General features: G+C 35.0%; 6 protein-coding genes across 8 annotated transcripts; 1 reads left to right on the top strand and 5 right to left on the bottom strand.

Moving 5' to 3' along the window:
* The first annotated feature begins 3,641 nt into the window (after window positions 1-3,641).
* LOC113351251 lies at window positions 3,642-4,730 on the top strand. The gene has a single exon (XM_026595269.1). It carries the CDS (start codon window positions 3,642-3,644, stop codon window positions 4,728-4,730), a length of 1,089 nt encoding a protein of 362 aa, XP_026451054.1.
* Window positions 4,731-37,002: 32,272 nt separating this feature from the next.
* LOC113353434 lies at window positions 37,003-38,282 on the bottom strand. 2 transcript variants are annotated; one of them, XM_026597037.1, is made up of 4 exons: window positions 38,194-38,282; window positions 37,981-38,110; window positions 37,762-37,825; window positions 37,003-37,669 (listed from the first exon to the last, which is right to left on the bottom strand). In XM_026597037.1, the coding sequence occupies exon 4, from the start codon at window positions 37,658-37,660 to the stop codon at window positions 37,157-37,159; it is 504 nt and encodes a 167-aa protein (XP_026452822.1). In that variant the 5' UTR covers window positions 37,661-37,669; window positions 37,762-37,825; window positions 37,981-38,110; window positions 38,194-38,282; the 3' UTR covers window positions 37,003-37,156. The 2 variants fall into 2 exon arrangements, with proteins under 2 accessions (XP_026452822.1, XP_026452821.1); XM_026597036.1 differs by having other exon boundaries at window positions 37,762-37,815.
* Window positions 38,283-38,377: 95 nt separating this feature from the next.
* LOC113353433 lies at window positions 38,378-42,924 on the bottom strand. Its single transcript, XM_026597035.1, has 11 exons — window positions 42,704-42,924; window positions 41,553-41,605; window positions 41,320-41,421; window positions 40,935-41,220; window positions 40,339-40,403; window positions 40,110-40,217; window positions 39,728-40,018; window positions 39,385-39,633; window positions 39,133-39,306; window positions 38,958-39,046; window positions 38,378-38,715 (listed from the first exon to the last, which is right to left on the bottom strand). The coding sequence occupies exons 2-11, from the start codon at window positions 41,580-41,582 to the stop codon at window positions 38,556-38,558; spliced, it is 1,554 nt and encodes a 517-aa protein (XP_026452820.1). The 5' UTR covers window positions 41,583-41,605; window positions 42,704-42,924; the 3' UTR covers window positions 38,378-38,555.
* Window positions 42,925-43,758: 834 nt separating this feature from the next.
* LOC113351250 lies at window positions 43,759-44,430 on the bottom strand. Its single transcript, XM_026595268.1, has one exon. The coding sequence runs from the start codon at window positions 44,428-44,430 to the stop codon at window positions 43,759-43,761; it is 672 nt and encodes a 223-aa protein (XP_026451053.1).
* A 16,835-nt stretch (window positions 44,431-61,265) lies between these two features.
* On the bottom strand, window positions 61,266-63,669 carry LOC113353431 (mediator of RNA polymerase II transcription subunit 15a-like). Its single transcript, XM_026597032.1, has 7 exons — window positions 63,286-63,669; window positions 63,028-63,135; window positions 62,647-62,937; window positions 62,301-62,552; window positions 62,049-62,222; window positions 61,869-61,957; window positions 61,266-61,565 (listed from the first exon to the last, which is right to left on the bottom strand). The coding sequence occupies exons 3-7, from the start codon at window positions 62,863-62,865 to the stop codon at window positions 61,403-61,405; spliced, it is 897 nt and encodes a 298-aa protein (XP_026452817.1). The 5' UTR covers window positions 62,866-62,937; window positions 63,028-63,135; window positions 63,286-63,669; the 3' UTR covers window positions 61,266-61,402.
* Window positions 63,670-63,678: 9 nt separating this feature from the next.
* LOC113353432 lies at window positions 63,679-65,358 on the bottom strand. 2 transcript variants are annotated; one of them, XM_026597033.1, is made up of 3 exons: window positions 65,105-65,358; window positions 64,223-64,330; window positions 63,679-64,123 (listed from the first exon to the last, which is right to left on the bottom strand). In XM_026597033.1, exons 2-3 carry the CDS (start codon window positions 64,319-64,321, stop codon window positions 63,707-63,709), a joined length of 516 nt encoding a protein of 171 aa, XP_026452818.1. In that variant the 5' UTR covers window positions 64,322-64,330; window positions 65,105-65,358; the 3' UTR covers window positions 63,679-63,706. The 2 variants fall into 2 exon arrangements, with proteins under 2 accessions (XP_026452818.1, XP_026452819.1); XM_026597034.1 differs by lacking the exon at window positions 65,105-65,358 and adding an exon at window positions 64,463-64,467.
* Window positions 65,359-72,089: the final 6,731 nt, after the last annotated feature.

Genomic DNA, 72,089 nt, shown 5'->3' with positions numbered 1-72,089 from the left:
CTCATTCAATTATTTAGGTGTTATTTGTATGATTACTGGAATAAAGTTGTTTGATGGTAGAATACAATAGTTCCATTCCATTGTAAAGTTTTTGGGCTCATGTTAATCAACAAATAAAAAATAAAAAGATCACAGTTGCAATGAAAAATATGACCATTGTGTCGGTCCGTCAGTAAAAATATCATGTCTTGGAAGTTAAGAAACAACTAAGTAGATGTTCTTCTGGCTTTGGGGGAATGTTTAAAACAAATACTTTTAAATTTCATTTGTTACCCCAAACCTCATTTGTAGCGATCGGAAGGATCTTATAAATGAATGAGTGGCTTTGTATTTTGTAAAGGTTTTTCTTTTTCTTTTAATATAACACTCTCTTCTGGAAAAAGAATGTTTAAAATAAATATGTCATTCTACTTGATTTAAAATAAATTAAAAAGTTTAACTTTATTTTCTTATTTTGGAATGGTTTGAAGATAAGTTTCTGGACCAATATGTTAAGGATGATTTCATCCAATTTTCTAAAATGCAAGAGAACATTTTTCTACCTTCTACATAGGTAATCTTCAAGCAACTTCGAGGAAGGTGTTCTCAATAACGACATTTTGACATGGCACCATAATTTACTTCCACATGATATATATTTATGTTAACCCTAAAAGGATTTACCATTTTCCTTGAAGAGAATAATTGTCGAATATTAGCAATATTAGAATCAGTGTACGTCAACCACCATCGTAACGAGCCTTCTATTGGGGCCATCATATATAACTAGAAGAAACAATTTGTTTTCCCAACTTTGAGTGATCCCTTTAACTTGGTGCATATACGTATTTGTGTTTTCTTTACACCGCACAATTTGCTGTCCTCTACCCGTGCAACAACTCCCAAGACCCATATGCTAAAACCTGTTCATAGTAGTAAGTTGGTAATACTTAGATGGCGCCTCCTCCTAAATCCTATCATTTCTAAAGACAAAGACCATCGATAATGTTAATTCTTTCGAGCTTCCAGCCTTGCAAATATCGTGTAGCATGTAACTCGTGGGGTTTAGTTTAACGGAAAATGGGTCATTTATCTGAATATTTTTAAAACATGGTTCAAATGGACGAGTAAAAATTAGTATGGGTGAAATGGACACCAAAAAAATAGCAAGGATGAAACTGGATGCATCTTGATGTAAATTAAAAATAAGAAAAAGTATTTGAAAATGGGTAGGATGAAACTGTTTACATCCTGGTTATTTTTTCATTTTTGTCCATTTAAACAGTATCAAAATTTAGGTGTCATTTTTCACCCAAAAATTGTGGATTTTGTTCTTTTTAACAAATTTTGTGTTAACTTAAAGTGATCTTGAATATACGACCACTAGGGTTTGATATACAGGGAACGCCAACAATAATATTAATTTATACTTCTTCATCCCTAGAAAATTGATGTGTGCTTCTGTTAAATGTGAAGACTTGATGTGTGTTTCTATTAAATATGAAAACTAATTTGAGGCTATTTTTTCTTTCTCTTTTTCTTTTACTTGGCACAGTAAATGAGTGGTGAATGCTATTGGTGCCAAAAAAACAAAAAAACACGTTAGTTAATCCAGTTGTAGTTTTTGAGCTACCCGGTAGAGTTCTCTTTGAAAATTCATTAATTCTTTGGTTGCGATAGAGGTCATATTTTACGGAAAATGGATCATTTGTCCAAATATTTTTAAATCACGGTTCAAATGGACGAGTAAAAAATAATTTGGGTGAAATGGCCAAAAAAGAAAAATAGTAAGGATGAAACTGATTTCATTCTAGCTTAAATTTAAAAAATAGTAAGGATGAAACTGGATACATCCTGTGTAAATTAAAAATAAGAAAAAATATTTAAAAATGGGCACGATGAAACTGGTTACATCCTGCCTATTTTTACATTTTTGTCCATTTAAACAGTATCAAAATCTAACTGTCCATTCACCCAGAAATTATTGATTTTGATCTTTTTAACCAATTTTATGCATATTTTAAGGTCAGCTTGAAGTTCGCAGTGTGTAAATGCAAATGATTGCGAACTTGGGGGAAGAATCTAGTAGCTTTTATTTGAGCCTCACAAAATATTGCCAAAGATCAAAAAAAGCGTTAATTTTACCATTGCAATGGATTGTTTTTTGTCCTATCATGCAACTTCTGGTCAAAACATTAATAACCACATTCAAACTCAACAAGCCTATAGAAAGATCTGGTTAAAGCCATGACATGTAAAATACACATTCCTAGGTTTGGAGATAAAAAGGGGAGCCACATATGTACGAACCACCTCAAACTGCGACTGAGTCCTCCGAATTGGTATAATACATATTAAAAAAGAAAAAGAAAAAAAAAAAAAAAAGATAGTCACACTGCATTCAAGATTATTACATTGGTAACAACATATCAACTATCAACTATCAACCTGATAAGAAAAGGAAGTCAAGACCACAACTCGGACACCAACAACAGTAGACAGACCAAATATCTGTCCACATGCTTTTGTTTTTACATCTTTGGTCATGTTGTGTTCATTGGAAAGAGGTAAACATAATGTACTGAACTCAAAATAAAGTGCATTCAATCAAGGAATCGATAGGGTTACGAAATCTTAACAAAGAGTTTATAGACAAATAGAGCACTAGTTTATTTAAGAAGTTCACGGCTCGACAATTATGATTATTTTCCTTTGGGACATTGACTATGTTGTATAGTCATGCACGATGTACACCTTTAGGTCTTTAAACTTCAAGAATAATTGGTAGTATTTATCTTTTTTACGTATTGTTGGCCATTCCGTTCACCTACATACAGCTTTGAATGATAGTCAGCTTCAACTTATCAAGTGAATCTTAAGTGCACACTCGTGGTCCGATATTTTTGTTCTAGCATGAGTTGGATGTAATAGAATGCATATTATCCAGTTTACCTTATTTAGAATAAGGAGAATTATCTCCGACTTAACTTCTGTATTTTCCTGAGATATTATTGATTTGATATAATATTGTTTCCCAGAGAACATTATTCTTTAAGGGAAATTATCCCCAATCCAAGATGGCATCAACCAACCATCGATTCCTCTTCTAAAAACCTTAAACAATGGCAGAAGAAAAAAAATCTCTTCACCCGCTTTTGCCGTCACAAACATCGAAAACCTAATCCCTGTTATCCTTGATATTAAACAAGATGAATATTCCCTTGGGTTTTTCTCTTTGAGCTCCATCTCCAAGCACACGGATTGCTTTTTCTCATTGATGGTTCAACAAAACCTGCGGATATTGATGTCGTCACCGAAAAACAACTAGATGCTCTCTGTCATCAATGGATGTTCGCCACCATGACCAAGGATTTGATGCTTACCGTTCTAAAGAAAGGGAAAACTGCAAAGGAGATTTGGGGTCACCTTAAGACTCTTTTTCAAGACAACAAAGGCAGCCGTGCTGCAATCTCGAAAGTAAGTTTGTCAATCTTAAATTTTCTAATTGTGCTAGTGTTGATGATTATTGTGACAAACTAAAATCACTGTCTGATCGCTTGAGTGATCTTGATTTTCCAATGAACGACAAACGGCTTGTTATTCAATTGGTTAACGGTCTTCCAAAGGAGTACAACACCGTAGCCTCGTTTATACAGTAGTCCATGCCTACCTTTGATGCCGCACGATCTCAACTTCGTAATGAAGAAATAAGACGATCACAGCATTCAATCGCAGCATCTCCAACTGCCCTAGCTGCTGCTTCTTCTCCAACGAACAGACCAAGCTCCCGTTCTCATCCGCACTCCAGCAAACGTGGTCAAAAGGCCCAGTCTGGTGACAGGCGTTCTGGACCAATCCCAAGTACGTCTTCTACTGCAATCCCACCACTGCTGCCGACTCCAACTGGTCTACGTCCCTTCATGCCAGGATACCCACCGTACTGGCCACCATTTTGGGTCGTCCCACCCTGCCCCTATCCTACTCAGTCTCCCTGGCAGCCATTTGAGCATCAATGCAGACCACCCAGTACCAACTTCCGCAACAACCAACGTGTTCGTTCCCCTGGAAGTGGTCGTGGACAAGCATACCTTGCTCCTATAATTGAATCATTGCAACCAGCAGACATTGCTGAGGCGTATAGCTCCATGCATCTCCAACAACCTGATGATGCCTTCCACATGGACACCGGTGCCACTTCGCATCTTACCGCTGATTCAGCTACTTTACATAACGTTTTCAATTCTAGCAATGTACGATCCATCTTAGTTGGCAATGGCAATAGCATTCTAGTTACGGCTAGTGGTACCAAGCTTATAACCCTTCCTTCTCGCACTCTTCAACTCAAAAAATCTCTTGTTGTTCCCGATATCATTAAAAACTTAATTTATGTTCGTAAGTTCACCACTGATAATCGTGTATCTGTTGAGTTTGATCCTTCTGGTTTTTCTGCCAAGGATCTGAGTTCGAGGAAGATTATCCTTCGATATGATAGTTCTGGGGAGCTCTACCCTATCACCAGCCCTGTCGTTCCACCTACAAAATCGTCTCAGTCTTCTCCCATTTCCCTTGCTGTTTTTTCGCCAGATATTTGGCATAGCCGCCTTGACCACCCTGGCAAGGCCATTTTAGATGTCTTACCAAAAATAATTTTATTCATTGTAATAAGAATAATTCTTCTCAACTTTTTCATTCATGTCAAGTTAGTAAACATGTTCGATTACCATTTTATGAATCTAATTCCATTACTTTAGCACCTTTTGATATCATACATAGCGATTTATGGACCTCCCCATCACATATAGATACCGGTTTTCGCTATTATCTTATATTGCTTGATGATTTTACCAACTATCTATGGGTATACCCTTTAAAATTCAAGTCCCAAGTTTATAGAAATTTTTGGAATTTCGTTCTTTCGTTCAAACTCAATTTGAACATAAAATAAAATGTTTTGAATGTGACATGGGTCGTGAATCTGACAACCCTTCCTTCCATACCTTTGCTCGTGACAATGGTCTTGTTTTTCGTTTCTCTTGTCCCCAAACTTCATCCCAAAATGGCAAGGCCGAACGCATGATACGCCGTGTCAACGATATCACCCGTACTCTTATGTCTCACGCTTCCATTCCCCCAAAATATTGGGTATACTCTCTTCATATGGCAATCTATCTACATAATCTTCTACCCACCAAAGTTCTTAATTTTCACTCACCAGTGTCTCTTTATCAACGAAAACTAACGTATGACCATCTCCGTACTTTTGGTTGCCTTTGCTATCATAATCTCTCATCCACAACTCCTCAAAACCTTGCCCCTCGTTCCACTAGATGTGTCTTTCTTGGTTTTCTTCCCAACCACTGTGGATACCGCTGCCTTGAAAAAATTATTATCTCTCGCCATGTAACTTTTGATGAAAATGTCTTTCCCTTCACAAATCTCCATCCAAATGCTTCTCCTACTAACGAGTCTCCCCCTTATCTAATTGATCCTTCCTATAATCTATCTTACCCATCTACTCAAACTTCCACACTCCAACCAACTACCACCTTCCCTGGACTGTACACTCCTCCTCACCGTCGGTCCAGATCCCCTTCTGACACAACAATTCAGAATCCCCAGCAAACTCCGGATACCACATCAGTCCAATCAACTACTACACGTCTGTTCAGCTCCCCTTCTCTGGAAACAGTATTATATCAAATCAATAATATCTCTGATCAATACAGGAGTTAAGTCGGAGATAATTCTCCTTATTCTAAATAAGGTAAACTGGATAATATGCATTCCATTACACCCCCTTAGTCTGAGATGGAGAGGAGCAAACGCTAAGACGAGACCGAAAAAAAGAGGTAGATAAATGTGCAAACGCTAATTCTCCTTATTCTAAATAAGGTAACGCATCTCCAGAATCCTTTTTTGGTAAACGTTATTGCTAGGGTTTAACGCATCAACAAAAGAAATTTCTCATTTTCTCCGTATGGGAATACAAGCCATGGGTGCTCCATGGGGCAAGGTAGACTATCACCTCTCTGCATCTGATAACTTGTCCATGAATAGTGAAATTATAGAGAACAGATACCAACCACTTCTCTCTGCATCTGTGCTTATAAAGAGAAAAGATTTAGTTATCTCGAACTAAGAATACTTCCATGGGAAAACACCTCTTTACCTCTTTGTATATAGAAGTATAAAGAATATCTCCGAGTCTAAAATAGGGAACACCTTTCCCAATATGTAAAGAATATATTTCGATTAATATAATTTTGGTTCCCATAAAATGGTATGTCTTTGCGTTTGGTTGCCTAATTTTGTCCAACTTTAAGTTTGGTGTCCAGTCAACCGATTGACTTTGTTTGACCATGTTGACCATCCATTTTACACTTAAAATTGTGAAATGACTAGACGGATACATGAAAGTTATTTGTCGGCCAAGAATGGTTGAACGTAGATAAATGCAAAAACTATTTGAAGGACCTTGAATTTTACAATTATAAGTGTAAAGTGGATGGTCAACACGGTTAAACTAAGTCAATCGGTTGACTGGACAACAAACTCAATGTTGGACAAAGTTAGGCACCAAACACAAAGACATACCATTTTATGTGCATCAAAACCAAAATATCCCTTAAAATTATCGTATGTTTCTACTTTTTGTAACGAAGGACGTGATCTCGACCATTGGTTCTCAATACATACTTATAAATACTCACTTTTGCTACAGTAAATGAAGCTGCACATTTGGGTTCCCCAAATTTGCCCCCGCTTAATATTTTCAGTATATATATCGTTAGTATTAACAAAGGGTATATTTGTCCACTGAAAGATTTGCCTTTTCTAGACGATGACGATGGGGCATGTCCTCAGTCCTTTGCAAAAAAAAAAAATTCTCTTGAAAGACTAGAATCATCTCCCACTATATCTTAATCTTTCTCAAAAATATCAGAATTCTCTAGAAAATTTGTTGGGTGCAATAATCAAAAATAAAGAAAAATCAAGTAAGCAAAAAATTATTGATACTTAGCTCATTTAGAGTGGAAGTGATTGCTTTGACGAAGTGATTGCTTTGGAAAACAGGGTGAGTCGCGTGTTCAACATGCTGTCCTTAAGACATTAGCGTCCGGCTACACTCAAGAGTGATGCTATAGCCCTCACAGGACGGATATCTCCAGGATAAAACACCTTAATACACCTACTACTAGCATATGTAGTAGATGCTCAACTTGAGCTTGGCAACTCCGAAAAAAACATTAAGGAAAATCGCGAATGCTAAAGAAAGCAATACAAAATATTTCCCTTGGGGGTCTCTCTAAAATATAGAGAAACCCCTTTCCTATGTTTTCCCTTAGGGGCCCCTCTAAAATATAGAGCAACCCCTTTACCATATAGGGGTCCCTCTAGAATATAGAGGGACCCCTTTTTTTCATACTTTTACAAAAGAAGTGAATTTGTTTATATAATTGACAAACTCAAGTTAAGAAGAGCTCCTCCCTTATGTGGGACTAAAAATCTTATATAGTCTCTTAAAAACAACTAAAGAGTGGAAACTCCACTATGTGGGACTAATAAGTTTTCATTCACAAAAGAAACACTAAATTAAAATCTTTAAAAAGTATTTTTATTAATCGTTTTTCCAACAATCCCCCACATGAATGAAAACTCAATAAAACGTGAAAAACACAGATAGATCTTGGTAAATCAACAACCCAATCTCACGACCCGAACTGACTGAACAGACAGACAGATCGTGCATGTTGAATTCATACTAGCCATTTCAACGTCCTCTCCTTCACACAGTAGTGTGTTGATCTCAGGGTCATACTATGGATTGCATAAATCATAATAGTATAGAGAGCTTTCATCTTTAGTTTCTCACAAGTGAGACTAAAGGTTTCTTTCACCAAAGTGAAAAATCATGAACTAGTGAACCCTTAGTGACCCTTAGGTCCTAAGAACTAGTAATACCAAGACCATAAAAACAACATAAAACTCATTTTCTCAAAATGAATTAAAAATAGATAAAAACGGAAAACAGGAAATACCACTATAGGCAGAGGTGTCCATGAGGTCTTGAACCTTTGCTTAGTGAGAGATTACCGGAACTACTTGCTAGACAGTGAACGCGGTGTCTTGAACTGCTAGCGTTTGGTGTAATCCGCGATAATAACCACGCTTGATATCTCCAAGGTTGCTGCCAAGCTCGTGCCGTTGTGTCCGTTTTGGCCCTGGACTTATCCTGTTTCTCAGAATGCTCTAGAGAATCAACTCATATTCTCAGAGGAAGCGACCCACTTCCCCATTCAGATAGGTGAATTCCATCAAGAGTGTTCACTGCTATACCCCACTTCAATCTTAAATTGAAACTATAGAACTCATTAAGACTTATTAAAAAGTCATCCTCCACATGCAGTCACACTATCACGTCTACACCATAGGGAAGGGACAGAGAATGAAAATCTCTGATAGTGTTTACCTTTACCCACCACAAATTAGTTTCTCATTCGAAACCTTGATCATGGGATCTCCAGTCAGCAAGGTTGAGTATCTTTCATGGTAAGTTTAATATATGAGCTTAAGCCCCAACCCCCTCGATGCATTTTTGACTATCTCTTTGTACAAACCTTTCGTCAAAGGTTGCACGAAATTCTCCTTGGATTTTAGCCAATCAATGGAAATAACGCCGGTTGAGATTAATTATTACTTAGCTTTAACTATTATAGATTGGCTAACACAATGTATAGATATAGCTGGCACAGGCCTATGCCAGAGAGGAATGTCTTCTAAAAAGCATCTTAGGCACTCGGCCCTCTCTCGTGCTTTATCTAACGCAATACTCTCAGATTCCATAATGAATTGAGAAATATATGTTTGTCTGAAAAACTTTCAGAAACAAACCCTCTTGTTAGAGTGAAAACATATCCACTGGTAGACTTAGACTCCTCTGAGTCAACTATCCAGTTTGCATCACAAAGTCCCTCAAGGACAACAAGATACCTTTCATAAATAAAACAAAAGGTAATAGAGTATTTTAGGTACCATAATACTATATTAAGCGCATCCCAATGCTCTTGTTCTGGACTACAAGTATATATACTTAACTTACTCACAATATAGGCAATGTCTGGACTCTTACAGTTCATTAAATTCATCAGACATCCTATAACTCTTGAGTATTCAAGTTAAGATATTCCATTACTCTTATTTTTCTCGAATCTACAAGAAGAATCGTACGGAGTAAGGCATGCTTACAATCAGACTGATTGTATCTCATAAGCACAAATTCAACACAATGAGAATGACTAAGACTATAAATGTTAGATTATCTTCTAATCCTCATCCTTATGATTACATCAATAAGGTCTAAGTCTTTCAAGTCAACGTTATCATTCAGCGTATGTTTTAGTGGAATTAATTATATCTACGTTTATATCAAGTATAAGCATATCATCAATATACAAGCATACAATCACATAGGCATCCTTAACAAGTTACTTGCAAATATACTTGTCAGATTCATTACCTTAAATCCACTACTCATTATCACATGATCAAATTATCATGTCACTGTTTACGTGCTTATTTGAAAACAATACAAAGATTTGTTCAACTTGCAATCTTTGTCTTCACAACCTTTCACTACAAAGTCCTCAGGTTGGTCTATGTAAATTTCTTTATCTAATTCACGGCTTTATAAAATTTGTATTAACATCCATCTGATGTATCTCTAAGTTGTTTATGGCAGTAATAACAATTAGCATCTCAACGGAAGTAATTCTTGTCACATGCGAATTAGAATCAAGGAAATGTACACCTACTTTTAGTTTATATCCTTTAGATATCAACCTAGCCTCATAATTTTTCCACAGTTCCATCTATCTTACGTTTCCTTTAAAGACTCATTTACATCCTATGGTCTTACTTCCCGGAGGTAAACTAGCATGATCCCAAGTCTGCTTCAGACGGACTTTGTCCATTTCACTAAATGAAGCTTCTTAGCAGAGTGGGGTTTCGGTAAATGTTATGGACGAAGCTATATTTTTGGGTCCTCTATTTTAGGTTTAGGGATGGCAACCTTAGCCAAACACCCCCACACTTTGAAGTATGCATAATAAGGTTGTCTACCTTTCCACAGTTCATATGGAGTTTTATCTGATCCTTTAAAAGGTACTCTGTTCAGGATATAGCAGGCTGAGAGGACAGCTTCCCCCCACAAGTTCGAAGGTAATCCTGAACTAATTAACATGGCATTCATCATCTCCTTAAGGGTACGGTTCTTACGTTCAGCTACACCACTCGACTGAGGTGAATAAGGAGGGGTAACTTCGTGTATTATGCCATGTTTTACACAGAAATCTCCTTTCGGAATTTTATACTCACCACCACGGTCAGACCTAATGGTTTTAATGGTAGTATTCATTTGGTTTTCAACTTCAATTTTATACATCTTAAAGGTTCTAAGGCATCATCCTTACCTCTAAGCAAATATATATGACAATACCTAGTACAGTCGTCTATAAAAGTAATAAACCATTTCTTACCACCTCTAGTTTGAACCGGATTCATGTCAACTAGGTCCGAGTGAATTAATTCTAAGGGTTTAGAATTTCTATGAACATTTTGCTAAAAGGTTTTTTATCATATTTGATTCTACGCGAATTTAACTTTTGTGTTCAATATCCAAATTAAATTTGGGTACGTAGCCTATGCTATCCAGTTTATGCATTGACTTATAATTTACATGTCAAAGTCACACAAAAGAAAGCACAAGAATCAACTATGTTCATTTTATCAGATTTTCCTTTAAGCTTATAAAGACCCTAAGTCTTATAACCGTCGCCTAAAAAAACTGCCCTTAGTTACAACAAGTTTTCTAAATTCACTTAAGATCTTCAATCTTTTACCATCTACAACATAAAAAGATACAAGATTCTTGCATATGCATGCCGGAACATGAAAACTTCATTCAATGTGAGAATATTACAGATATGAGCTTCTGCTCGACCTTTTCCTTTTATGCAACCTCTGTTGCAGATGAGTTACTCATATAGAGTTTCTCGACATCCCCTATCCTCTAATAGGAGGTGAACAGGTCTCTGTTTCAGCAAACATGCTTAGTGGCTCCAAAGTCCACCCATCAATATCTCTCTCATTGGTTATTAAAATAACTTCCGACATCATGCCACTGAACTCGTTCTAGTTTGTTTCAACTAAATTAGCATTAACTTACTACTTATTAAGGTTTTTACGTTGTCTACAATTTACTGCCATATGGCTAGGAATTTACAAACATAAAAATCACCCTTAATTAAAGTAATGCTAGATTCATGTTTATGAAACATACCTTTATTATGAAGACCACGCTTAGTGTTGCGTTCGATGTTCTCACCTTTGCCATCTTTGGAACATTTGTTTCCAACCACATGCGGCTATTAGCCATGTCCCTCGGAGATGACACCTTTATTCACAAATCACAATTCCAAATCAGAAAGTAAAATATAAGTTTTGAAGATAACATCTAGATATACAAACTTCGTTTGAATCATCGTTTCAAAAAACTCATGGTTACCCCACAAAAATTAATTTAGTTAACAACAAATTTCTGCTTGTCAGAATTTTTCAGAAAGGTTTTTCTGTTTTGTAAAATATCAAAAAAATATTTTTAGAACTCCAAAAATTCTGAAATTTTACGCGGGTAATTATCAGGATCTCTACTACGTTGTGTCCAAAGGGGTCATCGAAATTCCTTCTATGTTGAGAGATAAATTCGAAACTCTACAGCTGACCAAAAATTCGTTTTTTGTTTTTCACTACACAATTAACATCCATGATTCACAAGACCAACCATTTTCGATTATTACAAATAACTAATGTCTTAAGATTGTTGGGTGAAATAATCAAAAACAAAGAAAAATCAAATAAGCAAAAAGTTATTGATACTTAGCTCCTTTAGAGTGGAAGTGATTGGTTTGACGAAATGAACAAGCTCCCCATATCTCCGCAACAGGACAAAACTTTGGAAAACAGAGTGAGTCGCGTGTTCAACACGCTTTCCTTAAGACATTAGCGCCTGGCTACACTCAAGAGTGATGCTATAGCCCTCACAGGACGGATATCTCCAGGATAAAACGCCCTAATACACCTACTACTAGCATATGTAGTAGATGCTCAACTTGAGCTTGGCAACTCCGAAAAAAACATTAAGGAAAATCGCGAATGCTAAAGAAAGCAATACAAAATATTTCCCTTGGGGGTCTCTCTAAAATATAGAGAAACCCCTTTCCCATGTTTTCCCTTAGGGGTCCCTCTAAAATATAGAGCAACCCCTTTACCATATAGGGGTCCCTCTAGAATATAAAGCAACCCCTTTTTTTTCATACTTTTACAAAAGAAGTGAATTTGTTTATATAATTGACAAACTCAAGTTAAGAAGAGCTCCTCCCTTATGTGGGACTAAAAATCTTATATAGTCTCTTAAAAACAACTAAAGAGTGGAAACTCCACTATGTAGGACTAATAAGTTTTCATTCACAAAAGAAACACTAAATTAAAATCTTTAAAAAGTACTTTTATTAATCGTTTTTCCAACAAAATTTTCTTCCAGCATAAACCTATTCATTCTTTTAGTTTTCTCTAAACCTAAACTGAGTCCCATTCAAATCCAGTACTTAAAGTAGGTGAAGAAGACGAAATGAAATCAAGGCTTGAAGAAAAATCTGATGAAAGAAGGTTACGGTTGTTGTTGGAATTCTGTTTCATTGTAGCCTGTTTAATCCGTTTAAGCAAGCTGTGTACACATATATCTCACTATCAGACACGTGTATATAAAAAGATACGTGGAAAGCATGCAGGCCAAAACATCAAAACATGATGCGTCACGAAACACCAAATAAACCCCGAGGAGTTACTTTATCTCATCCCCAAAAGAGAAGCTAAGATCAACGGTGGAGAGAAAGTTAGCTGACACGGACTGACAGGGGCAGAAGAAACTTGTCTGACACGAGCAGACCCCTCAACTACCCGCATTAAACACTCTGAGCAGTGTACATGTCGACCAACCTGTGGAACGAGCGAGGATGCCTCTGCGGGATCAAGGGGAAAACACAGACCTCCGCGTGATGGACGCAAGGACACAAGAAGATAAGTTTCCAACGCTCTTCAGAGATGGGTCCCACATTCTAACCTTATAAATGCCCCATCTCCACCAAGAGGAAAGGGGATCGAAAAAGTCAGGAAGGGAAGGAGAGAGAGAGAGAGATTGCAAGTGTAAGTAAATCATTTAGAAGAGAGAAACATGTAAACCCAAAAGTCATTCGACTATTCGTGTAACCGTGAAGAACATAGTAAAACAACAAACCCCGTGGACGTAGGCTTTAGTGCTGAACCACGTAAACCTTGGTCTTATTTACATTTCAGCACTTTACATTTGTTTATCTCCATGAATGTTTACTTATACGTTTTGTTTTCCTTACTTGTACTTATATCCCATGCGCAAACGCCTCGCATGGAGTTGTTAGATGAGGCCATGATAAACCCGAAGGTTTTTGAGCCAATGAATCAACACCAGGATATCATCATCACAATCTCATTAGATAATGATTGGTTGTGAACATTTGGACCCCTTCGTGGTTTGTGTGTTCATACAAGCTGAAGCTGACGGTTGCCTTTTTCTTTTCCTGATTTCATCCTTCTCAAAAATTCAAAATTATAAAAATAAGAAAGCGGACATAATTCCACAAAACTTCTAGCATCGGTTAATTTGATTAGTCTCTTCACGCGCATTAGCGCGTGCCCAAACTCTTGTCAATACAAGGTCAGCCATCTTTGTATTGGAAAATATAAAATATATCCCGCCAAAAATCATGTCTTTCAGCACTGTGAAATCTCTGTTCCAACTCCATGACTCGTAATACTGCTCATTCATGTGGCAAGCACTACTGTTATCTGCCTCATCATCCTTCTCTAAATAACAAAATTGCAATAAGTCGTTACCGTTGTCGGCGTACTCATAAAACAAAAACCTTCTCATGACGTAGATTCTTCTTGCCTCATATATATGATCAACTGGGGCACGGAGCAAGTGGAACTTCTCATCTGCCAAATCAAAGACCATAATATCTGCAGAATCATCACAGAGCCAATGAAGAGCCCCATTAACACAAACACCTATAGGTTCTCCGATGTACCTGGGCTTAAAGTTAGTTTCTCCCACACTTCTCCTACCGCAGCCACTTCCAATTGTATACACCTCTGCACGACCTTTGTAGGAGGGGCTTTCCGGGTTGCCTGCATAGCAAATTCTAACAATCTTAACTCGTTAGTTAAAGGGTGGTATCCGAATCCATCCAGAATGTGAACACTATCAACCATTTTCAATGTTCCTGGAAGAGTCACGAATTCTCTAGTGAAGGGGTTACATATGCATAGACTTTCATCGGCACTGTCTGCCGACTTATTCCGGCATGCAGATATGACGTCATTGGATTCGGTCTTAAGTGATGGGCAAATCAATCCATTATCTGAACCAACTAATCCCACACACGCGTCTTCCGGAAATTTCATGTTGATTGTCTTTGGCTTCTCTTAAATATAGCCAACGCTTTTATGAACTATAGTCCAAAAAATTTAAGTTAAAATGAAAAACCAAAAATTACTAAACATGTCTTAATTATTTTACCAATAATCTCACTTCTTCCCAAAAATTAAAATATAAACCCTAACTTTTTCTTTTTTATATCCAAACTAAATTATACTTCAATCTATTTCTAATCGTTCTATCATTATTCGTACAGATTAAGGGTGCACATGGTACGGTTCGGCTCGGTTCTTGCCAAGACCGAGTACCTGTACCTCCCTAAACTCGGTTCCAAAATTTTGGACCGGTACATGTATCCTGTACCTCAGTTCCGGTACTGTTCGGGACCAATACGGTATCAGGTACGGTTCTGGTACTGTTCGGGACCAATACGGTATCAGGTACGGTTCCGGTACTATACTCGGTTCCAGACTTTGCAATTTTTCCTGTTAATAAGGACTTGTTTTACTAAGCATGTATTGACAGTATTTTTATTTGTTAACAATTAATAACTAACAAGAAGTAACAATACTATTAATACTAGCAAAGAAAACTATCGAATACCAAGTCTTAAAAAACTGAAAAAGTAACCAGTACCATAAGAATCAAAGACTGACAGACAGTCACTCGACACATTCACACACACAATTAAACAGTATTACAGTAGTAAGAACTAAGAAGTAATAAAAGAGTCCAAGTAATAAGTAGTAGACTAGCAGTAGCACTGAGTCACTGACTGGACATTGGTGGTAAAAATGTAGCATTGGTGGCAATGGCAAATACAAAGCCTTGAATATCTATTGATTTTATTCCATGGCAGCAGCACTGGTGATGGCATTAATGTTGATAGGACCAAGTAACGCAGCAAAAACAAGTAATAGAAGTTAGTAACTATTAGTCTATGTCTATTACTTCCAAACACAAGTAATAAACTAATAATGTAATATGTATATCTGTTACCTTCTTCACAAGTAAAGCAGAAGTTTCAGTAAGTAAATGATACAAAGCAAAGCAGATTTCAGCTAAAGAGGGTAACTACTTATCAACCCATAATATGAATTCATAGCAGGACAGTGCAGTAATGGAGAAAATTGAATCCCTTCACACATACAGAAACATAGATGCATAGAACTAGCAGAATTCACCAACTCAAAACACAAAAGCCCAGTATTCGTTCACAAGTACAAGCCTCATCCTACTACACATTTCATTACAAAAAGGATAACTCAATCAGTGCTTATTTGAAGTTGCGGCACCACCAGTGTTTATCTCCACCCCCAACATACATTTGCAAGCTTAAAATCAGCACATACAGACCAAGGCAACTTCTAAAAAGAATTAGAGCTATCGAAAATCAACTCTCAGTGCAAGTTTCTCAGCTTAATCCAACTATTCAGTGTTTCTACCAAGCACAACATACATTTTCAAGCTTATAATCAGCACATAGACACCAAAGCAATTTCTACCATATTTCTATAAGCTCAAACCCAATTTTTTGAAGAACAAAAAAATTCATTTAATTCACAAATTAAAACGATGGTCAGTAAATACAATTTTAAAACCAAATTCAAAGTTTGGGTTTCAAATGAACTAAAAAATATTGAAAAATCAAAAGATTATGAAGATAGAATTCTTACCAGTTTGGTGGAAATACAATCCAAGACAAATCAATCAACTCTTGTAGAAAAGGAAGAAATCTTTTGGATATCTTAATTACAAATCTGATCCAATATCAAGGAAGGTAGAATTATTAGAATACAAATCAACACTACTTTAAAACCCTAGGTTCCAAAAATCAAAATAGGAGAACTGAATCAACTGATTCAACACTTACCCTTGGTTAACAATTTCTCCTTCTTTTTCTGGATCGAGAGGTGGTAAGTTCTCCTTCTTTTTCTGGATCGAGAGGTGGTAAGTAATTGAGAAGAGAAGATTTAGAAGTCTCGTCCCTGTAATGGAGTTCTTCACTTCTTCTCCTTCTCAGAGATAGAGGAGATGGAAAAAGAAGAAAAAAAAAAGGAAAATGAGAAGAGAAACCCTAGCCCTATAATGTTCGAATATATACCCCCTTTAATCTAACGGCTAATACTGATTTATTATCCTCTAAATCTAACGGCTACTACTACTCGGTACAGTCGGTCCAGGACGGCTTCTATTGGACCGTGTACCTGTACCTCCCAGAGGTCGGTTCCTATTTTTTGGACCGGTACCTGTACCCCCTTCCTCGGTTCGGTACAAAAACATGTACAGTTCCATCGGTTCCGGGACGATCCGTCGGTCCGGCTCGGTTCCTGTGCAGGCTTAGTACAGATTGCCTTATTATAAACCTTACTTTTTACTTTTTCTTCAAAACAAACTAAACCCAATTTTTCAATATCTTCTCTAAAGTAATATACTTATTTTTCCTAAATAATAGATTTCATAGATATTTCTTTCCCAATCATGATTACATTAAATTGATTATTCTAAAAAATCATCAACTACGCCATAGATCTATCGTAACTTTCATTATGAAATTTCTATAACTAACTTTATTTTATTTTTTGATTTAGGTATTTGAGAATTTATATTGGGCTATATATATATATATATATATAAATTATGTATAATTTTATGGGTTATGTTAATAATTATAAGGATCCGTTTGGTTAGATTAATGATTTATTATATGTGGGCTATAGTTAATAGAAGCATGGGCCATATTTAAGAGAAGCCTTGTCCAGTAAATAATTTTCTTGAATAAAATTGAGGAACCTGGGTCACCTTCATCATAACCGTCAACGTGGTACTCCAAGTACTAGGGGTGTGTAACGGACGAACGGTTGCGGATTAGGGGTCACCCGTAACCGAATCGTCAAAGTTTCGGATTTGCAAAATTGAACCGTGACCGGCCCATTCACCCGCGGATTTAACCTTTGCGGATCCGCGGATTGTACGGGCCGGTTGCGGATTAACCGCGGATTTGACCTAGTTTTGATTGTACTTGTTGGGCCTAAATTCAGTTAGTGTCTTAACTTAGTTTTGATTATATTCAGTTAGTTAACTTAGTTTTGATTCTATTTGTTGGGCCTAAATTCAGTTAGTGTTTTAAGGACTTTACTTCTTTCTCTTTGGGCCTAAATTCATTTAGTTAACTAAGTGATCAAAGAACTTCACTTCTTTCTCTTTGGGCCTAGGTTCATGTTGGGTGCAATAATCAAAAACAAAGAAAAATCAAATAAGCAAAAGTTATTGATACTTAGCTCCTTTATAATGGAAGTGATTGCTTTGACGAAACGAACAAGCTCCCCGTATCTCCGCAACAGCAACAAGGCAAAACTTTGGAAAATAGAGTGAGTCACGTGTTCAACACGCTGTCCTTAAGACATTAGCGCCCGGCTACACTCAAGAGTGATGCTATAGCCCTCACAGGACGGATATCTCCAGGATAAAACACCCTAATACACCTACTACTAGCATATGTAGTAGATGCTCAACTTGAGCTTGGCAACTCCGAAAAAACCGTTAAGGAAAATCGCGAATGCTTAAAAACCGCTATAAAATATTTTCCCTTAGGGGTCCCTCTAAAATATAGAGCAACCCCTTTCCCATAGATTTTACAAAAGTAGTGAATTTCTTTATATAATTGACAAATACAACTTAAGAAGAAAAACTCCCCGATGTGGGACTAAAAGCTTTATATAGTTTCTTAAAACTACTAAAAATTGGAAACTCCACGATGTGGGACTAAAAAGTTTCATTCACAAAATAAAACAATAAATTATAATTTTTTATTAAAACTTTAAAAAATTATTTTTTTATTAATCGTTTTCCAACAATCCCCCACATGAATGAAAACTCAATAAAACATGAAAACACAGATAGATCTTGGTAAATAAACATCCCAACCTCACGATCCAAACAGACTGATCGTGCAAGTGTTGAAATCATACTAGTCATTTCCACGTCCTCTCCCTCACACAAAAGTGTGTTGACCCCAGGGTCATACTATGGATTGCATAAATCATAATAGTATTGAGAGCTTTCATCTTTAATTCTCACATGGTGAGACTATAGGTATCTTTCACCAAAGTGAAAAAGCATGAACTAGTGAACCCTTAGTGACCTTTAGGTCCTAAGTTTCAGTAATACCAAAACCATCAAAATGAAAATCACATAAAAAACGCAGGAAATACCATTTTAGGCAGAGGTGTCCATGAGGTCTTGAACCTTTGCTTAGTGAGATATTACCAGAATTACTTGCTAGAGACAGTGAACTATGTCTTGAACTGCTAGCATTTGATGTAATTCGTGATAACAACCACGGGTGATATCTCCAAGATTGCTGCCAAGCTCGTGCCGTTTTGTCCGTTTTGGCCCTGGACGTATCATGTTTCTCAGAATGCTCTAGAGAATCAGCTCATATTCTCACAGGAAGCGACCCACTTCCTCATTCAGATAGGTGAGTTTCCATAAAGAGTGTTACTGCTACACCCCACTTCAATCTTAAATTGAAACTATAGAACTCATTAAGACTTATTAAAAAGTCATCATCCACATGCAGTCACACTATCACGTCTACACCATAGGGAAGGGACAGAGAATGAAAATCTCTGATAGTGTTTACCTTTACCCACCACAAATTAGTTGTCTCATTCGAAACCTTGATCATGGGATATCCAGTCAGCAAGGTTGAGTATCCTTCATGGCAAGTTTAATATATGAGCTTAAGCCCCAACCCCCTCGATGCATTTTTAACTATCTCTTTGTACAAACCTTTCGTCAAAGATTGCGCGATATTCTCCTTGGACTTTATCCAATCAATGGAAATAACGCCGATTGAGATTAGTTATTTCTTAGCTTTAACTATTATAGCTTGGCTAACACAATGTATAGATATAGCTGGCACAGGCCTATGTCAAAGAGGAATGTCTTCTAAAAATCATCTTAGGCACTCGGCCCCCTCTCATGCTTTATCTAACGCAATACTCTCAGATTCCATAATGAATTGAGCGATATGTTTTTTTGGAAATCTTCCAACAACAAACCCACATGTTAGAGTGAAACCATATCCACTCGTAGACTTAGACTCCTCTGAGTCAACTATCCAGTTTGCATCATAAAGTCCCAAGGACAACAAGATACCTTTCATAAATCAAAAGAGTATTTTAGGTACCATAATACTCTACTCAGTGCATCTGAATTCTCTTGCTCTGGACTACAATTATATCCACTTAACTTACTCACAATATAGGCAATGTCTGGACTCTTACAGTTCATTAAATTCATCAGACATCCTATAACTTTTGAGTATTCAAGTTAAGATACTCCACTACCCTTATTTTTCTTGAGACTACAAGAATAATCGTACGAAGTACAAGCAGGTTTACAATCAGACTGATTGTATCTCTTAAGCACAACTCAACATAATGAAAACGACTAAGACTTATAAATGTTTGATTATCTTCTAATCCTCATCCCTAATATTACATCAAAAGGGCCCAAGTCTTTCAAGTCAATGTTCTCATTCAGTGCATGTTTTTAGTGGAATTGATCACATCTATGTTTGTATCAAGCATAGCATCAACATACAAGCATACAATTACACAGACATCCTTAACAAGTTACTTGTAGACATACTTGTCAGATTCATTAATTTAAATCCACTATCCATTATCACATGATTAAATTTTCCATGTCACTGTTTACGTGCTTATTTGAAAACCATACAAAGATTTTTCAAATTACAAACTTTGTATTCACAACCTTTCACTACAAAGTCTTCAGGTTGATCTATGTAAATTTCTTTACCTAATTCACGGTTTTAGAAAAAGCTGTCTTAACATCCATCTGATGTATCTCTACGTTCTTTATGGCAGCAATAACAATTAGTATCTCAACGGAAGTAATTTCCGTCACAATTGAATTAGAATCAAGGAAATCTACACCTTCTTTTAGTTTATAGCCTTTAGCTACCAACTTAGCTTAATATTTTTCCACAGTTTCATCTACCTATCGTTTCCTCTTAAAGACTCATTTACATCCCATGGTCTTACAACCTGGAGGTAAACTAGAAAGCTCCCAAGTCTAGTTCCAACGGACTGAGTCCATTTCACTAAATGAAGCTTCTTACCAGAATGGGGTTTCAGTAGATATTAAGGCTTCTTTACAAGTCTGTGGCTCAGACTAAGCTAGGCATGTTATGAAGTCGGTTTCATAAGAAGTCTCAAGTCTAATTATTTTACTTCTCTTAGGCTCAACATCAACTTCATCTTCCTTTAAAATAAGTTCTGACTATTTGAAGATAAATCTAGGGGATCAACAACACATCTCTAATGAGGTACAGGTTTAGAATAAACATGTTCAAAGAACTCAGCATCCCTAGATTCCGTAATAATATTCACACCAATGTCAGAAAAAATCAGAACACACAACCAAAAATCTATTTGTAGAAGTATACTCAATATACCCTATACGAAAACACAATCAACATTTTTGGTTTCAATCTAGTTCTTTTAGGAAGAGGAATTACAATCTTAGTCAAACGCCCCCACACTTTGACACATTCATAAGAAGGTCATCTACCGTTCCATAAACCATATGGAGTTTCATCTGATTCTTAAAAGGGTACTTTATTCAGGATATACTAGTTAAGAGGACTGCCTCCCCCCACAAGGCCGCAGGTAATCCTGAACTAATCAACATGGAAATTATCATCTCCTTAAGGATACGGTTGTTATGTTCAAGGCTTCTAATTGGTTTCCAACTTCAAGTTTATACATCTTAAGGCTTCTAAGGCGTCATCCTTATCCTAAGCAAGTATACAAGATAGTACCTCGTACAATCATCTACGGAAGTTATAACCATCTTTTACCACAGTGGTTTTGGGTTGAACTCATGTCAACTAGGCCTAACTGAATTAATTCTAAAGGCTTAGAATTACTCTGAACATTTGTGCTAAAAGATTTTATAGCATATTTTGATTCTTCACAGATTTCACTTTTGTGTTCAAAATCCAAACTAAATTTGGGTACGAAGCCTATGCTAGCCAGTTAAGCATTGACTTATAAGTTTACGGTTCCAAGTCTACCACGTAAAACAATCAATCACACAAAGATATCACAAGAATCAACTACGTTCACATCATCAGTTTTTCCGTTAAGCTTATATAGACCCAAAGTCCTATAACTCTTGCTTAAAAAATCACTGCCTAGTTACAACAAGTTTTCCAGATTCAATTAAGATCTTAAATATTTTTCCATCTACAACAGAACAAGATACAAGATTTTCGCATATGCTCGGAACATGAAAACTTCATTCAATGTGAGAATATTACAGATATGAGCTTCTGCTCGACCTTTTCCTTTTATGCAACCTCTATTGCATATGAGTTACTCAATAAGAGTTTCTCGACATCCCCTATCCTATGATAGGAGGTGAACAGGTCTCTGTTTCAACAAACATTCTTGGTGGCTCCAGAGTCCACCTACTGGTCTCTCACATTGGTTATTAAAATAACTTCCGACATCATGCCACCAAACTCGTTCTAGTTTGTTTCAACTAAATTAGCATTAACTTTCTACTTATTAAGGTTTTTATGTTGTCTACAATTTACTGCCGCGTGGCCAGAAATTTTACAAACATAACACTCACCCTTAACTAAAGTAATTCCGGATTCAGGTTTACGAAATATACCTTTATCATGAAGACCATGCTTAGAGTTGCGTTCGATGTTCTCACCTTTGCCATCTTTGGAAGATTTGTTTCCAACCACATGTGGCTATTATCCATGTCCCTCGGAGATGACACCTTTATTCACAAATCACAATTCCAAATCAGAAAGTAAAATATGAGTTTTGAAGATAACATCTATATATACAAACTTCGTTTGAATCAGCGTTTCAAAAAAACTCATGGTTACCCCACAAAAATTAATTTAGTTAACAACAATTTTCTGCTCGTCAGAATTTTTCAGAAACGTTTTTCTGTTTTGTAAAATATCAAAAAAAATACTTTTACAACTCCAAAAATTCTGAAATTTTACGCGGGTAACTATCAGTATGTCTACTACGTTGTTTCAAAAGGGTTCATCGAAATTGCTTCTATATTAAAAGATAAAATTGAAACTCTACAGCTGACCAGAAATTCGTTTTTGTTTTTTCACTCCACAATTAACATCCATGTTTCACAAACCAATCAATCGTTTTCGATTATTACAAATGCTAATGTCTTAAGATTGTTGGGTGCAATAATCAAAAACAAAGAAAAATCAAATAAGCAAAAGTTATTGATACTTAGCTCCTTTATAATGGAAGTGATTGCTTTGACGAAACGAACAAGCTCCCCGTATCTCCGCAACAGCAACAAGGCAAAACTTTGGAAAATAGAGTGAGTCACGTGTTCAACACGCTGTCCTTAAGACATTAGCGCCCGGCTACACTCAAGAGTGATGCTATAGCCCTCACATGACGGATATCTCCAGGATAAAACACCCTAATACACCTACTACTAGCATATGTAGTAGATGCTCAACTTGAGCTTGGCAACTCCGAAAAAACCGTTAAGGAAAATCGCGAATGCTTAAAAACCGCTATAAAATATTTTCCCTTAGGGGTCCCTCTAAAATATAGAGCAACCCCTTTCCCATAGATTTTACAAAAGTAGTGAATTTCTTTATATAATTGACAAATACAACTTAAGAAGAAAAACTCCCCGATGTGGGACTAAAAGCTTTATATAGTTTCTTAAAACTACTAAAAATTGGAAACTCCACGATGTGGGACTAAAAAGTTTCATTCACAAAATAAAACAATAAATTATAATTTTTTATTAAAACTTTAAAAAATTATTTTTTTATTAATCGTTTTCCAACAGTTCATACTCAGGTAAGAAAACTTTGCTTCTTTCTACGGTTGCGGTAATCCGCGGTTTTCAAATGACAACCGCAACCGCATCCGCACCGCATGCGGATTTGAGAATCCCACCCGTGTCCGGCCCATACGTCTTGCGGTTTGGGTGAAATGCGCAATTTTGCGGACGGATACGGATTAAATCCGCGGTTCCGGTTTTTATGCTCACCCCTACCAAGTACCAGAAAGCTTTGGCATCTCTGTGAAAGGCCACGAAAGTCATCTGAGAGTCATACTTCTTCTTGTGATGTTGTCGCTGCAGATGTTGATAAGAAAAGTAAATTATATGAGCATGAAACCGTAAGAAATTACTCCAATCTCTGCGTACAAGCTTACAATTTAATACCGACTCGGCTGATAACCTCGAAAATGTGTTCAACGCGATTTCTTGAGGAAGACTATTTAGAGGATTATGGTCGGCCATCTCCTATCTTATACCTCCACATGCCACTCGTCAGTCGTCACTCCTTTATGTACGTGACTTGTTGAAAAGAAAGTAGTGAGTTTCGTGTTTTTCACAGAGTTTATGAATTTCTTATTATTAGGAGACTAATACTAACTAACATGCACTTGGTGATCAAGTTTGTGATTTCTATATAGAATACTAGAATTGATGGTATCTAAACATCTATCACGATTCACGAACATCAAACATGATAGTTGGTTGGCAAAAGCTACGATTTTGAAACGAGAGTTCTACAAGAACAAAATACAAACAACATTTCGACTTCGATATGGAAAAACAAACCCAAAACTCCACCGACCGACCTATATCAAGTTTGACCGACCTACCAATATGTTGGCTCGGTATTAGGAAACAAACAACTAACTGGTTTCCTAAATTTGTGAATACTTAGAGCTTCTCCAATGGCATATGTGTGGAAATAAATGTCAAAATTCACCTAGGATGCACATCCATTTTCTCTAAATATTCTCCAACACGGATGTCATAAATCAATGTATGCATGACTTTGGGTAGAAAATGTCAAGGGAAATGTCTAGTTTCCCACGTTCCCTTAACATTGTCTACCATAAATATATTTTATTACTAAAATTAATCCTAATACAATAAATAATCATTTTTAGATCTAATAAAATCTTAAAATTACTAAACATAAAATTTACATTTAATAAAAAAAATGATCACAACCAACATCATTGAAGATGAATAACTTTTTTCACCTAAATTTAAGAAAAATTTGGATAAAGATGTCTTGTTTGTGTTGCTACATAGGAAATACATACAACAACCATTGGAGAAGCTCTTAGAGGTATTAGAAAATCTTTAAAGTTGTCTACCCTCTGATTTATTTTGCTGCTCGTGGATTAATTAGGCATATCGCAAAACCACAGTAATTCTTTTACTTCGGTTCAAACTTTCTAGGAACGACACGGTGAAACTTATTCAGTAAGCAACGTGAATTAGGGTTTTGCGTTTAAACTGATGTTGTGAGTTCTTTAATTTGATGCTTGCTTTTGGTATACACCTCACAAACTTCATGCTTTTTGGTTCTTTTTACGCCATACTTCAAGACATGCGTTAGGGTTATGAATCTTATTTCTAGTTATATTAGGGTTTCTATATCTAGAATTTCTAATAGTAACCATTTAGTTTTAGCATCGGGTGAATTCTTAGAGGTTTTTTGCTTTTGACATCTTTTGCAGGAAAATTCTGTATAGAACAGCAAAGGATGCCTCGTGTAAGCTTCTATTTATCATCCGAGGTTTTTTTTTTCATGTTAAGGTTGTAAAAAATTATATTTAACTGGATGTATGTACCACCTTTGCAGAAACGTAGACAGCAGAAGAAGAAGAAGAGTCTGCAAAGTACCATGAGTACAGATCAGTGCCAAATCCATCCAGTAAGCTCCTGTTGTATGTTTTTTCTTTTTAGTTTATTTTCAAATGTGAAAAATACTAGAACCCCCTATTATATGGGTTCAATATATAGAAGCCCCACAAAATGGATCCTTCACTATCAACTCCATACTTTAGGAAAATGATACTGCTAGGCCCAAAATATCAATTTTTCTTCAGATCTGGCCCATAATTAATTATTCCGAATTTTAATAATGGCAAGACTACCCTTTACTATATATACAAGAGGAATATCGACACATATTTTCATTTATCAGTTTATTTTCTCTCTCTTCTCCGTTCTTTTTCTCTCTCGGCTCTGGCAAAAACCCTAGAAAACTTCTTCATCGTCTCCAAATTTCACCGATCTTCATTTTTTTTCATTCATTTCATCTCCCTGATCTCATATTTCGAAATTATCATGGACTTCTCATCATTTTAAGCTCAGATTCGTTCATTTCGTAAGCCAAAACCCATAAAAATTCGGTGAAAATGTCTGTGAAATGAACTCATAATGCGTTTTCAGCTATTCTTTGAGGCTATGTAAACTTAAAACCTGTAGTTCAAGTATTTAGATAAAAATCTGCTGGTAATATCGCAAGATCGACTTTGATTACTGGTTTCTGACTCAGATTCGACTCATTATGTTGTGTCAGAAACTCGGTTCAATGAGAAACTGTTCAATGGCGATACTCGTAAGGGATCTGTGGTTCAATCGATTGATTAGATGTGTCATACTAGTCAGAATCGGAAGTAAGTTTCACTGAGTTTCGATCTAATTTTAGGTTTAATTTCAATTTTTGATATTACGAATTTTTCAATTTGAAATGAATCTCAGTTCAGATTATTAGTTTCATTCATATCTCTGAATACTATATTGAATGCCTGCCTTTGCTTATTGTTTTCAAGCAATAAAATAACGAAGAGCTGAAGTTGTTACTACTGATTATTTTCGTGGGATATATATGAAGGGGATTGTTGCAATGATAGTGTATTTGAACGATTTTATGATTGTGTTTTGTGTTGGATGTGGAAATGTTGCAGGAAGATTATCCCTTCTTCACCATTTCAAGTTCATATGATTCTTGGTAAGTCTCTGTGCAAGTGTTTTTGCTGCAATTTTTTTGCCTTAAGTTCTGGCAGCCGTTAGGTGAAGAATTTGTGGAATTTCAAGACATAAAATAGCTGGAAATGGGTGGTTCTACGATAACTTGATTTTTTCTTCTTATCAAAGCCACCAGTAAGCAAAGGCAGTGGTATGTGTGGGTCTTTATGATGGATTTAAGAGATAATTGAGGTTGTGAAGATCTCAGGCAGAGAAAAGAAGAAAGTGTGAGTATGGTGGATGTTACATGGATATGAACTGGGGTTGTATTTATGGCTTGAGCATGGTTGAGTATTTGGCAGTTGAATCTAGTTGTGAAGGTCGGTGAACCAGGTGGGTATTTGTCATGGATTCTGGAGGTTCTGGGATGAATGTTATCTGAGTAAGGAAGAAGTCAAGTGGTGTTATTAACCGATAAAGCTGTGGAGACGCCAACAGTTTGCATTGGTCTTGTGCTATTATATCCCTACATTAATGGCTAAGTAGGAGGGTTCATTACGCAATGGCTAATGAATGTTATCGATAACCACAATAAGAGAAGATATGGATTAGATTGGTCAATTTTGGAAGGAGTTTACTACCGTAGGAAATTCATGTCTTTGGAAAGTTGTGTATGAATCTCTCCCTAATTTGTGAACTTCTTTAAAAATTATCTTATTATTGTTTGGTAACTACCTGTCCTTGTCTTAATTTAATTGGTGGACCTTTTATCAGCTTAATGGTACACACTCCTTGGATGGGATTGGGATGAATCATGCTGGAATACGTCTTTTGGAGAAGTAGCAAAACCTGCACCTTGAGGTAAGATGGATTCTCAGTTTTTAGTTCATTCGATAAATACAATCTCTTTGTACTGGAACTCCCTGTTTAGCATGAAGTCTATAAACATGATTGACTAAACAATTACATGCTTACAACAACTTGTATTATATAAACTATGCATTAATGAATGGTTCATATCTGAGATGTATTATATAAACTATGCATTAATGATGATTTCTGCTAACTAATAGTTACCAGGATGTGTAACTGCTAGTTACACATCCTGGGATATAAAGTTTATGTTATATATATTGCAGGTTCTTATGAAAAGAATAGTTATATGGATGTGTAACTAGCAGTTACACATCCTGGGATATAAAGTTTATGTTATATTGCAGGTTTTTATGAAAAGAGTAGTTATATGGTTGGAAAGGTTTCTCTCATTTTCTCTTCTATCAAGTTTATGAGTGTCGGTATTTCCTAGCGTTTCCACCTGAGTACTCGTTTATGAATGTTTTCCTTACACATATTTTCTTTACTAGGTTTGTGGTATGGAAGATGCTTTGGAAATTTTATATCACTATGGTCTTGGGTTCAATATCTCAAGTATGTGTAGCTATTAGTTACACATGCTAATTAGATGTGTAACTTATAGGTACATATGCTAAATGATTGAGTGATTTTCGTTTCATTTGTCAGGGTATTGAATTGGCATGATCTTGAGGCGTTATCTAGTCATTATACATTGTTATTTAACAGGGGGGAAAGCAAAATTATTGGATTATTGTGTAACTTCTAGGTACATTAGCTAAATGGATGCGTATGTACTAGTTAGACATGCTAATTAGATGTGTATCTAGTAGTTACACATGCTAAATTATGTGTAACTAGTAATTCTGTCACAAACATTCAATCATTCTGTACCCTGCATTAGTCATTTCCATAGATCATCTTCTTAATGTGTTATTTATGTCTATGCTGACATAAACCCTGACTCTCACTTTATCAACTATTGGAATAACATATTGAAATTTGCATCTAAATATAGAACTTGATTAGAATTATTTATGTCTATGTTGACATAAACCCTGACTCTCACTTTATCAACTACTGGAATAACATTTTGAGTAGACCTTGCAGTTAACATTTTGAGTTAACGTTTTGAGATATGTGAATTTTGAATTATGCATGGTTTGGGTTTCGAGTATCCCTAGTTTATTTAGAATTAGTGAAGTAAGATACTACTCTTTTTAATAGACTGAATCATGCCATATGTTGTTGTTGGTGGTGATCATCAGTATATGTCCGAGGATATACTAATTGAATGTGTAACTACTAGTTACACAATCAAATTGGATGTGTAACTTCCGATTACACATGCCATATGCATGTGTAACTTCCGGTTACACAAGTCGTATTACACATCTACTTAAGTTCTTATTGCAACGGATCTCTTAATTGTAATTTATTTTTGAAGTGCAGGATGAGGGCTTATTGTCTTGGACGAAACTGAAGATGCACTTTTATGTTTTGGGTTATATGGAAAACCAATACATTTCAGGTCAGTGTCAGTGCTAAAATGGGGAATTTAGAGCTCAATTTGTCTACTTTTTTTTTTATGAACTTCGATATTATCCATGGGTTTTGTAAGTGTTCTTGATAACTTGACTTTCATCTTTCAGTATCTAGTTTCAGGTTTATATCCTTACTGACCTTTTTTGGATGTGTAATACCTTTTATTTTTTGACAGAGTCCTACAAGATATTTTTTCTATTAGGAGTGACGTTATAAAAAAGCATAAATAGGAATTGATGTGTTATACTAGAACTTTGTACTACAAAACTATGTTATAAAAGTTGAGAACATTTAGAAAAGTTAGGTGTTGGCTTGTTTTTCAGATTATGGCTGTAGTGGTCTTTTGGAATCAACAATCAGGGGATTCCATTATAACCAAATGTTGTTTGAGTAATGACTTGTAATTGATGAAATATCATTTATATACTTTTTGCTGTTAAATTTTGATGGATAATATGCCGCCAAGAGTTTCTGATGCGCATTATATGTTGCATACATGTTTTGATTTCCATTTGCGAGCTTGATGAATATGTTTCTTGTGCTGAATTGCTTTTACATTCGGATATTGATTTTGGTTTTCACTTTGAAAATTTTAGGGATCTTGTATTGTCTGGTACCGACTACTGTGCTGCAATTTTCAGGGTGATGAATTGTTTCATAAGAAGCATGGGATTCATATATCTGGGAATAGTGTGTCGTTGCCACCTCAGAGGTAAAAGCTCAACCCTGTTGACTTAATCATTTGTCCTTCATATGAGATGATAATTCTTGAAAACCACATTTTAGATCTCAATTACATGCCTCAAACAATGTATAATAATGATGGGATATGTTATAGTGGTTATATTTATGAAATTGAGAAAAGAACATCAAGTCCTAGTAGTAGGGAGTAGTAGTGGATGCAGATTAGACTAATTAGATGCAGGTTATACTTATAGTTACACATAATAATTAGATGTGTAATTTCTAGTTACACATGATGATTTGTATGTGTAACTTATGCTAATATGCATGTGTAACTATTGTTTACATGTGTAACTACTGATTACACATGCATTTTGTTTTCCTGGGTTCATATCTATACCCTGCTGAATCAGTTGTGTGATCATTTTTTGCGATATTAATGTGCTAGCACAAGGTTCCCAGGTGTTTGTATTATTCTGCCAGTATAATTACTGTCTGAAGCTTTACTTTCTGTTGCTTAAAATATCCTTCGTCATCGATAATATGAAAATGGCTTAGGTACATCTAGACTAGCGCTGTAAAACGTCTTTCTGTTAATACAGTGCTAACAACGTCTTTCTGCTGAAGCAGTGATATCTTAATTAAGAGCTTCTCATTCACTTGCAAGGTTAACTGTATTATTTTATGACTGGTAATTGCTTGATAGTCACCTCTCGTTTTTGCTAGTGTTATTCATTTAGAGATGGATTTGCTGATTTTATGTTGACATATCTAAGTCAGATGCATGTGTAACTCCTAGTTACATAATTCAGATGCATGTGTATCTGCAAGTTACACATGTTAATTAGATGTGTAACTTTTACTTACACATACTGATTTTGGGTACACATATCAATATGTATGTGTAACTCCTAGTTACACTAGTCATATGCATGTGTAACTGCTAGCTACACTAGCCAGATGAATGTGTATCTCCTAGTTACACATGTTATATGCATGTGTAACTCTTAGTTACACAATTCAGATGCATGTGTAACCGCTAGCTACACTAGTCAGATGCTTGTGAAACTGAAATATACATTGTTTTATGTACTGTTCATTTTAATCGTATAAATACTGATTGCTTGTTGTTATATTTCAGGTTTTAGATAACTTCATAAAAGCTAATTGCTTAAACGTGGTAATGGTCTCGCTGGAACTGGAGTTGACGCTGAATACACAAGTCAGATGCATATGTAACTCTCAGTTACACTAGATAGACACATATGTAACTCTCAATTACACTAAACAGATGCGTGTGTAACTTCTAGTTACACATGCTAAGAAATTATTGTAAATGAATATTAAAGTAATAACATTTTTTTTTGTGTTTTTTTTTTATGTCTATTTATTTGCATATATATACAAGTGTAACTTTGCATTACACATATTATAAGGATGTGTAACTTCTGGTTACACATGCCATATGCATGTGTAACTTCTGTTTACACCTTCGCACTGTATTTTAATAATTTCGGGACTAGATTTAATAATTTTGGGCCTAGATTTAAATTTTATTTAATTATGGGCTTGACAATATGCATAAGGGTATCAAGGTCTTTTAAAAAGTCGGGGCCTAGATTTAAACTTTTTTTAATTAAGGGCCTCATATTATGGGTTATCCATGGGTTGGGCCTGAGCCTAATTTTCCCTTTTCAAAATTGGACACGCTAAATAGCGGTACACCGAATAAGGCCAACACTATTCTATTTACCGAATCAGGCCTTCCAGGACAAAAAGAGTCTCATTTTGATTTTTATGGGTCGCAACAAATTTGCAGGAACAACAAGAGTCTGCAACACTAAGTGAGATTAATGATCACCAGGTAAGCTCTTGTTGTATTTTGTCACATTCAATTTTTCTCTTTTCCTTTTTATTCTTATACGCCGCAACAAATTGGCAGGAACAACAAGAGTCTACGACAATAAATGAGAAAAAAAATTACTGGGTATGTAAGCTACTACCTGTCTTTTGTGTTTCTTTCAACTTGATGATGCAAGGATTTCGATATCATGCTCAGTTTCGTGTCTGAATCCTTTACAACAGTTTGGTGTTTATGACGACTCAATAAATTAACATAGATTGAGTTCTGTGTGCAGTATGAAGAGGGTTTAGGCGTGCCTATAATAAGAGCAAGACAACATCCCCTCATGGGTCGATCAAGAACAGTGGTACGTAATCGTCGTATGCTTTTGCTAAAGTTAGTGCGATCATCAACTTCATGCATTTTATTTTGATTCATTTATATATGTACTCTCTGCAGTTCCTGACCATGGAGGATCTCGAGTTTATAACAAATCCTTATGAACGTAATAGTATGCTGTACGTAGATCAGGTACTTATTATCAATCTCAAAGCTCAGCATATTCATGCATGTTCTTTAACTTTTTGATTCCTATATAGTATATATATATATATATTTTTTGCAGGAGATATCCTATATATCACCTGATGTAAAAGATGATCAGCAGCATCGTGTAGCTGACATGGAACATGAACATCCTATGGAAGTTGTAGATGCACGTCTACTCGACCTTATTTCAAAAAAAAGATTGGATTGAAAAGTCACGTAAACGTTGGGATCTTCGGAATGATAATCTTATTAGGTCTCGTTTAAAATCTGAAAAAGGGCAATTGTCTTTTTATATATGTGGTTTCGCTGGTAAAGGCTGTGGGGCAATCTTACGTGATTCCCAGTTCGTCCCAATAGTGGCGAGGTCCAAGTGTCTCTCTAATGAGTACACTGTGCCTACTACATTCTATTCCAGGTTGAATGGAGTTGCACTTGCGGTAAAAATTGCTCGGGATTATAGAGTGCCGCACTTTACCATTTACGTCCCTTCTTTTCATCTATACAATTTTACGGGAAGCATTTGGAGTCCGAATGGAAGTGGGGGTTCTAGTTATTTGAGGAAAACCCATCTGAGATCATCGTTGCGTCCGGAAAACAGGTGTGATATTGAAAAGATCTATTTTCTCATCACAAATATAATCTCTGATCTCGACCAGCTTCAGTGCCATACCGGTAATGTGTTCTTCAGAGTGCAACCTGTTTTTAGCATACATAACAAAGCTGCTGAGTTCCTTGCTAACCTTAGTTCAGACCAACATATGAAGTTTTCGGACATCTGTGATAATCAAATACTATCTGAGTTCGTCTATGAAGATGCTATTGGCTGATTTAAGGTCAGATAATTTACCTTTTTATATAGAAGATGTTAGTTGAATATTTTATGATTTTTCTTTGCCCTTCTGGTTGAAGACAGTCATTATGTTCCTAGTAACAAAAATACTTTTACACCTTATCTTCAAGATGTGTGAACTTATCTAATTCCTACGAAAATAGAGGCTAAAACTATGGTGAACCCCATCGTAGATCTTTTTTGGAAGTCAACCCTGGCAATAACTGTCGCACTATTTATACTGCCAATGTATCTCGTCAGCAGCAGTACAAGCTGTTGAGCACCCCCTGAATGCCATGCTTGTGTATCTTTACTTCAGTTTTTGATTGCCATTGAAGATACCTAACAGGAAAGTTCAAAGTTCAAACAAACTTGTCTAGACAACAATTAGACTAAAAAATGCTGGCTAGTAACAACACTTAAAAATCTGTATTATCGCACTACTATAACACAAATAAAATTTCAATACATCTTTCGGTTTTTCGTTTCACATAAATGGCTGCAAGAAAGATCTACAGATTGAACTATCATACCTAACAAAGATTAAGTATATAAATTTCGGGATGCATGATCTAAGCACTCTATATCTGCATTCAAGCCTTTCTGTACATCTGAAAATAGTACAAACTTCTACAAATTCTACATATTAAGCTCTAAAAAATCAAGGTGATACTCTTTGAGTTACAAAAACTCCAATCATATATTCGGATCTATTTAAATTCCATTTCCAATAAAAATGATACAAAAACCCCATATTTTTAATAAAATTTAAATTAGATCATTTCCATTATTAAAAAGTCCATAATTACCCTCCCATACCACATTTCCCCTTTATTTATATCGTATTTCTTCTTCTCCCTCTACAATCAACAACACGTCCTCTTACTACTCCTACACCACCATCAAAATCTCAATTATTTCCTGATCCTCCATCAACACCGCCACCTTCTCTTCTTCCCCCACCGCCACCAGCACATCCTTTTCCTTCAATTCTTCATTTTAGTTGTTGTGTAAAACTTAGGATTTGAAATTGTTTATTAAAATTTTGATATTGAATGACGATGTGATGATCGTCAGTGATTCAATAACAATTAGATTAATTATTAATACTTGTAAGTAATAATTCCTACGCCAATTTATCATCGTTGTGATTGAATATCTTCATCCCCAAATTTCAATTTTGGTTAATTTTAATTGTTGTCTTTTTAGGTTTAACTTTTCTCGATGTTTCATTTTACGTTAGAATTCAGTATTATTCAATTCTTAGTTGTTTTGAGAAATCATATTGACCAATCGGGTCTTGTGAAAATTAGTCATTTAATTTGTGTTTGGTTTTCATCATTTTTCTTTTGTTGGTTTCATCATTTTTTTTTTTATGAAACCTTTTGTTTCTGTTGGTCTGTTTTTTCCTGGTTTTGTTGTAAAAAAAATTTCTGTTAGTTTCATTGTATTTTATGCTAAAGACTTTTCATGTTCTTTTTGTTTTTATATTGCAGAAATGTATCTTTTAGCTTATGTTATCCATTGTATCATGTAGAAAGGAGAAGATTCGTATAATTACGTTGAATATTACTTTACGGTGAAGTTCTACCGAGAAGCATATTCAAGAGAAACTAATTTAGTTCACAGTTGAAAGGCTGGTTATAGTGTTTCCAAAAATCCCTTGTTATTAGTCCCGATACGCTTCCGCAACCAGGTCTTCCTAAGAAGCATAGAATTTTTAATACATGTTCGCTTTACAAGAAGAATATGAAAACTAGTGGTAGCTGTCATGTTTTGACTACCCGTAACCGAAGGACATGTCATTCTCGACAGATGTAAAGCCATTTCCATTACAATTCTTCGGAATTTCAGTTTCGATTTAGTTTAGACTATATACAATATGTATTTAATCTACTTTTCAGATTTTATTTTGATGTTTGTTTTGGAGTTATTTTAATTTATTCTCTTTTCTATTCTTTCTACAGTTAAACATGTTAATTTTTTGCAGGTGTGTCATGTTTGTCTCATTTTTATATTAAGTTTGGCAGAGCGTGCGGGTTTTTACAATCTGTTGGAACCAGAATAGCATCATATTTTTGCTGGAACCCTTTTTAGTTTCATTATATTTTTGCTGAAACCTTTTTTGGTTTCATCATTTTTACTGCTATTTTTCTTTCGCATCTTGACAATATAAAGGATATTGTTGTCTACTATCTGCTAAAATAAAATTACGAAATGGTGTTTTCTTGGTGCCGAACATATATGATACATCATTTATGGATTTTGAAGATCTGGTTACATGCTTATCAAGTGTTACAACATACTGAATTAGTGAAAATTTGTCCCGCTTTTTTTATTAGTGACAACCAATGTTCCCAAAAAAAATTAGACATCGTATTTTGTAGACGCTGTAAGGAACTACAAACTGAAATCAAACTGTAATTTGTCACCTTTACAATCAGTCGATAACCATTTTACAAGTAGTTTAAATTTCAACAAAAACTGAATCTGCCAAAAGAACTGTATTTTAGGCACGACATGCGAGTACTATTCTCTTTTGTCAAGGAGGATCTTACAGGTCATCCTTGCTCTCACATTCTGCAGCTTTTCTTGCTATCATCTTGACGACTTTCACCTTTTTCTTTAACTCGTCTTTCTTCAATAGATTTTCATAGAAAGGTTTGAAAAAGCGCCAAAATGGAGATGAAAAAAATAGTCTATATACGTTGTCCCTTCTTTTATATCAAAGACTTTATTGCAGATGCTTCCATGCACAAATGATGCAACGAGCACCTATATGGCTCTGTTTCTCTTGTTTTCCCTGTTGTGAAACCAAAACTAAACTATAATCACCAACAAAATGATGAAACCATAACTGAAAAATGACGAAATCATAACTAAAAATGGTGAAACCAAATCTGGTTACATCAAGTAAACACACCCAACAGAAAACACACAACATGTAGCCATAAGTTGAGATAGTGAAACCAAATATGGTTTCATCAAAAAATTGAAACAATATAACACACCAATAGAAAATAGTCAGGCATATGTAAACCACAAGTGGAAATGATGAAACCAAATTTGGTTTCATCGGAAAAATAAGAAATAAAACACAACAACAAAATTTTATAAAATTGAACGGTTTCATATTCAGTTGAAAAAAAATGAAACTTAAGCCTAATTAATGGAGTGACACTGATCAGCTTACCAGACGAAACCTAAACTTAACAAAAAACCCAAAAAGTCAAGAAAGATTAAACTTAATAATCTTTGTTTCACATTCAATTGAAAAAAAATTGAAGCATCAACCTAATTAATGGCTACGCTCATGTCGATTTCATCAAAAAAAAGACCAAAAGAATTAACACCATCACCACAGAGTTGGTACGATTCTTACCTTTTAGATTTTTTTTCATTGTTTTCTTTAACATTTCATCTTTGTTTTTCTCCTGTTGAGTTTGCTTCTTCACCATTTTGTTGTTTGAGAGGATTTAGGTCAGAAAATTGAGAAGATTTAGGTCAGAATTGGTTTTATTGGTTGGAGTAAGTAAGCATTGAAGAACAGAAGAATACAAAATCGAAAAATCGAAGGATGATTTTAGCTACGCATGAAGACCGATCTGATTTTTTTCTTATGTTTCAAAGACAAGGAAAAAGAACCGGAAGAAGATAAAGATGGAATCGATGAAATGAGTTGGGAAAGTTGAAAAAAATAAGGGGCATTTCAGACAGTTCGGATATTTTGAATTTTTTTTATACCATTTGTGTTGTTGGGCCTTCTTTACATCAATGTTGACAGCCCTGGGCTGTAACGCACGCGTTACAAATTCTATAAATTAATGTGAGAAAGTAGTAACCAAGAACGCGCAGATTGGAACCTGATAAAGGTGGTGCCGGAGTACTCTCATGATGCACTAGTCATAACTCGAGAATCTTGGGTGCGAATTACTGGGGATGTTAAATGACAGGCTAAACTACAAGGCATATAGAAAAGGACATGTATCTAGACGAATCAACTTAAACAACACTTGGTTTCGTGGTGTAGTTGGTTATCACCTTCAGTCTAACACACTGAAGGTCTCCAGTTCAAACCTGGGCTTAGCCATTTATCCATTTTTTTCTTTCTTCTTTTTTTCATTTTTCTTTGCATCCAACTTTGTGATATTTACTTGATCTCGAATCGCTGGAAGAGTCATGAATTTCCTAGTAATGGGATTACAGATGCATAAAGTTTCATTGGGATTGTCTGCCAGCTTATTCCGGCTTGCAGGGATGCCATTGTATTTGGTCTTGAGTGACAAATTAATCTATTGTCTGAACCAACTAGTCCTTGTCCATCACAAATGCATTCAAGATCATTATGCTTGCAACAACAGATGAACCTAAAAAGAAAAGGAAGCTTTGCCATATGATTTTATAATGTACTGAACACGCAGGAAAGTGCATTCAATCAACGAACCAACTGGGTGACACAAAATCTTAGTAATAACTTCACGGCTCAACCAAAATTTCCTTTCAGTACTACTAGTACTTAACAATTAACAAGATCCGAGAATAACCAATCAAGAGCTCCACTTTTCGTTTTCTTGCTTTTACCACCCATATCCGAATCTTGTGGTATTTTCTTCTTCTTTGCTTGAACCTGTTTTGAGTTTGAAGGGTTGAGATTAGCAGCAGCTGAAGGTAGATTAGAGATATCAGTGAGAACTTGAACAGTTGTTGCCGCCGGCGTATTAGAATCTGGTGATACTTTCTTCTTCTTTGCTTTAACCTGTTTCTTAGTTTTCTCTGCTGAATCAACAAATTTGATGGAATATCGACGTTCTTCTTCAACAGGAGAAGAAACACTTTGTTGTTGTTGAGCACCGGATCTGTGAATTTGGACGGAATCAATTGACCATTCATTCCATCGGATAATCGCTAAATCTTTTTTAATCTCATCTGGATCAACAAGTAAAGCAGATGCAGATGTAATCTTCTCTTTTAGTGTTGATCTGAATGGTGATTCCATTGTCAATGTTTTCAATTCCTCCATCAAATCAGCCTGACAAATTAAATTCAAAAAAATCCATCAAAAATGTGTACATAGAAGTTGATTTCAAAGAGATTTTAGATTATGAATTTCAAAAATTTAACCTGGGAACTCTCAGATTCGGATATCCATGCATGCTCAGTATCTGTTTCAAAATGCTGGAATCAACTAAAGCGTGAAAATCAGATCTCAAAAAGAAAGATTTAAAACACACTCCATTAGAGCTTCAAATACAGGAAGATCGTCAATCAAGTTGAGCAAATGAAGAAAACTAACGAAATCGAATCGAATCAAATCAAGAGATTGAGAATAAGTAGTAGTACCTGGTTAAGATGTAGCTTATTGAGAAAATGTTGTTGAGGATTCTGAAAGAAATCGACATAGTCTTCTATGCTTAACCGCTTTGAAACCCCAATTTCAAATTTCAAAAATCAAGATGATGAACAGTCCAGGCTGTAGATATTTGCAACCAGATTTTCTTATATAGAGAGAAAAGAAAAATGGAATGAATATTAAATGACTAAATTAGCCCTCACCATTTATAATCTACTGTATCTTTTTCTTTTTGTCAAAGAAGGTTGAATCCATGTAACTTTATTTAGGCATTCTACTGCTGGATGATGCCAACCACCTCTTTGCAGTAGTCTTTTTGGTTGGGTAAAAAATTTTAAAATTTAAATTTTTTATTAACCAAGAAAAAAGGGATGATTACAACCCATTTATGTTTTCCAACACCCACCAACTGTGTACACTCTTAACTACTTGACTGTTTCAAAACAACTTTTTGCAGTTATTTACAAGGAACCGTAGCAGCATATACAGAAACTGAAATTGCAAAAAAGAATACAGTGTAAGTTCTAATTCATTCTCCCAAAGTACCGAATCAGGAACTAAAGCTTTACTTCTCCATTCTTCTGGCATGATCAGAATATGCTGCATCAGCACAACGATCCCAACTCTCGGCCATCTCCATAAGAGTTAGTTCAGGGATCCAGCGGAGGGATTGATAGAACTTATTCTTTGCATCTGCTAACAGATATTCGTATGCGTAATCGTGACTGTCAAAACAAAATGTAGGAAACATTGTCAGAGGAATTCTCTTGATTGATTTCATACATTGTCAGAGGAAAAATGTAGTATTATATGTGGTCTTATATGAAAAAATGATGACAGTCGTTGATATCAATGATATGTTCTTTGTTGAATTTGAGATAGTGATATATTCATTTTTGAAAAGGACACAAATATTCGTGATGCTAAAAATATTAAAGAACAACAGTTGGTGAGTTGATTCTCTTACCTCTGACTGTCGTGTACACAATCTAATGGTACAGGGGTACACAAGGGATCATTTGCAGGGATTAAAAACCACATCGGTAGAGCAGGAAACTGGTACAGGAACATCATACAACATCTAAGCATATCAAGTTTATCACAATTAACTAAAGTGAAGTGAGAAAGGTGGCATTGTTCACCTTTTCAGTACTTGAACTGCGAGATATTGGGCTGAATGTACAGTTGATAATCATTCCTTCAACATCTTCACCTGCACCTGACGCCAGAGTGATACTCTTGTCACTAATACTCAGTTTTGTATTGATCAGCACATAGTTCATCTCTCCGACTTCTTCCACAAGGACATGATTCACCTGCAATCGAGTACCCACCGACCACTGTAACTATTTTGCCATGAATGGTGCAGATAACACAATTTTCAAGTAACATACCTCAAATCCGGATGAGCTTTCAACTGAATAGCACTGCTTCAGTGTCTTCTCGTCTACATTCTTTATTACTTTGAAATTTCTACGTTCGACATGACCACTTGTGGTAGACGATAAGTTTTCATGAAAAAAAGATCTAGCTCCTCCTTCGCCAGGGTGTGCTCCTGCTCCAGCAAATACATCAGTCATACTGACTACTGAACGAATGTCATTGATCGCCGCACTTAATGCTTTAGGTGACGATATATCTACCTGAAGAAATAACACATTACTACAATTTACTGCCCGCAAGAAAGTAAAAATATTTCACTCAGAAAGACATAATTAAAATGAAAGGTCAACTAACCGCTCTAACTAATCGTTCTATAGGTGTTAGTGTTGAAACTGACTTCTCCGGATTGTTCTGGTTGCTGTCATGCTGTTTCAGTTGAGGGTTTTGCAACTGCGACAATAGGTCACCAGGTAATTGAATAGCTGCCATGACATTCGGCAAATTCAGATATCTACCAAATTGTTTCTCCCAAATAATTACATCTTCCATAAACCCACGAGGACCTTGCGATATTTGCAACATATATCGTGCTTTTTCCAAATCTGTTTTATACTTTTTGATATACACAATCTCATCAGGCTCCAGCTGTAAAATAGAATCAATTCGTCATGCAACGAAAAAGGATACCCGGTGAAAACAAAAACAAGGAATAGTCACAAACAAGATTGTAAGGTACATGAGAGGGAAGATTTTCTGAAGAAATAGGTAGCTGCTGAATTCTGCAACCCAACCGCCTAAGCATTTCGTCCAACAGAGGAATGTACGCTTCTTTCATGAAATTATACTGCAATTGAGAGTTTTATGGTCAAACAAAACAGAATATAATTTGCTGAAACAAGAAAAACAATGTAGTGATTCATTCTGGTTTTGAGAAATCCTTCATCATACAAGGAATAGTGGAATACCTTATTCGTTATCTCAGTCAGCTCATCTACGCTTGTACCACTAGAACTTATAGTATCTACTGATGCTAGCCAAGCAAAGAAGAAACAAAAGAAAAGCATAAACACGGTAAGTCAGATGACAAAAAAGCATAGAAAGAGTAGTTTAAGTGGTTTCATGGAAATGGAAATGATACATTCTTATTTCAGTAGTTAATCATACATTATAGCATTGAACTGTTTATCATTAAAAGAAAATCCGCCAACTCTAACTTGGGAGTTCAACACTTGTGAATTTCTAAAAGTGTTCTTGAAACCCAAGTACAGAAGGATAGTGCAGCAGAGATGAAATAGTTAGACACATTAAAGGATTGAGAAACAAATTGTCAAGTACACAATAAGAAAATCTAATAAATAACCAAACCGGTTGGTTCCAAGAAAACCTAATTAGCATTGTACAATTATCCTGACTTTCTGCATATCTGGTCAGAAATTCCACTACAACTAAGCAGTATAAACATTTGTTTGAAAGATATCAAGAGGGACAGAAATTTAAATGGGAATATTTTCCATCCTTTGGTAGTGAAGACAGGACAACATCTGCTGATATTCGGGTTTACCTGGTGTATCAGATGAAGCCAAAGTTGTACAAGAAGAAAGTGTAGAGGAAGGTAAATTTGTAGACTGCAAAGGTGTTCCGGATTTCAGTTGAGGAATTTGCAACAACGGTAATTGTAAAGCTGCCATGAGATTCGGCATATTCATATTTCCAACAAGTCGTTTCTCCCAACGAATCACGGCATCCATAGAGTACTGACAGTAATTTTGTGATCTTTGCAAGAAAGATTGTTCTTTTTCCAAGCCTACTACGAACTTACGGAGAAACTCAATTTCTTCAGGCAGCATCTGTAAAATAGATTCAATTTGTCACGTAATGAAAAAGGATACTCGATAAAAAGAAAATGAAAAGAGGAATATAACCAAACAAGACTAAAAGGTACATACATGAAATGGAAAATTCTCTGAAGGTAGCTGCTCAATTCTGGGACGCAACCAAGCAAGCATGATGTCCAACCGAGGAATGTACATCTCTATCAGGAAGTCAATCTGTAATTGATAATTTTATTGTCAAAAATCAGAAAACAAGAAAATACAATGTATTGGTTCATTCTGGTTTCCATAAATCCTTAATCATATAAGAAATATTGCAAGAACGAATATGAAATTGAGTAGAATACCCTTTTTTTTATCTCACTCTGTTCACCCATGCTGGTATCTCTCAAACTCGATTCTACCCAGGCAAACAAGAAACAAAAGAAAAGCATAAAAACAGTAAGTTGGATTGAAGGAGTAACCCTTTCAAAGATTAATCACAAACAAAGATATACAAGAAAGACATCAAAAAAATTATCAAGACTCGATTAAAAGACTCTTATTGAAACAAATTCCACCAGTTCTAAATAGTTAAAGATCAAGAAACATGTTCTCAATAAACAACATCAAACAAAGAACCACAATTATCATTATTATACAACAATCTGATATTCTACTACATTTCTGGTTAAAAATTCTACAATCAAAAGCACAAGAATCAAGTACTCACAATTTCTACTACATTTCTGGTTAAAAGTATATAAATTTCTCCAAACCCTTTCGAAGTTTAATAATTACTCTTTCAAAGATTAATCACAAACAACGATATCCAAAGAACGCATTAAAAAGACTTTATCAAAACTCATTAAAATACAATTATCAAGAACAATTATCAAGACTCTTATTAAAAAGAAATTCCATCAATTCTAAAGAAAATCTAACAAAGAACCACAACTGTATTACCTAATGATGACATTCTACAAGAAAAAAAAGAAGAAACAAAGATATACAAAAAAGACATTAAAACAATTACCAAGACTCAGATTGAAAGACTCTTAGTTAAAGATCAAGAAACATGTTCTCAATAAAGAAAATCAAACAGAGAACCACAATTATCATTGTTATACAACAATTTGACATTCTACTACATTTCTGGTATTAAATTCTACAACAAAAAATAAGAATCAAATACTCACAATTCGTTATTTGATCTTTGACTGATTTCTGTTACATTAACCAAAAGAAAACATATAAACTTCTCCAAACCCTTTCAAAGTTTAATCACAAACAAAGATATTCAAAGAAGGCATTAAGAAGAAATTATCAAGACTCATTAAAAGACAATTATCAAGAACAATTATCAAAAGACTCTTATTAAAAAGAAACTCCACCAATTCGTTAAAGATCAAGAAAATCTAACAAAGAACCACAATTATCATTATTATACAACAATTTGACATTCTACAACATTTCTGGTTAAAAATTCTATAAGAAAAAAGAAGAATCAAATACTCACATTTTTTTATTTGATCTCTGATTGATTTTTGTTGCATTAACCAAAAGTAAACGTATAAATTTCTCCAAACCCTAGTTTTCTTTATACCCAAAAAATAAGAAATTAGGATCTTGAGAGAATTCCGCCGCTCTGGGAATTTGGAATCGGTTTTATAGATGGTAGAAGTGAAGTTGCTGAACCGATTTAAGGTATTCATAGTTGTTGCTGAAGAGGGAATGAGAATCGGCGGTGGCGGAGAGGAAGAAGAATAAGAGAAGAAGAGTAGAGATTAGAGTGAAGTTGGGTTTCTTTTCCCGCTCTTCTTTGTTATCACCGAATCCGATATTTCCACCCCAAAAGTTATCTTCTCTCCGAGTAAAACTATCGGTGTTGTTATCGTCAGAACGGATATTTCCACCCCAAAAGTTTATCGCCTTCCGCGAATAAAGTACGACTAAAAGGAGACGACAAATAAATGGTTTCGTGCACGATTCTGCGGGATGTCTTCCTGCTCAAATGGCTTCTAAAACGCTGGATCATCATCAAATAAATGGTTGGATTAGAATTTTTATATCTTTTTCCATTGGTTATTCTTATTCAGTATAGGATCTACCAAGTCCTCAGATGGTTCAAGGTTTTCCGGATCTAGGTTTTAAATGTGGGATGTTCCTGTTCTAACGTCTTAAATGTCATTTGAACGGAAAGCCATGCTGCAAAGTCGTACGGGATAGCACTGTTCAAAGGAGAATCGCACAATTAATATGTGTGTATACATAGATTTAAGCAGATTTGGTTCCCAAATACGAGAACCCTAATACTAAACACAAAGAGCATCTTAGTGAATATATTTGGTTTATAATAATCCCCTGCTACATCCAATACTACAGAAACTCAAAATAAAAAAACCTTTTTTTTTTGCTTAATCATTCCATTTTATTACTCATTAAGGAAAATTACAAACTCAAAGTCAAAACCGAAAGTTATTTACACAACCAAAATAAAGACCAAAAATTAAACAAAAATAAAAAACAGTCCCATTAACCAGAACTGAACAACTAGCCCATTAACTCCTGAGTTTAACGGAGCCTGTAATATATTTTGTCAGGCATCTCCATTGAATAGATAAAACCAGGTCTTGTTGTGTACTTCTGACAAACTCCCCTGCTCAGTCCTGTACCTTTTTTTGACAGAGCATCTGCTATTAAATTTGTTTCTCTCATAACATGCACAAATTGAGTCCTCCAGAATATTTCTTTTATTCTATACCATCTTGCTTGAATTATCCAAGGTAGCTTTCCAGATGTATAAGCTGTTATTGCTGCATTAGAATCAGATTGAATAAAAAGATCAAACCTGTTATTCTCCAATGCCCATTCAACTGCTCCTATAATAGCCATTATTTCTGCTATGAAGTTTGTTGGAATGCCCAAACCTCTTGATTCTGCATGTATAAACTCTCCTTTCTCTCCTCTGCACACAAAACCAAAACATGCTGCCCTAGAATTACCTCTAGAAGCACCATCACAACAGATGAGTGTCTGATTTACTTCAGGGAGATAGAATCTCACTTCAATAATCTTCTGAAGTTTTATTGGCTGATTTTTAAGCTCAAAGTTTTTGAAAATCATGTGGTCATAACTACAATCCCACATGAAGTTCTTTATTCTCAAAGCACAGTCTTTAGTGTACTGTTTTATTCTCATCTTGAATCTTCCCAAGTTTACTTTTTCATCTTCAAAACAAATCATGTTTCTTAAAAACCAAATTTCCATCATTGTTATGGAAGCCACTAGAAGCCATATTTACTTTGCAAAGCTCATCACATCTTCATAATATTTAGGATTACAAAATAAAAAGATTCCACCCAACCATTCCCAGATTAACTGACTAAAGTTACATTTCCATAAAATATGCTCAATACTGTCAGTATCTTCTCCACAGATGTAGCATTTTGAAGCTAAGTTATAACTTTTTCCTTACAATTTCTCATCAGTTGCACATATTCCTTGAACTATTTTCCATATGTTACTGGCAGTAGTAGGATGTAACACTGGATTACATACATATTTAGTCCAATCCACCTTATTGAATTTTTTTCTAATCAGTTCAGCAGCTGAAGATACAGTGAAATGACCTGACATTGTATCATCCCAAACTCTTCTATCCTCCTGTCCTGATATAACTGGCAATTATTCCACTTGTATATAATTTAACAATCTCTGAGGAATCAGCCATTCACCATTCACAATCAAGTCATCTACCTTCATATTTTCATTATGCTGCATATAATCATCTTCAGCATATAACTCTTTTAGAGGCTTTTCTTTGATCCAAGTATCATTCCATACAGAGATCTATGTCCCATTGCCTGTGATCCATCTTGTATGTTGTTTTACATATTCAATAACTCATTTCAAACCAGGCCATACTGAATATTTTTTGTAACCAGTTATCCATTCTCCCTTCAAATTAGTGAACTTTGCTCTCATAAACCTTTCCCATTCTGCATCAGAATTTTGAATTTTCCACACAAATTTCATTAACAATGACTTGTTAACCACTTCAAGTCTTCTTATTCCAAGTCCTCCTTCCTCCATTGGAGAGCATGTTTTTTCCCATTTCAGAGTTATACATTTTCTCTCATATGGATAACATGTCAATAGAAAATTCCTTATCAATTTCTCACATATCTTCACCACACTTGAAGGCCATTTATAAACTGACATATTATAAATTGGAATGTTGCTTAATCTAGATTTCACAAGAGTTATTTTGTCCTTAAAAGATAGCATTTTACCAATCCAACTTGTCAGTCTGTTTTGTAACATTTCAACCACTCCCTAAACTGTGCTCAATTTCACACTCCCTGGTTTTAAAATAACACCTAGATACTTGTCATGCAGATGAGAAATATTCATTTGAAACTCATTAGGGAGATTATTGTCTGAATTAGGGAGATTATTGTCCTTCGGGACATGGACTACATGATGTACACCTTAATTAGGTCTTTAAATTTTAAGAACAGTTGGCCATTTCATTTACCTACATACAACTTAGAATGATAGTTAGCATCTATTTACCAAGTGAATCATAAATAGACACTCGTGGTCGTATATTTTTGTTATAGCATGAGTTACTTTGGATGCACATCATGTTAGTTTTTGATTGAGTTAGCATTTCTTAGGCCTTATATTGTTAGGCTAGAGTTTTGTTGGGTTTTTTATATTGTAATATAAAAAGTATTCTATCGGGAGTTTGTGTTTCGTACTTACTAAATGAATCTTGTTTTGAGGTATATACAATTTTTTTGAGGCATACAAAATCATTTTCCTATCTAGTGCCTGAAACGTGGGGTACCAAAATACACCACAAAATTTTCTTAGGCAACCTGTATGGACTAAAATCGAATACAATTCTGAGAGTTCAACTTAATGAATCTCAATCAAGGAATTATATGAAGAGCTTATATCTCTTTCTCTCACAATTCAAATGTTTACAGAAGCAAGTCCGTGAACCTAATTGTATGTGAGAGTATTTTGACGATTTTAAAGATCAATATCCAAGAATCAATCAAGTCGTATCTAACAAACAAGGATGGATATATCTAATTTAATTGATTTACGTAAAACCTTTGATATTTTAATTATAAAGATAAACAATATAATGCGGATAAAGAAAAAACACAGACACCAAAAATTTCGTTAACGAGGAAACCGCAAATGCATAAAAACCCCGGGACCTTGTCCAGACTTGAACACCAAACTGTATTAAATTACAGACACTAGCCTACTATCATAATTTCAGACTGAAATGTAGTTGAGACCAAATTAAACCGCCACAACAATTCAGTTACAGTCGCTTTCCTTACGCCTCTTGAATCCCAGCAGGACTCCACACAATTGATTCCCTTAGTTGACATCCTTTACATCCTAAGAGTTGTTTCAACTCAATTGAAAACTTCAATTGAAGACTTTCCGTTCGGATCAACGTTCCAGGTGAGGTAGGAAATCGATTGCAATAGACAAAGTCTAGCAAACCTCAAAATCCGGTCTTATGACTCCCGATGAGAAAATGCAAAAAATATAGCTCCAATTCACACTAAAAACAGACTGCATATTCTTGCTCTAACCTTCATCAGTCTCTTCAATCTCCATCTTCAACAGAGAACAATAACTTCTTGTTCTTAACAGCAGACAATTTTCATAGTACTGACCACCACCGCATACAAATTGTACAAAATCAAACTAGTACATACAAATTGAACCACAACCCTAGTCTTCTTCTTCTATTAATAACTCAATTCTCTTCTCAATTTCATCAAACCCCAAATTCAATTGAAGCCCTAATTTCTTCTGGATTTCTCAATTCCAGTTCTTCGTTGAAATTAACCCTAACTATTAGTATGGTAATCTTCTTCTTCGTATAATCTCGTATTCTACTTTTAAAACGCACCCTTAATAACTCACTTTCACTTCCAACCCACATCAAAAGTCAACCCAAAAACAGAAAGAAAAAGAAAAGTGAAGAAGCAAATCCCCACATCAATTATTTGAGCTTAGATCCATTATTGTTAAGCTTATATTTACGCATGCAAAGAAGAACATACGCAGAGAAGAAAAAAAAAAGAAGACGTAGGTGGTCCTAGGAGGCGCAGAGGCAGAGATCAGAGTGGAGAAAGAAAATAGGAAAGAATGAAAATGATCCTTTAGGTTTTTTTTTTTGAGTTTTATATCCCAAACGGACGGACGGGATTAGATGTATTAATCATACGGTTGAAATTATTAAGAGTGGACGGGTTAACAGGTTTAACCTGCGGGTTTATGGGACGGGATGGGTTAACCCGTTTTCTCACAAGTCGTTATTCGTCCAACCCGTGCCCGGCTTGTTTAGGACCCAGCCGGGACGGGCGCGGGTTTTTCACGGGTCGGGCGGGTCAACCCGCGGGTTTTTGGCTAGTTTTCCAGCTCTAACCTCACCAGTCGAAACTTGTGGAATCACAAACTTTGAGATGAAGATATTTTGTGATTTCAATCTATCTTGTTTGAGTGAGTAGCTCAACAATCAAAACAAGATCAGGATACTCGAACTATCAAGATAAAGATAGTTGGACCTGGATTCACGAGTCCCTAGGTGAAGCCTTTTTAGTCGCTAAACCCTAGAAGGGTTTTAAGGAGAGAAAGACTCTAGTTTAAAACTAGGGCACACAAGAATAATGTTAGGGATTCAATGATCCCTATTGTTAGAGGTTCCCATTTTAGAGACTTTCAAGGTCAATGTTGTTTTAGATTTGAGCTAAGATAGCTTGAAACCAAGCAAATCACTGTTATATGAAAAACTTGACTTAAATTTATATAGTAGAAATATACACTCTGGTTAGGATGGACCGTAACTGAACCGTGCACAATGACCTATTCATGTAGGCTAGCCGAAACTAGCAAATTGAATGATAAGCTTAACCATTTTCATATAACACTTTAAGACTTTTCTCAAATCACATATATGATCAAAATGTCTAGATAGTGTTTTTAGAGAGTTGTTCAAATGTCATTATCTCATGGAAATAATTCGGATGCATATGAAAATAGTTGACAAGGTAAGTACGTGTACCTGGTATGTGTGTTATACTTGTTCATGAATATGTTTATCATGGTACGTATACCAGGTATATATGGATAACCTTAAGACAAAAACAAGTTCACGAACTCACGGATCGTTTATGGTTTGCATACTAGGTATGCATATCGTTTTTCGGTTTTGAAACCAACAAATCTTTTCTGGTTTGCATATTTGGTATGCGTACTTTTCCTAGTTCACGATCAATAGACTTTATATGGTATGGATACCGGGTACATGTATTGAGGCTCTGGACTTATAACACTTCTCCCAGTATGTGAACTGGTATGTATACTGTCATGTATCCAAATTAACGGTAGTTTTATATCTCTCTAATAATCAATTCAAAATATTCTCGAATAAGATCAATGACACATATCACTTTTCCGGACTATTTTCAAATGATTAAATCTTGAACCATAATTAGGTTACAAACAATAAATAGTTCTAAACCAAATTCATCATGTATGAACAAATGTTCTTAAGCTTAGTCATATTTCGAGAATAATATTCAAGATAAACTGGACTCAGAATTTCTATTATGCATGTACGGTCTAATTTAGTCATGCGGCAATACCTCAAATATAGGAAGGTGAAAACTTGAGAAATACGTGGTTCAGTCTTCACGTATCTTTTGATGTTGAAGTTCTCCAATGCTCCCGTTGATATTCGCCTTCAAACGGTATAACACATTGATATCCGATTCTAAACTAAAAACTTCTATCCTAATCCGAAACTTGACTAAATGTATACTATAAATCAAGATATATTTTTTGAAAACTAAATTTGACGACAAGCTTGAGATATTAACACTTGTGAGTTCGACCAAGCAATGCTCTAACAAGTGTGGGTTTATAAGGGGTGTCCTTGCAATAAGTTGACTACTAAGTTACCCTTCATTATTTTAAATTACTTAAATACCCTTCACCTAAATCTAAACATAAACCTGAACCAATCAAAATCTAAAATTGCTAACCTAATATAATCATTGCCAAACTATTTTGATTTTATTTTTCCCCGGTGACTAATTATTGATTCATAATCATTGATTAAAACCACAAGTATAAAATGAGTCGCTTGAAGCATTGCACAAGAGCTCCATATCCGCGTGTTAGAACCCAGTTCTTCATTTTTTATGTTTCAGAATGATAGTTTGGTTGATATTGAAATATCACGTTTCATTCGACCCAGTTTATAATGAAGAAGACCTTTAGGTTCGGCTAATTATCTGATGTATTATTTTCAGCCAAACCTTGTTTATTTTGGATAAAATTTATGTTTGGATAGTTCAAAAAGTTAGATTACTAGACGAACCTATAAAAATGTTCCCCCAAGGAAAGGTTCGGCTGATACGATATCTAAACTGCAAGCCGAACATTTAGCTGGTATTGTTCGACTCATATTGGAATTGCATGCAGTGGTATAGCCGGACCTTTAACTTGTCTGTTTTACACTACCAGATTCGGGTGTATCATAGTAAGTCGAACATGACTATGTAAGTCACAACTTATAAAAAACCAAACTACGAAGTACAACTTCGGCCAACAATAATTGCAGTTCAAATAAGCCTAACGCTTCTTCCCAACAAGATTCGCTAGTAATTCTATAGCCGAACCCAGCATTGAACATCTGAAAAAGTTTGTACAGCTTCAATCTTTTTAAGAATTCAACCTAAAAAATGGAGATTAAACATCATCTACAAGTATACTTGTGAATCTGATTTGAATCACTCTAATCGCTAAAATCTCAAAGTCCAAGTTTTCTTTTCACTTCTTCCTCCTCTCAAAAATCTCTATTCTTTCCCATAACTATGAATTCTTTATTGATGTACCACTAATAATTTATTATAGTTGGTGCCCAGCTTGTTGCCAGGCTACCCACCAACTTATTGTAATTGGCTTTCTAATCCATTTTTTAGAGATTCAATGTAGACTTAATATTTCACTAATAATTTAATATTAATCAATCATTAACATTACTAATTAATCATTATCATTAAATCTAATCATAATTATCAACATTAATTGAAAAAGCAAGGGTCTAACAACCACACCCAATATTTCGCTTAGAAATCTGTATGGACTAACTCCAATTTACTTTTAAGAGAATCAACTAGAAAGTCATACTCAAGCTTAATAAAAATTATACCAAAGAGTTATATCTCAATTTCTCGATTCAATCCTTACTCAAACAAATAGAAATCTGTGATTGAATACAAGAGAAATCACTTGAACGGTACCAAAGACCAATGTTCAAGGATCAATCAATTTCAATCAAAAACCAAAGGTTGAATTTTCCAATTGATCGATTCAACGCACAACCTGTGAGATTTCAATTATATAACAAAATATAATGCGGAAAAGATATAACACAGACACCAGAAGTTTTGTTAACCAGGAAACCGCAAATGCAGAAAAACCCCGGGACCTAGTCCAGATTGAACACACACTGTATTAAGCTGCTACAAACACTATCCTACTACAAACTAACTTCGGTCTGGATTGTAGTTGAACCCCAATGAATCTCACACTGATCCAAGGTACAGTTGCGCTCCTTACTTATCTCACCCACAACTAAGAGTTGCTACGACCCAAAGTCGAAAACTTTAATAAACAAATATGTATCACACTGAAAAGTCTACAGGATTAGATAAATTTGTCTCCCACAGAAATGCCTACGAGTTTTGTTCCGTCTTTTGATAAATCAAGGTTAACATGAACCAATTGATATACCAGACTTATATTCCCGAAGAACAGCCTAGAAATATCAATCACCTCACAATAATCTTAATAGACTAGCGAAACAAGATATTGTGGAATCACAAACGATGGGACGAAGATGTTTGTGACTACTTTTCTATCTTGCCTATCGGAGAAATTAATCTCAATCCAATCTTACGACTATACTCAAATACGATAGAAACAACAAGATCAGATCACGCAACTACAAATAAGATAGTTGGGTCTGGCTTCACAATCCCAATGAATTCTTCAAGTCGTTAACCTACAAGGTCTCGGTAAAAACTTAAGGTCAAAGAAGAATCGACTCTAGGTTATACAACTAATATCACACATGAGGTGTGGGTATTAGGTTTCCTAGTTGCTAGAGTTCTCCTTTATATAGTCTTCAAATCAGGGTTTGCAATCTTAGTTACCTTGGTAACAAAGCATTCAATATTCACTGTCAGATGAAAACCTGATTAGATTCAAGTTAATATCTTTCAACCGTTAGATCGAACTTATCTTCTTATACACACATGAAATGTAACTTCATTCAGGTTTGAGTAATCGTACCTAAACGTGTGCAAGTCGTTGGTTCAACAATAGTTAACCAATGGTTAGCCATATGAGAACTTTCATATCAACCTTATTCTTCTTTACCACAACTAGTTCAAATGAATCAAATGAACTAGTTAGAGAGTTTTTAAATTGCTTAGATATCATAAAAGTATACAAGACACAATTGAAACAAAAACTGTTTTGATTCATTCGAATCGATTCATGAAAATTATAGCCACGGTTTGCAAAGATTGCATTCCTTAATTTATAAATGTTTTAGTTCACGAATTAAACTGTTTTTAGAAAATAACCCACTTAAGTACGCAACCGGTACGCATACTTAAGTACCCGTACTGAGCTTGTTTTCAGTTCACAACCTCTAGCATAAATTCACGGGATGTGAACTTCCGATATTACGCGTACAGGTACGCGGACTTCAGTTCCGGTTATCCTGAGCAGCAAAGTACGCGTACTTTGGTTCAAGGATTTTGGACATACACAAGTATGAGTTATTACACAATGTTTATATCCAACCATGGTTATATATTCTAAACTCGCATTTCAATCATTGAAACATTCTTAGAGGACGTTATATAGTTGTTGTTCACAAATTATTTTTTGTCAAAGCGATTTTCAAGTAATTGAAACAAACATTATGATTTTCGTCACTAGTAAAGATGAACTTGGCCAAAGCGAAAGCTTACCAACACATATTTCGAGAAATAGATAAGCGAGAGAAACTCGGCTCGAAATAGTACATGTGTATAATCATAATCTATATAGCAATATGACTTTTGTCTCAAGAAAGGAGATAGAGTAGACTTTTGAGTGATAGATAAGTTCAAGTCTCCACATGCCTTTTTATCGATGAAGTTCCACCAGTTCCTTGAGTATTTATTCGTCTTTGCATGATGAAAGTTGTGGAATCTAGAGCTCAACTACACTTTCTATCCTAGTCCGAGTCTTAGCTATTAGTAGACTAGAAATCAAGACTTATAGTTTTGGCAACTAAACTTGACAAACAAGCTTGAGATAGCAACGCTTGCGAGTTCGACCGAGCAGTTCGCTAACAATATCCCCCTTTGTCAATTTTAATGACAGAACTATCAATATATATATGGAATACAAAATAAATAAAATTTACATCTTCTCTTCCACATGCGTGATCTCCTTGGTTCTTCAACATTACTCGAAATCTTCGTCACTTCCAAGTACTCCAATGATCCAAAGACATTCAATGCAGCATCATCGTTGTTGAAGATCCGTAGCCATAATAATGAGAAAACAAAAGATCTCAATCATTGTTATACAGTGTCATAGTATTATTACATAGCATCAAAGTTCAATTGTATCACAACTTCGACAACAATACTATGGTGATATGTATCACCCCCCTTAGTCAATACTTCATCTCACATGAAAATCACTCCCCCTTACATATTGATCCGAAAACCATATGTATTTGTAGTGTGAACTACACATGAATTCCCCCCCTTTTTGTCAATAAAATTGGCAAAGGTATGAAAACTAGTGGGATCCTAATGAAAATTCCATAGAGACACTTCATGACCAAAAGAAAGTACATATCAACTTGTTTAGATGCAATCATATAGCCGAAGCTAAATGCATTCATCTAGGATTTTATAAAGATACAAGATAACCCCTATAATATTCCACAGCCGCACTCTCCACAAAGATTTGGCAATTAAGCACAAGTTCAATTAAGAACTCTCCCTCATAAAATGTCATTCCCGAAGCAACAACAAAGGTGACCTTACTTTCACAAGAAAAGAAGGATTTCTTTGGACATTAACAAATCACATGAAACATGAATTTGTATCCAAAAACTCAATTAAATTAACCACAAGAGAACCCATGATTAATTCAATTGGAATTGCTCACATAAGAGAACTTACAGAGCCGCAAAGTATATACATAAAAATATGGATCAGGGAAGACCAATACTGCGGAATAAACAAAGATTCATTCTATTTCTCATCACCATTTGCACAATGACATATAATATACTTAATTTTTGTAAACAAAAGTTCATCCTATCTTCCATCAATATTTGCATAATGACATAATAAGCTTATCTTTTGTTTGTCAAAAGTTCATTCAATCTTTTATCAATACTTGCATATCGACATATGAAAGATTTAACTTTTGACCACGTATATCTGTACTTCTTATGGATCTAACACATGTAGCAATTTAATTGAAAGATAAAAATCATTCAAGGCTAAACATAAAAGTTATTGCAACCATTAAAGCAACCGTTTTTAAAAGTAGATCAACATAAGAAGTTTAACAGATAAAGCAAGTAACAGAGTCACTGGAGATCAATCTCTCCTCCCATAATAATCTCTAGCAATTTCATAAAAACTTCTCAATTAGATTTGGATTTTCTGCTTCAGCATACTCCAATTGTGTAGTCATCTCAATACGGACAGTTCATAATGGCTTGTGAATAATACCCCAAGAGTGTTTTTTGAAAAAATCAGATAAACCTTGTACCTCAATTTATGACTCATTATAATATCTTTCAAAAATTGGTTGTTTATTCTTATACTTCAAATAGAGTGCACGAGCAGCAGGGTTAACAAATCTAGCACAGATACTGGGATCGAAAAAGGAATTATCCCCTGCTTGACCACTTGAACACCCAGCATGACTAGTTCTCTTATGTGACATATTTGACAAAGAACTCTCAAAGAAGTGTTGAGAAACTTACTTGGTTTGTGGACTGTTGGTTTTTCCTTTCTTATTCACGAACTGATGTTAATGGAGAAACATCTGTTCAGTAAAGAAATGAGCAACGAATGCAAATCCGTAGAATAATTTTTTGAAGTGAAGACAATGAATCCAAGAACACTCAAAAGTGTTGAGAATTGAGGCTAAGGGAGTCAATAGTTCACGGACGTTTTGGGTTTCTTTATTTTCGTTCTCAAACTGTTGAAGAAGAAGAGGGGAGGAGAACGAAGTTGGTTTTCCTCTTTTAGTGTGTCGAGCGGTGGACTTGAGCTGGTTCGGGTGCGTTTTGGAATAGGATTTAGAAATGTAGGGGAACCAAGTTCAAGTAGTGTGAACCACACGTATGCAAGAGAGACTTGTTTGGATAACCAAAACAAGACATTTGGAGTAGAGACTCAACAAATAACTCTCTTGAGAATGGACGTATGGTGATCAAGACACGGTGTGGACTAGTCTTGAATGCCATGACACCAGGAAAGGGTTTCTTTCCAACAACTCTTACAAGCTTCAGAAACGAGAGAAACCCAAGACACTGTTTTTATAAGTTTATCAAAGAACTTCAAGAGAAGCCAAAATAAATTGGGTTTATGATTTCCTGTTGTCCAACTTATAAAGAGAATTTTCCGCAGATAGTTTTTAGTACTGCGAAGGAAAACTCCTTTAAAAACAGACGTCCTAGCTTCTTTATAAGAGAAGACGATACTACTATCTTGATCGGAAGTATAAGGAATTGGACAATGAATTGATTCATGCTTTTAGGTGATATACTCAGATGACTGAGATTTAAACTCCTCTTGTAATCGGTTTAGTTTGTTACAACTTATTGGATTGCGCAAAGTAGGAGCATCGCTCTTATTGATTAGACAATCAATATTAACCTCAACATAAATATTATTCATCATAATTTGATTTAGCCTATCAAGAGATTCTTGTTCCTTCTGGAGAAATAAATCAACACAGAAGCAAGGCTTTCAAGTTTCTTTTCAATCCTAAAAAACTCAAAGGATTTTAAACCTGGTGGAGGTTTAGATAGAATTTCTTCTACAGATTTAATTAAATCAGTCACGGAAGAAGGTTCTGAAATCCCTGGATCTGGTGGTGCATTTATTGAGATATCATTTATGTCCATAGAGTCAGATCGCTACAAACACAGACTTATGAGGTCTTTAAATGTGTTTGCCTGCTCTGATACCAATTGAAAAAGCGGGGGTCTAACAACCACACCCAATATTTCGCTTAGAAATCCGTATGGACTAAATCCAATATACTTTTAAGAGAATCAACTAGACAGTCAGACTCAATCTTAATAAAAAGTATATCAAAGATTTATATCTCAATTTCTCGATTCAATCCTTACTCAAACAAATAGAAATCTGTGATTGAATACAGGAAAAATCACTTGAACGGTACCAAAGACCAATGTTCAAGGATCAATCAATTTCAATCAAAAACCAAAGGTTGGATTTTCCAATTGATCGATTCAACGCACAACCTGTGATATTTCAATTATATAAAAAAAAATATAATGCGGAAAAGAAATAACACAGACACCAGAAGTTTTGTTAACGAGGAAACCGCAAATGCATAAAAACCCCGGGAACTAGTCCAGATTGAATATACATTGTATTAAGCCGCTACAGACACTATCCTACTACAAAATAACTTCGGTCTGGACTGTAGTTGAACCCCAATCAATCTTACACTGATCCAAGGTACAATTGCGCTCCTTACGTCTCTGATCCCATCATAATGCTACACACTTGATTCCATTAGCTTATCTCACCCACAACTAAGAGTTGATACGACCCAAAGTTGAAAACTTTAATAAACAAATCTGTATCATACAGAAAAGTCTACAGGAATAGATAACTCTGTCTCCCACGGAAATACCTACGAGTTTTGTTCCGTCTTTTGATAAATCAAGGTTAACATGAACTAATTGATATACCGGACTTATATTCCCGAAGAACATCTTAGAAATATCAATCACCTCGATGAGACGAAGATGTTTGTGACTACTTTTCGATCTTGCCGATCGGAGAAATTAATCTCAAGCCAATCTTACGATTGTACTAAAATATTATAGAAACAACAAGATCAGATCATGCAACTATAGAGAAGATAGTTGGGTTTGGCTTCATAATCCCAATGAAGTCTTCAAGTCGTTAACCTACAGGGTCTCGGTAGAAACCTAAGGTTAAAGAAGAATCGACTCTAGCTTATAAAACTAGTATCGCACAGGAGGTGTTGGGCATGGTTTTTAAAATCGTGCGATTCACGATTTGAATCGCATGATTCGAGTCATTTTATATGTAACCGAGTCAAATCGCACCTTTGAATCGTTTCTGCTCTAAATCGTGTAGTCAAACTGCTTTGACTGTGATTCTTGACTTTGATTCTGAAGTCATGGCTTTTCAAAAATGAAAATCTCTTGGAGAGTTTCGAACTGATGACCTCACGTGCATACGAGTGCCTCCTGACCAATGTTCCACGCTTTTATTTGTTGACATCTAACGAAATTTATTACTATATAATATCAGATACCAAAACTTGGTAAGAAATTAGTTAATGTTTAACGAAACTTATAAGTATATGCACATCAGAAACCAAAACTTGGCAAGAAAATATTATTTTTCTAAATATTCCATATAGTTCACGAAAATACATCCAATTATGAATCGACAGTGAATCTTCGATTTACGCTTTAACATACGATTCGATTCTCAAAATTAAAAATCGATTCGATCTGCGATTTACGATTTCACAACCTTGGTGTTGGGATTAGGTTTCCCAGTTGCTAGAGTTATCCTTTATATAGTCTTCAAATCATGGTTTGCAATCTAAGTTACCTTGGTAACAAAGCATTCAATATTCACCGTCACATGAAAACCTGATTAGATTCAAGCTAATATATTTCAACTGTTAGATCGAACTTAGCTTGTTATACACACATAAAATGTAACTTCATTTAGGTTTGAGTAACCGTACCTAAAACAGGTTGTTGGTTCAACAGTAGTTAACCAATGGTTAGCCGTATGAGCACTTTCATATCAACATTATTCTTCTTTACCAGAACTAGTTCAAATGACTCAAATGAACTAGTTAGAGAGTTGCTCAACTGCTTAGATCTCATAGAAGTATACCAGACACAATTGAAACACAAACAGTTTTGATTCATTCGAATCGATTCATGAAAATTATAGCCACGGTTTGCAAAGATTGCATTCCTTAATTTATAAATGTTTTAGTTCATGAATTAAACTGTTTTTAGAAAATAACCCACTTAAGTAGTTAACCAATGGTTAGCCATATGAGAACTTTCATATCAACCTTATTCTTCTTTAGCACAACTAGTTCAAATGAATCAAATGAACTAGTTAGAGAGTTGTTCAATTGCTTAGATATCATAAAAGTATACAAGACACAATTGAAACAAAAACTGTTTTGATTCATTCGAATCGATTCATGAAAATTATAGCCACGGTTTGCAAAGATTGCATTCCTTAATTTATAAATGTTTTAGTTCATGAATTAAACTGTTTTTAGAAAATAACCCACTTAAGTACGCATACTTAAGTACATGTACTGAGCTTTTTTTCAGTTCAAAAACTCCAGCAGAAATTCACAGGATGTGAACTTCCGATAGTACGCGTACAGGTACACGGACTTTAGTTCCGGTTATCCTGAGCAACAAAGTACGCATACTTTGTTTATATCACACAAGTATGAGTTATCACACAATGTTTATATCCAACCATGGTTATATATTCTAAACTTTCATTTCAATCATTGAAACATTCTTAGAGGACGTTATATAGTTGTTGTTCACAAACTATTTTTCGTCAAAGCGATTTTCAAGTAATTGAAACAAACATTATGACTTTCGTCACTAGTAAAGATGAACTTAGCCAAAGTGAAAGCTTACCAACACATATTTCGAGAAATAGATAAGTGAGATAAACTCGGATCGAAATAGTACATGTGTATAATCATAGTCTATATAGCAATACGACTTTTGTCTCAAGAAAGGGGATAGAGTAGACTTTTGAGTGATAGATAAGTTCAAGTCTCCACATACCTTTTTATCGATGAAGTTCCACCAGTTCCTTGAGTAGTTCTTCGTCTTTGCATGATGAACGTCGTGGAGTCTAGAGCTCAACTACACTTTCTATCCTAGTCCGAGACTTAGCTATTAGTAGACTAGAAATCATGACTTATAGTTTTGGCAAATAAACTTGACAAAGAATCTTGAGATAGAAACGCTTGCGAGTTCGACCGAGCAATGCTCTAACACTAATCATATAAGGGTAGTCAACATATCTAAAAAATTACAAATCACATCTTGCCGTTATTTTATTTTCAAATGTTCCAAGAGGATATGACAAAAGGGTATATTAATTATATGTCCCTAGTTTTAATACCCTACAAATATGTCCTTATACAACAATAAATATATCCCTACTTTTTAATAACCTTATCCATTTAAAATTAGATTACCTTAATACCCTCACCCATATAATATTTTTCTTTATTTCAAAATGGAACAAATTTCTTCCTCTACCACTTCACCACCATCATTAGCATCACCATCACCAACATTCAACTACCATTCCATCACCACGTTCAATGACCACTACCTACCAATCGACACCACCACCAATATCCACCACCACTCCGTCACCACCACCATTACACCACCACCAGTCCGCCACCGCCACAAGTCCGTCGCCGCTACCATCACTAGTCCGTCGACGCCACCACCACCGCAGCCGTCGTCTCCATCGCCGCCAACAGTGATTCAGATTTTTGTGTATCAACAACAGTAGTTAATCCAAATAAAAATAGAATCAAAAGTAGAAGTTGATCCAATTTAGGGGATCAACAACAGTAGTTGATCCAAAAAAAAGGATCAACAGTAGAAGTGTATCCAATTTAGGGGATCAACAACAATAGTTGATCCCATAAATTGGATCAACAATGAAAGTTGATCCATGTAAATGGAGTGAATTTGGCGTGAGTCGAACACGCATCATCCGACATGGAGTCAGTCATGCTACCGTTGCATCACAAATTCAACATTTTAAGAATTTTGCATGATTTAAACTACAAGAATGATTATATTAATCAAGGAAATGTTGTCACAATAGGAGTTGATCGGATCAACAACAATAGTTGATCCATAAAAAATGGGATCAACAACAGGAGTTGATCCCATAAAAACTGATGTCCAAAGATTTTTTTGGTTACTTGGGATCAACAACAGTAGTTTATCCATAAAAAATTGGATCAACAACAGGAGTTGATCCCATAAAAAGTACGCCACCACCCTCACTAGTACAATAAAAGTCACCACCATCACCTACAGTGCAACAAACATCCAGCACCACTGCTGTAATAACACCTTCCACCACCACCACCACCACCACCACAACAACAACAATTCCAAAATGTTTTTATCACCACCACCACCACACTAGTACAACAAACTCCATTTGCTTGTTTCAGAAATGAATCACAATCAAGAGCACAATTTAAAATTGAAATAAAAAAAGAAACAGGTTGAATCAACACCAAAAAATCAAACCCAAGATCAAATTTAGGATACTACTGAATAGTAGTAAGAGATCAAACTTATCTTTTAATTTATTTTTGATGATTGAAACTTCAGATCTACTTACGGATGAAGATTTTCATCGTCTCTTCCCAACGGATACACACTGTTATCATCGATTTCAGGTTCTTCAAGCTGAAATCAACTGAAATCGGAGTAAACCTGATGTTTCTAATAAAGATTAGGATTTGAAAATAAGTTTTTCTTTGTAATTTTAAATCTGAAATTGATTTGGAAATAAGGTTCTTTCTGTAATGTTGTTGATAGTGGAGATGGTTGTGGTGGTGCTGGTAGGGATAGCGATGGTGGTGGTGGTGGTCGCAGAGATGGAAATCGTGGCGGTGGTAAGGTGACGGTAATGGAGAGGGATGGTGTTGGTGGCGGAGAAAGGAAAAGAGAAAGATCGTTTCCAGATCTAAAAAATAAAAGTGCACTAAAGTCTGAGAGGGGTATTAAAGGAAAATATAATTAATTAAATTTTCTTGTTTTTGAATTAGGGATATTAATATAGTGGACAAGGATATTTGTGAAGGCCCATCAGAAGAAAAGATAGTTATACAATTTCCACCTGACAAAAACTCCAAAACCAACACTAAATACTAAATAGACCAAAAATCTCTCCACATGCTTTCATTTTTACTTTTTTTTGGTCACTTCACTGGTGAGAGGTAAACATACTGCACTGAACATAAAAGAAATTACATTCAATCAAGGAATCGACAAGGTGACACAAAATTTTAACAAAGAGTTATTTTTATAGGCTAAAGCTGGCCCAAGCCCCTACCCAGATCCAGCCAGTTGGACTAACCTCACTGCTAGACCCAATCCCGACGAACTCCTCTATACAACTAAATTAAATACAAATCTGAAATCTCTATGATGGGATTCGAACTCCTGACTTTCTCCTTATTGGAGTTGATGGGGTAGCTATGCTCTTGGACCCGTATCCGAATCTGGTGATATTTTCTACTTCTTTGGTTGAACCTGCTGTTTTGAGTTTGAAGAGCTGAAATTATTTAGAAGCCGAGCTATTTATGCTGAATCCATGCAACTTTATTTTGGCATTCTACCACTGACTGATGCCAACTCTTTCATTAATAAAAGAAAATCTTTATTTTGGGTCATCAAAACCACCATCTCTTTGCAGTAGTTTTTTTCTGTTGGGTAAAAAAGTATAGTAATTTTTATATTCACCAAGAAAAGGGATGATTACATGCCATTTATGTTTTTTAGCACCCACCAAAACTGTACATACTTATATTACACTCTTGACTACTTGACTGTTCCAAAACAACTTTGCAGTTATTTACAAGTAACAGTAGCAGCATATACAAGAACTTAAATTGTAAAAAAGGAATACATTGCCACACAGCAGAAAGTGTAAGTTCTAATTCCTAACACCGTCGTGTAAGTCCTACAAACGTTCATTCTCCCGAATTACTGAATCAGGAACTACAGCTTATGCTAGTACTTCTCCATTCTTCTGGCATGCTCAGAAAACGCTGCATCAGCACAAGAATCCCAACTCTCGGCCATCCCCTTAATAGTTAGATCAGGAATCCAGCGGAGGGATTGATTGAACTTATTCTTTGCATCTGTTAATAGATATTCGTATTCATAACTGTGACTGTCAAAACAAAATGTAGGAAACCTTGTCAGAGGAATTCTCTTCATAGTCAAATATAAATCATAATTGGAGTCCGACCAAATCCATTTGATTTTGATTCATTTCATACATATACATGGACTAGTATTATCTGTGGTCTAATATGAAAAGATGATGACAGTCGGTAAAACTACTAGTTGTTGATAGTAATGATCTGTTCTTTGCTGACTTTGGTATAGTGATATATTCATTTTTGAAAAGGACACAAATATTCGTGATGCTAAAAATATAAAAAAACAACAGTTGGTGAGTTGATTCTCTTACCTCCGCGTGTCGTGCAAACAATCTAATAGTACAGGGGTACACAGGGGATAATTTGCGGGGATTAAGAACCACATAGGTAGAGCAGGAAACTGGTACAAGAACATCATATAACATCTAAGCATATCAAGTTTATTAGAATTAGGTTAACTAAAGTGAAGTGAGAAAGGTGGCATTGCTCACCTTTTCAGTACTTGAACTGCGAGATACTGGGCTGAATGTACAGTTGACAATCATGCCTTCAACATATTCACCGGCACCTGACGCCAGAGTGATACTCTTGTCACTAATACTCAGTTTTGTATTGATCAGCACATGGTTTATCTCTCCGACTTCTTCCAGAAGGACATGATTCACCTGCAATCGAGTACCCACGGACCTTTGTAACTATCTTGCCATGAATGGTGCAGATAACACAATTTTCGAGTAACATACCTCAACTCTGGATGAGCTTTCAACTGAAATTTTCGAGTAACATAGCTTCAGTTTCTTTTCGTTTACATTTTTTATTACTTTGAAATATCTACGTTCGACATGACCCCTTGTGGTAGACGCTAAGTTTTCATGAAAAAAAGATCTAGCTCCTCCTTTGCTAGGGTGTGATCCTGCAAACACATCAGTCATACTGACTACTGAACGAATGTCATCGACCGCCGCACTTAATGCTTTAGGTGACAATCTCTCTACCTGAAGAAATACCACATTACTACAATTTACTGCCCGCAAGAAAGTAAAAATATTTAACTCAGAAAGACATAACTAAAATGAAAGGTCAACTAACCGCTTTAACTAATCGTTCTATAGGTGTCATTGTTGAAACTGACTTCTCAGAATCGTTCTGGTTGCTGTCATGCTGTTTCATTCTAGGAATTTGCAACTGCGACAACAGGTCACCAGGCAATTGAACAGCCGCCATGACATTCGGCAAATTCAGATATCCAACAAGTTTTTTCTCCCAACGAATTACATCATTCATAGACCCACGAGGACCTAGTGACATTTGCAAAGAATATCGTGCGAATTCCAAATCTGTTTTATACTTTTGGATATACCCAATCTCATCAGGCTTCAGCTGTAAAATAGAACCAATCGTCATGCAACGAAACACGACAACCGATGAAAAGAAAAAGAAGGAACAGAACCAAACATCATTATAACGTACGTGAGAGGGAAGATTTTCTGAAGAAATAGGTAGCTGCTGAATTCTGCAACCTCACCGACCAAGCATTTCGTCCAACAGAGGAATGTACACTTGTTTTATGATTTTAAACTGAAATTGAGAGTTTTATGGTAAAAAAAAACAAACAGAATCTAATTAGCTGAAACAAGAAAAACAATGTAGTGGTTCATTCTGGTTTCCAGAAGTCCTAAATCATACAAGGAATAGTGCAAGAACGAAATATGAAATTGAGTGGAATACCTTATTTGTTATCTCAGTCTGCTCACCTATGCTTGTACCTCTTGAACTCATGGTATCTACTGATGCTTCCCAAGCAAAGAAGAAACAAAAGAAAAGCATACACACGGTAAATGATATGACAAAAAAAACATACAAAGAGTAGTTAAAGTGGTTTTATGGGAATGGTACTGTCCTTACTGCAAACCTATGTTTATTATTAAAAGATCCACCAACTCTAACTTGGGAGTTCAACACTTGTAAATTTTTAAAAGTGTTCTTGAAAGTCAAGTACAGCAGGATAGTGCAGCAGAGATGAAATAATTAGACAATTAAAGGATTGAGAAACATACTGTCAAGTACACAATAAGAAAATCTAACAAACAAACAAACCGGTGGGTTCCCATATCTGACTTTCTACATATCTGATTAGAAATTCCACTAACTAAGCAGTATAAACATTTGTTTGAAACATATCAAAGAGGGACAGAAAAGAAATGGCAATATTTCCATCCTTTGGTAGTGAAGACAGCACAACATTCTGCTGATATTCGGGTTTACCTGGTAAATCAGTTGAAGCCAAAGGTGTACAAGAAGAAAGTGTAGAGGAAGGTAAATTTGTAGATTGCAAAGGTGTTCCGGCTTTCAGTTGAGGAATTTGCAACAACGACCGCTGGTCACCAGGTGACTGAAAAGCTGCCATGAGATTCGGCATATTCATCTCTGCAACAAGTTGTTTCTCCCAACGAATCACCTCATCCATAGAGTACTGACAGTGAAATTGTGATATTTGCAACGAAGATCGTTCTTTTTCCAAGAGTTTTACATAGTTATGGAGACACTCAATTTGTTCAGGCTTCGGCTGTAAAATAGATTAAACTCGTCATGTAATGGAAAAGGATACTCGATAAAATGAAAATGAAGAGAAGAATATAACCGAACAAGATCAAAAGGTACGTACATGAGATGTAAAATTTTCTGAAGAAACAGGTAGCTGCTGAATTTTAGAACGCAACCAACCAAGCATAATGTCCAACCGAGGAATGTACATTTCTATCATGAAGTCAATCTGCAGTCGAGAGTTTTGTTGTCACAAATCAGAAAACAAGAAAAAAAAGATGTAGTGGTTCATTATGGTTTCCAAAAGTCGTTAATGATACAAGGAGTATTGCAAGAATGACTATGAAATTGAGTAGAATACCCTTTTTAATATCTCACTCTGCTCACCCATGCTTGTATCTCTCAAACTCATTGTTTCTACTGATTCTACCCAGGCAAACAAGAAACAAAAGAAAAGCATAAAAACAGTAAGTTGGATTGAAGGAGTAACCCTTTCAAAGATTAATCAGAAACAAAGATATACAACATTAAAAAAATTTATCAAGACTCGATTATAAGACTCTTATTGAAACAAATTCCACCAGTTCTAAATAGTTAAAGATCAAGAAACATGTTCTCAATAAAGGAAATCCAACAAAGAACCACAATTATTATTATGATACAACGATTTGACATTCTACTACATTTCTGGTATTAAATTCTACAACAAAAAATAAGAATCAAATACTCACAATTCGTTATTTGATCTTTGACTGACATATAAATTTCTCCAAACCCTTTCAAAGATTAATCACAAACAAAGATATTTAAAGAAGGCATTAAGAAGAAATTATCAAGACTCATTAAAAGACAATTATCAAAAGACTCTTATTAAAAAGAAACTCCACCAATTCGTTAAAGATCAAGAAAATCTAACAAAGAACCACAATTATCATTATCATACACATTCTACAACATTTCTGGTTAAAAATTCTATAAGAAAAAAGAAGAATCAAATACTCACATTTTTTTATTTGATCTCTGATTGATTTTTGTTGCATTAACCAAAAGTAAACGTATAAATTTCTCCAAACCCTAGTTTTCTTTATACCCAAAAAATAAGAAATTAGGATCTTGAGAGAATTCTTCCTCCGGTCAAACAAGTTTCGGAATTTGGAATCGGTTTTATAGATGGTAGATGTAAAATCGTTCATCGGATTTAAGGTATTCATAGTTGTTGCTGAAGAGGGAATGAGAATCGGCGGTAGCGGAGAGGAAGAAGAATAAGAGTAGAGAGTATAGTGAAGTGTGGGCTTCTTTTCCCGCTCTTCTTTGTTATCACCGAATCCGATATTTCCACCCAAAAGTTCAGCAGTCGCTTCCCCGAAACGGATTGAAATTAAACGAAAGCACTCCCCCTCCCTTGTGGTCCTCTTTCGCCCGAAACATCTTATTTAGCACTGGCTAATCAAGATTACAATTTTCTTGGATTTTTTTTAATTTATTTCTGATGATCAATCAAATGGCTTATTTATGCTATCTTCACTTCTTATTATATGTTTGTATAACAATTTCATATAGCTTTCACGGCGGGTTCTATCGATTACTGCAATCGTTTCAAATACATCTTCGAGGACGAATTACATTGGCTTGACGTTGATTTACATTACTGTGAAAACCCATTAATACCAGATGTGATCGTGTTTTCGATACACAACGCATATTACTCCTCTGTTGCATCAAATCTCAAAGAAAAAAACAAAATTTATTCTCAATGAAGAACAACAATTTAAATGGTGGAATCAGAAACTTCACACCATCCCACAAATAGCATCGATTTACTCAATATACTACATGAATTTAATACTTTTGTTGTATTCTAGAATACATAGATTTTGTATTTGTCCATGTATTCCAATTAAAATGTGCTTGATTCTTGTAAGAATCCTTATAAATATACGAAATTGGAAACATTTGCTCTTGCTTTTTTTTATAAAGAAATAAGATACGATAGTGGACAAAGCTTAAAGTTATGGCCAATGCTCACACATTCCTTAGGTAAAAAGGAAGGCAGTGCATTTTGATATTTCCCTTTATCCAGGAGGAGCATAGCCAAGAGTCGACTAAACTTGGCTCTAGTTCCTAAAATTTTCAAACTACATGAAAAATCTCCGTTTTTTCTTGTTTTTGTGTTTAGCTTATTAAATATGTATCATTTAGTCCAATGAAACCTCTATTAAAGAAATTTGTAGTCCATGCAATATTGTTATTTGTATGCGCCGTTGATTTCTAAATATTGTATAAAAATATTTAGGCATTTATATTGTTTCACTTACTTTGAAAAGTGGGACCCACAAGAAAATAAAGCATTGAAAAATAAAAGAACATGAAAAGGGAAAATTTTGAGGCAGACCACTCAATCTACGAGATAAGTCCGTTGTTGAGTCTAAATATAATTTGGTCAAATAGGCTTATTATAAAAGAATTATATGGTTTTGTTTTTCGATAGAATTTTCCTTCGAGTAATATCCTTTTTTTTTTCAATCTTACCGAACGTCCTGTCATCATCCTACTATACGGATTTAGTCATCGATCTCACAAATTTTACGGTATCTTTGATGCCGACTCCAATGCCACAAAATCGGATCGACAGTTATTATAGCTGTATAGGAAGTTTGTTATGCCACGTCAACGAAAAAGCGCCTGGTCCGAACTGTGCTTAGACTTCCAAGAACAAAGCGAATTGGAAAGAAGAAAGACCCAATTCCCTCTCCGACGAGCTTTATTTTTATTACTAAAACCATACATTTCGAAAATTTTCAATTTATCATTTCAAACTCTCTCTCCCTCTCCTTCTCACTCTCTTAACCTGTTTCTCTCAACCGGAAAATCTTCTCATTTTTCTATTTGAAACTCTCTCTCTCTCACTCTCTCAAACTGTTTCTCTCGACCGAAGAATCTTCTCATTTTTCCATTTGAAACTCTCTCTCTCACTCTCATTTTTCTATTTGTGGGTGTTTAATAAAGATTATATGCGATTTGTTGAATCGTTCGATTTTCCAGAACCGTCTCTGATGTCTGGATGACCTTGTGCAAAAATAGTTTGGTACGCCTTTTGATATCTTTTTTTACTCTTATACGGATTATGTATTTTTCTTTTTCATCCAGAGCGTTCACTTTCAACTGGTATGAGCGTTTTATTACGCGTATTAATATAATATATGATTGTTTTATTTTTGCATCTAGAGCGTTCCGAAACAACAATATGATATCACAATATCACATATTTCGGTCGACAAAAGCATGGAGAACAAGATTCAGTTCCAAACTTCACCATATTGATTTATATGAGTAGTATTTCATCACATCCATACGAGAAGATATAAAACAACCTTTAGTTGTTTTCACAATAAAGAGGAGGCATATATTCTAGGATTTTTTTATATTTGGTGGTATCTCCATTAACTGAATGGTTTAGTAATTACATTTCTCAATGTTAAGTATGACACATGAATCTATTTATACATCATTTTTTGTGTCTTTCGACATGTTTTTTCACCGTTTTGGGGCGATTTTTTCTTCGTCATTGTGTGGCGAGTTCCTCAAAGTTTGATGACTGCTTCGTGGCTTGCTACTTCCGATTCAAAAACATCGACGATTCAACATGAAATCGTTTGAATCCATACTCTATGGATTTAGGGCATCCAATTTCGTTTGGGTCTACAAGTTTATGGGCAAAATACTCCTTCCTTTCAGGAGCATCTCTTATCATGGAATAATACAATCCAATCAAATGGTAGGAATTATTTCCGAAATATACCATCATCTTTCCTTTATACATAATCAATAATTGGGTATCTCTGCGGTTCATTGCTCTTTCTCTTCGCGATCTACTTGTAGTTGATATCCTTTTTTGTATTAGGGATTTGATTATCTTGATGTTTTATATGTACTTTGATGTTTTTTGTAATCTTGTAAGCGAACATGTAACCACTATTTTGATTCGAATGAATTGAAATTTGTTGATTGATCAAAAAAAAGTATAATACATAAATTAGTGCAATTGAAGGGATTTTTCACTATTAAATAAGAGCTTAATAGAGATTTTGGCCCATCCACAACCAGAACTGCATAAGAAAGTTCGGTTGTCTATTTAGTAACTTGCAGTAGTAAACTTTGGGGGCGCCTTGTGCCGGAGCACATCCGGCCACCCTTCAGAGTCGGCCTTGGATTTTTCCATAATTAGTTATTCAGATTCTTAGTTATCAGTATCGAATTTTTGTTCTAATGGAAGGAGGTATGAGTATTAATAAACATTTTTAACTGTTCTACCTTTATGTATAATAATTAGTAAAAATTATGAAAAGATTTATTTATTTATTTATTTGATGAACAATCAGGCCACATTTCATTCAGTCCAAAAGGTGAATACTTGATTGTTTACAAGAGAAAGAACATCAAAATACAATAAAATTAAAACCCAAATACAAATAAAGATACCAATTACATGTAATTCGTGAAGAGAAAGAGCAAAATACCGCAAAGGTATCCAATTTTTATATGAAAAGTAAAGAGAAAAGATGGTATAATCCGGAATCAATTCCGACCATTTTGAATGTTTGTCTTCTATGACAAGAGATGCTCCAAAAATAAATGAGTGTTTAGCCCTTAATCATGTATATATGAACGAAAAACCCGGAAATCCCTTTTGTTGAAGATGAACTAAAAGCGATGTCGTGTTGAATCGTTGATGTTCTTAAATATAGAATAACAAGCCATGGATCAACCAACAAAGATTGAACAAATCACCATCAAAGTGAAGAAATAATTGCTCTCAAAACAAAGGAAAAATCGCCCAAAAAGCGAAGATAAAATCACCAAAGTGGTGAAGAAATGTGCCAAAAGACACCAGAAATTAAAATAGAACATGTTATTTTATTAGAAAATCTACTAAAACTATAGAAAAAAAATAATCCTTGCTCAGATCTGAGCAAGATGATAATGACGGTTGTTTGGGTTTCAAAGAGAGTTTTTGGAAAGAGAAGAGAGAGAGAAACGTTTTTGGAGTTATGAAAGAGAGAAGCTAATCAGGAGGAATACAAATTTAAATGATTTATTTCTCAAACTATACCACAGAGATTTGTAAACTTTAATATACCATCAAAAAAGCCTTTTAAATTACATAGGTAACCAATATAAACAAATCTATTAAATTATACATATTTTTATACTAATAATAATCAATTAAAATGGTAGTTTTAGAAATGGGAAGGGATCCCCTAACTTAAGTTTTTGAATTAAATGTGAACTTAATCTTGTGGCCCTTGATCTGATTAATATAAACAAGTCTATCAAATTATACATATTTTTGTACTAATAATAATCAATTAAAAGGATAGTTTTGGAAATGGGAGGGGATCCCCTAACTTAAGTTTTTGAATTAAAATTTAACTTAATCTTGTGGCCGTTGATATGATTATATCCAACCGTTCAATGGTAAGCCCTAAATATGTTTAGATTTTTGGAAATTATTCGGCTCAGGCCGAGCCGATGATTGGTTACCATATATACATATAGCTAACTTGATCTTTAAGCTATGGTCGATTTGAAGAGATAAATAGAGTTAAGATTTTGCTTGATTTCTTCTGACAGAACCATCATGACACCTAACGACCGAAATCACTTTTACCTTTGTTTTCATTGTGACATAGACACCAAATGCAAAACTATTAAAGTTAACAAAGTTGCAGATTGTGTAGTAGTTTGACATGATACTTGATCACTTGATTAAATGTTTATTTTTCAAAATAACTGATATAATACTTAAATAAGAAGATTTCGATCTCAGAAAGAAAATTGTAATCATTCTGAAATCATTGGCTTTAAAATCTGGGTTATGCTAATCCCTCGATATGGCACTTAATCTATGTTACTTCTGTATCGACAATTTGGACGACGGACTAACCGAACTTTGTAGAATCTTGAGGTTGATGATTAACATCCCTATTTATAGAACATCATGGTCAACATCCATGAAATACACTTTTCAAAAGGATCCAAGGAAGACAAAAGAACTGAAAATATTTATGTTTAATGTTTCGATGTCTACTAACAGTGGAAACTTGATAGAAATTCTTGTATCAGAATATTCTGTCATATATTTATGTGAAATATAAATATTTTGAGATAGATATCGGGATAAAAGGTATCTCTCGGCTTGGGTTGAGCCGAGCTATATCGACAATTTTAGAATGTTAGGGCTAATTTATACGGTCAGATTTCAATACATCGATGGTCATAAACTTAAGTTAAAACTTGCGTCAAAAACTTAAGTTAGGGGATCCGCTCCCTCTATAAATATCCCCTTGTTTAATGATATGGGTTACCTATTAGTGGGACAATATTAAAAAAGAATATGTCATCTATTGAGGTTCGGAGGAAGTATTTGAATAACATAAAAAGTTAATCTGAGTTTGTTCTTTGAATTACGAATGTTGCTTAAAGAAAAAAAATCACAATTGAATGTGTTTTCTGCAGAATTGAATTTTTAATTCATAAAATACATAATCACAATTAAGTTTACTAATGTAATAGCAAATATATTTGCGTAATATTTATTTATTATCAAATGTTATAGCATTTTTTGGAAAGTATATGTTGATTAATTGTTGTTAACATAAAAATCAAGCGAGTTTGAGGTATATATAAATCTTATGAAAATTATTTATATCTTACCAACCGACATGATAAAAGAAAACCAATGATGTCAATATAAATAAGACAAAAATTAAACTTTTGTTAGTATTATTTGATAAGTTAGTAGTTTTAATGAATACATATTATTGTGCATGTATATTTTAACTTTAGTATTATAACTATCACAAAGCTATAATAGTTCTAAGGCTGCAACAAACATGCGACTTATCTATGTCATATGGAATTAAACAGTAGAATTACTACCAAAGATAACTTCAAACTTTCAAAAATAACTAGACTTTACAAAAAAATCAACTTGAGTTGAAACGTATTCAAGATTCCCATAACACAGTCTATAACTATCCTTCAATTTGTCGTACCATAAAACGATTAAGGTATAGTTAAGTCCATCCTCCGGCGTAATTTCGTGATCAGAAGTAAATGAAGAATTTAAGAGTCTATGAGAAGTAAACTTGGAGCTACCACCACCTGATAATTCTGAATCGTAATCAATTTTTTACATCTGCATATGATCTAAAGATTAAGGGCGTTCCTTTATATACTCGTGAAAATACTAATAGAACCCCCATTAGTTAGTTAAGGTAGTTATAATTTGGTAACATGAAAATCGTTAAATATGGATACCCTTCTCTAAAACATGCATTAAAAGAAACAAATCGAAATTGATTTCGAAATTGAACAATTTATAATCCAGTTTTTCATAGTATCAACTGTACTATTTTCCCCAAATTGATTTTTTCATGATTTTTCCTATGCAGCTTCTTGTTAAAGATAACACAATATAACTCATTAACTTCATAATCTCATCTTTCTTCTTCTTTTTATCAACTTCCGCAAACCCTAACCCAATATTTTTACATCAATCTTAGCTCAATCAGATTCTTCATCTGTATAACTTAGCTTTCTCCAACTCCTACTTTTGCAATTATTTCTTTTTCTCTTTCAATTTACTCTTTCTTATTTTTATCTAACAAAATCCTAATTTCTTTGCTTGTTCACAAATTTTGTCAATTGAATCAACATAAACCTTATAAAAACACACGACCATTTTTTTATAGAATTAACTCGCAGCCATTCTTAACTGCTCCTCAAATATTCAAATTCCTATATCTCTCTATGTACAGACGTCCTTAGGGTTTTAATTTAAAAATAATTAATTTTTTTTATAAAAACTTAATTTTCATCATCCTATTTCACTGTACAACATGTCGTTGCCTAATCGATTTTTATCAATCTCCATTGGTTTCACTAAATTTTTGAATATGATCGAACTCTTAAGTTCTTAAATCAAT

Source organism: Papaver somniferum, chromosome 2, assembly GCF_003573695.1.
Source record: "Papaver somniferum cultivar HN1 chromosome 2, ASM357369v1, whole genome shotgun sequence".
In the NCBI taxonomy this organism is placed as follows: domain Eukaryota; kingdom Viridiplantae; phylum Streptophyta; class Magnoliopsida; order Ranunculales; family Papaveraceae; genus Papaver; species Papaver somniferum.
The sequence above is the reverse complement of the archived record's forward strand: the minus strand, read 5'-3'. Positions and strand labels throughout refer to the sequence as shown.

What these genes read in the sequence shown, in the direction of transcription:
- LOC113351251 (XM_026595269.1), top strand. Translation starts at nt 3,642, where the DNA reads ATGCCTACCTTTGATGCCGCACGATCTCAACTTCGTAATGAAGAAATA.
- LOC113351250 (XM_026595268.1), bottom strand. Translation starts at nt 44,430, where the DNA reads ATGATTTGTTTTGAAGATGAAAAAGTAAACTTGGGAAGATTCAAGATG.
- LOC113353434 (XM_026597037.1), bottom strand. Translation starts at nt 37,660, where the DNA reads ATGGAGGAATTGAAAACATTGACAATGGAATCACCATTCAGATCAACA.
- LOC113353433 (XM_026597035.1), bottom strand. Translation starts at nt 41,582, where the DNA reads ATGGGTGAACAGAGTGAGATAAAAAAAAGG. An exon ending in AGAGTGAGATAAAAAAAAGG is followed by an intron (nt 41,422 to 41,552) that starts GTATTCTACTCA and finishes TATCAATTACAG; the next exon opens with ATTGACTTCCTGATAGAGAT. An exon ending in AAAGCTCATCCGGATTTGAG is followed by an intron (nt 39,307 to 39,384) that starts GTATGTTACTTG and finishes ACTCGATTGCAG; the next exon opens with GTGAATCATGTCCTTGTGGA.
- LOC113353431 (XM_026597032.1), bottom strand. Translation starts at nt 62,865, where the DNA reads ATGTCACTAGGTCCTCGTGGGTCTATGAATGATGTAATTCGTTGGGAG. An exon ending in AAAGCTCATCCAGAGTTGAG is followed by an intron (nt 62,223 to 62,300) that starts GTATGTTACTCG and finishes ACTCGATTGCAG; the next exon opens with GTGAATCATGTCCTTCTGGA. An exon ending in GCAGTTCAAGTACTGAAAAG is followed by an intron (nt 61,958 to 62,048) that starts GTGAGCAATGCC and finishes TTCTTGTACCAG; the next exon opens with TTTCCTGCTCTACCTATGTG.
- LOC113353432 (XM_026597033.1), bottom strand. Translation starts at nt 64,321, where the DNA reads ATGATAGAAATGTACATTCCTCGGTTGGACATTATGCTTGGTTGGTTG. An exon ending in CAGAAAATTTTACATCTCAT is followed by an intron (nt 64,124 to 64,222) that starts GTACGTACCTTT and finishes TCTATTTTACAG; the next exon opens with CCGAAGCCTGAACAAATTGA.